Source organism: Miscanthus floridulus, chromosome 13, assembly GCF_019320115.1.
Source record: "Miscanthus floridulus cultivar M001 chromosome 13, ASM1932011v1, whole genome shotgun sequence".
NCBI lineage: Eukaryota > Viridiplantae > Streptophyta > Magnoliopsida > Poales > Poaceae > Miscanthus > Miscanthus floridulus.
The window spans coordinates 66,268,760-66,340,848 of record NC_089592.1 but is presented as its reverse complement, the minus strand read 5'-3'; the positions used below and the strand labels follow the sequence as shown (position 1 = coordinate 66,340,848).

At 43.7% G+C, this 72,089-nt stretch overlaps 1 protein-coding gene, 1 long non-coding RNA gene and 2 pseudogenes across 2 annotated transcripts; all 4 read right to left on the bottom strand.

Annotated features, from left to right (window-relative positions):
* Positions 1-11,611: 11,611 nt before the first annotated feature.
* On the bottom strand, positions 11,612-13,403 carry LOC136501046 (dormancy-associated protein homolog 3-like). The gene is made up of 3 exons (XM_066496537.1): positions 12,943-13,403; positions 12,318-12,423; positions 11,612-12,098 (listed from the first exon to the last, which is right to left on the bottom strand). Exons 1-3 carry the CDS (start codon positions 13,250-13,252, stop codon positions 12,071-12,073), a joined length of 444 nt encoding a protein of 147 aa, XP_066352634.1. The 5' UTR covers positions 13,253-13,403; the 3' UTR covers positions 11,612-12,070.
* An 18,814-nt stretch (positions 13,404-32,217) lies between these two features.
* LOC136499942 (pentatricopeptide repeat-containing protein At3g02330, mitochondrial-like) lies at positions 32,218-33,607 on the bottom strand (annotated as a pseudogene).
* A 9,271-nt stretch (positions 33,608-42,878) lies between these two features.
* Positions 42,879-69,598, bottom strand: LOC136501221 (disease resistance protein Pik-2-like; annotated as a pseudogene).
* On the bottom strand, positions 56,268-56,931 carry LOC136501222 (uncharacterized). The gene is made up of 3 exons (XR_010770203.1): positions 56,688-56,931; positions 56,463-56,576; positions 56,268-56,371 (listed from the first exon to the last, which is right to left on the bottom strand). It is a non-coding gene; the product is annotated as an uncharacterized lncRNA (long non-coding RNA).
* Positions 69,599-72,089: the final 2,491 nt, after the last annotated feature.

Here is a 72,089-nt window from a genome sequence, read left to right as displayed (position 1 = left end):
GGATAACATATCTCACACCCTTGGACTCCTTCTAGGGTGTGGTACCTGGCAGGGCATCCAAGCCGCTTGGAGAGATCACCCTACTAGTACAGTTCGGTACGGCAAACAACTACCACGTCGAGCACATCAATTTCTACGTCGCCGACTTCAACACCGCCTATCATGCCATACTTGGTCGGCCAGCTCTACCCAAGTTTGTGGCTATACCACACTACGCTTATCTGGTGCTCAAGATGCCTTCGCCTATAGGAGTCCAAGCCTTGTGGGCCAACCTCTCCATAGCCTATGCCTATGAGACAAAGAGTCTCGCCCTCGCTGAAGCCACCGACCTCTCCATTCAGATGGCTAGTGTGGTCACCGATGCCAAGACAGTGCCTGCCGACGACCAAGAGATTCCATCGCTGGAGCCTCCTCGCGCCTCCGCCAAGTCCAAGGAAATCAAGGAGGTCGGCCTCGGCCTCAATGACCCCTCCAAGACTGTGAAGATTGGAGCTCACCTTGACCCCAAATAGGAAAGCACGCTTGTCTCCTTCCTACGTGCCAATGTCAATGTGTTTGCTTGAAAACCTACAGACATACTAGGGGTACCACGGGAGAAAATCGAGCACTCTTTGAATGTCTCGCCGACCGCCAAACCGATCAAGCAGAAACTCCACCGATTCGCGCCAGACAAGGAGGCTATTAGGGTAGAAATAAAATGGCTCCTAGCAGTCGGATTCATAAAAGAAGTGTATCATCCTGAGTGGTTAGTAAACCCTGTTCTCGTTCAAAAAAAGAATAAAGAATGGAGAATGTGTGTTGATTACACTAATCTTAACAAACACTGCCCTAAAGACCCCTTTGGCCTACCTCGGATAGATGAGGTTGTAGACTCCACCGCCAGCTGTGAACTGCTCTCCTTCCTCGACTGTTACTCCAGCTATCACTAGATCTCCCTCAAGGAAGAAGACCAGATCAAGACGTCATTCATCACGCCCTTCGGTGCGTACTGCTACACCACCATGTCCTTTGGACTCAAGAACGCCGAGGCGACCTATCAAAGGGCCATCTAAATGTGCCTCGATCAACAGATTGTCCGCAACATCAAAGCTTACATCGATGATGTGATCGTCAAGTCTAAGACTGCCGACAATCTTATCGCTGACCTCAAGGAAACATTCACCAACCTAAAAAAGTACTAATGGAAGCTGAACCCTTCAAAGTGCATCTTTGGAGTTCCATCCAGTGTACTCCTAGGCAACATTGTCAGCACACGTGGCATCGAACCCAACCCCAACAAGGTCTCCACCATCACCAACATGAAACGGCCAACGTGCGTCAAGGATATATAGAAGCTTATAGGTTGCATGGCTGCTCTAAGCCACTTCATATCACGTCTCGACGAAAAGGGACTACCGTTCTTCAAACTCCTCAAGGCCTCCAAGCATTTTTTCTGGTCGGAGGAGGTAGACACAGCTTTCGAGCAGCTCAAGTTGTTCCTAACAGGGCCTCCGATCATGACGGCGCCATGACCAGGCGAAACTCTCCTGATCTACATCTACTTCTCGTGTCGTCAGCATAGCCATCATCGTTGAACATGAGGAGGCCAGGCATGCCTATAAGGTGCAATGTCTAGTATACTTCATGAGCGAGGTCCTTAACGAGCCCAAGACTCATTATCCTTAGGTCTAAAAGCTGCTATATGCCATTCTGATTACGTCGTGCAAGCTCTGCCACTACTTTGAGTATTACAAGATCGCCGTGGTCACCGAGTTCCCTCTAGGGGACATTCTCTACAACAAAGAGGCCAACAGCCGCATCATCAAGTGGGTTGTTGAGCTCGACACTTACTTCATCGAATTTAGAAGTAGGCCTACCATCAAGTCTCAGGTGCTTGCTGATTTCATCGCTGAGTGGACCAAGATTCAAGAGCCCATCGCCGCTACTTGCCCCGAGCACTGGGTGATGTACTTTGATGGTGCTCTCAACATCAACGGTGCTGGTGCGGGCATTCTGTTCATCACACCAACCAAGGATAAGCTCCAATACATTCTCCAGATATATTTTCTGGCCTCCAACAACGCCGTCGAATATGAAGCATGTCTCCATGGACTTCGTATAGCCATTGAGCTCAACGTTAAACGCATCATGGTGTATGGGGACTCCACACTAGTCATCAACCAGCTCAACAAAGACTGGCCTTGCTCTAGTAATAAGATGGATGCATATTACGCTAAAATCAGGAAGCTTGAAGGGAAATTCTATGGTATCAAGTACCACCACATGGTACATGATCAAAATCAGCTCACGAACCACCTATCCAAGTTAGGCTCCTCTCACGTCATGATTCCGCCAAGGGTCTTCTTTCAAGATCTTTTGGTGCCATCCATTAAGGAAGATAAGGAAGTTCAGGAAATTCCTCCTACTAAGCAGCTAGTACTTACGGTACCTCCGCCGACCGCCGATTGGAGAGAATAGTTCATCAAGTACCTCACCAGCACTGAAGTTCTCACCGACAAGATAGAAATCAAATGCCTAATCCATCAAAGCAAGCATTACGTGCTGGTGGACGACAACTTGATGAGGAAAAGTGCTAAGGAAGGGATACTACAGAAATGCATCACCCAAGAAGAGGGAGTGAAGCTACTTCTCGAAATTCACTCTGGTTCCTGCGGCAACCACGCGGCCTCGAGAAATCTGGTTGGCAAGGCTTTTTGAGCTGGTTTTTACTGGCCCATGGCCATCTCCGATGCAGAAGATCTTGTCCGACATTGTGAAGGATGCCAATTTTTGCCAAGCAAATACACGTGCCGGCACAAGAACTGTAGACCATCCTAGCTTCCTGGCCCTTTGTATGCTGGGGACTGGATATGATCGGGCCTTTCAATCTAGCGCTAGGTGGTTTCCGGTATGTATACGTCTCCATCGACAAGTTCTCCAAGTGGATCGAGTATATACCGCTCATCTCGGCTATCGCAAAGAAAGCAGTCAAGCTCTTTGAAGATATCATCCATAGATTCGATCTCCCAAATAGCATTATCATCGACATGAGAACTATGTTTATTGGCCATTATTTTTGGGACTTCTGCGAAGACCAGTGCATCTCTATCAAATACATCTCCGTTGCTCATCCTAGAGCCAACAACCAGGTCAAACAGGGCGAATGGCATAATCCTTGATGTCCTCAAAAAGAGGCTATATCAGAAAGAAGAAAAGCATCTGGGCAGATGGCTCAAAGAGTTACTAGCTATGGACTGAGGACTATGCACTCAAGCTAGTCGTAGCACCGGTGTGTCTCCATATTTCTTGGTCTATGGCTTAGAAGCCATACTACCAGCGGACATTGCCTTCCGAGCACCTAGGGTGGAAAATTATGATGAAGAGCAGGTCATAGTTGTTTGGACAGAGGACATCGATAGGGCTAAGGAGGAATGCCTAATCACCTGCGTCCGCATAGCCAAATATCTAGAAGGCTTGTGAAGGTACTACAACTGCAACATCAAAGGTCGTTCATTTGCTGTCGGTGACCTCGTTCTTCGTAGAAAACAAAAAAACCGAAGGGATGCACAAGCTCTCCTCCCCCTGGGAAGGGTCGTACATCATCAAAGAGGTTACCTGACCAGGGTCTTATCATCTATGTGACTTAGATGGAATTGATGTCCCCAACTCATGGCACATCAAGCACCTTATACGTTTATATCCTTGAAACGCGCCAGATATGTACTCTCCACTTCATGATGAATAAAGTTTTGGTCTCCATAATTTTTCTCCATTACGATTTAATCTCCACTTACGGTCACCGAGCTCTAAGCTACTCCTTAACGAACTCTAGTATGAGATCACCATAACTGCTCCACCACGTTTCTCTAAATCTCCAACGTATTTTGCCGAACAGGTTTCTCCAAATCGCCAACCATGTTTCTCCAAATCTCTAATGTATTTCTCCAAATAGATTTCTTCAAATCGCCGACCATGTTTCTCCATATCTCTGAAATGCTTCACCGACCAACGAGCAGCACATGTTCCACTCTGCGCTCTATGGAGAAGACCCAGTCTCCGATCTCTCCCTACACGTGCTACAGGCTCCACGCTCTACGTTATGGGTGGTCGGCTGCGGTTCCTTGGTGACGCCTATTCCTCCTACATGTGCACGGGCTCCGCACTCGATGTTATGGACTATGGGCTAGCCAAGGCCGAGAGCTCAGTAAAGAACCAACTGCTCGGACGCCACTTATACTATGTTTATCTCCAAGTTATTTTGCCAACTGTCGAGTAGCACATGTTCCGCTCTACGCTCTATGGAGAAGACCTAGTCTCTGATCTCTCCCTACACATGCTAGAAGCTCCGTGCTCTACGTTATGGGTGGTCGGCTGCGGTTCCTTGGTGACGCCTGTTCCTCCTACACGTGCACGGGCTCCGCGCTCGATGTTATGGACTATGGGCTAGCTAAGGCCAAAGTGTTTAATAACAAACTAACTGCTCGGACACTACTTATACTTTGTATAATTGCATTAGGGTTATTACTACAATGATTCTTCACCACAAATACCAGCAAACTGCATAAACATGCACTTTATAACATTTATACACATACATAAATGTTTTCTGCGTTCTCGCGCGCTCTAACTACCCTCTCTAGATGTTACAGATAATATTCTTCGAGCAGATCACTGAGCTTTGCCAGCACCGTTCGTCTTGCTGAACAGGTCGATGTCATCAGCCAACTTCTTCGCCGTGTCCTCCACCTCATCCTCCAGCTGCTGGTGCTTCACCTCGCCCATCCCTTTGGCGAATCCAGCCCCTATCGCCTGAAGGTCAATGGATGGATAGTGGGACTGAACCACCGCAAGGGTGTGAGTAATGGTGGTAACAATGGCGTCGCGGTTGAAGCCCCTAAAATTCTCCCATGCCACCTTGCACCTCTGGATGATAGTGTCTGAACACGGCGAGCTGCCGTCGGGCTGAGGAGCCACCTCTAGGTCGATGTAGTCGAGCACCGGTTTAACTCCAGCGACTACGGCATCGAACTTGTCCCTTTGGGATCTAGCCTCCTACACCAGCACATCAAACTATGCCTTGACCCTCCGACGGTAGTCTATAAGCATTACAAGGTTCCATCAAGCAATGAAACTACTTTAATAGGAACTCCGACTAGGAAATACTCACCTTTCAACTCCTCCGCTAGTTTGTCTGCTCGCCCTGACTCCTTCTCCTTCTCCGCTCAGAGTTGCTCGACGGCCTAGCGTAGCTAGTCGAGCTCCGCATCTTGCTCTACAAGCACAACAGTCATCACCAAAAATATGGCTATTCAACTATACAAATCACTTTCGCCGATATGCATACCCGTTTTCTGCTCGGATACGTTCCTGAGCTGCTTGGACTTCCGCTCTAGCTGCTTGGAAGCACTCGATAGCCACCTAGACTTGTCACGCAGCTACTCGGAGATGGTCGCTAGCTGCTCAGATAGGACACTCTTCTGGTATTCCAGGTCCTACGCGTTGGACTCAGCAAGGTCTCGCTCATGCTGGGCCCTCTAGATGTTTCTCTCCATAAGGTTCATCGCCTCCTTGAGTTTTTCATTATCCTCAGTGAGGGGCTCCATCCTATTTATTAGCTGATGCCGCTACTCAGCAGTCCAAGTTATCCCCTGCATAAACGCCAACATCATGAAGAAGAACAATCTTCTACGTCAAAGATGAACATTACAAATGTAGTACAGACCTTGATTTGTCTCATCACTCTGACAAGGGTGGACTCTAGTCTCTTTAGCTCCCTGGTGGTGTCCTCCTCCTCAATGACCACCACCTCATCACCGTGTCTGTGGAGGATTCGAATAGCCTGGTGTTGAGATTTCTCGTGTTCGATCTCTTCCACCTTGTCCTCCTCCACTGCGGTTGGAGGCACCATCGAGAGGCTCCATGGCTGGACAACGGGTCCAACCATGCCCCTACGACACCTTAGGAGGCGCTGGTTGCTCCTTGGGCACCACCAGCTTTGCCACCCCAGACTCAGGCGCGGCACTGGCATCTCCTGCATTCGCCACTGAAGACCCAGCGGCTTCCGCCGTTGCCTCGGGCATTGTCACCAAACCGTCCACTATCGGCGCCAACTGTTCACCACAACCAAGTCTGCTAGCAGTGGCGGTTGACTCCTCCATAGGCTACCGAGCACCTAGGGACTCCGGGATAGGGTCCACCGGCATCTCCTCCGCCCTGGAGCTAGCCTTCCGTTACTCATCAGTCTAGATGGGCGGGGCCAGATCCTCCGTGCACCTTGCTCTGCATCAGATCAGCTCATCAATAGCCAAAAAAGGATAAGTAAATGACAACCAAATAACTCCAAGACAAGGGTACTTATGGTTTGGCCTGCTGGTACAATTTCCTGAACCGGCGCTGCATACCCGATCCCCCAGCCATGACCTTGGGGTCGATGCCTGTGTCTTAGGGTGGAGGTCCCACGGTCTCTACTGTCGGCCTCTCCTCCTCCTGTCGCTTCGAAACTCCCCTTCCCTGTGGCTCAGGGACTCCCGTCGCCTGCTATTGGGGGACTTCCTCTCCTCCCCTCGATTGTTCCTCTGCACGTGTGTTGCGTGGAGGCACCTTTGTGCTCGGTGAAGGAGCAACTAGAACTTCATCGTCATCTGACCACTGAAACATCATGGTACTCCATGTCCGAGTGGTTTGGTCACCGTCAAGTGAGATGCTGCCCGGCTTGAGGGGAGCGGCACCCGCTGTCTTTCTCTTCTTCTAGGCCGGCTCGTCTACCGCTGCTCTCTTTCCTTCAATTTTCTCCGACATCGAGGATGGACTCTTCGATGAGATGCTGATGGCTCCCTCTTCAGGTTGCTTTGGTGGCCAGCCATCTACTCCCTACGGCCAATCGTTCCTCGGCACGCTCGAGAAGTACACCGCTCTTTCCTACGAATGGATCTTCGCATAAGTGAATCAGTCCACTGCTCGACAATGATGAAAGATACAAAGCATCAGGAACAAACAATTGAGATATTTACCTGAGGAGGTGGATTCTGGCAGTGAAAGGGTCTTGTCTACCCTGGCAAGTGGAACGAGGCAAGTGGAGCGAATAGCTCCGCGGCCTACTCCTGCACAACATCCCTCGATAGCATCTCCGTCCTTTCCCAAGTACTGTCGGTCTCCCCCTTGAAGTCAAAGGCTGTGTGAGCCCTCTCCTTGTAGGGCTAGATGTGGCGCACTATAAAGCTTGCCGCCACCAATCCATCGTTGGTCCTCATGCTCTTTAGTAAGCCAAGGAGCTCCCTCACTTGCTCTATATCAGCGCTGTTTGGCATCTCCTACCAGCTCTACGGGATGTGGTCGATGTCGCAGCGGACTGCAGGGTGGCTCTGCTTCATGTAGAACCACTAGGTGTTCCATCCCTTCAGCGATGTGTTTAGCAGAACAGTAAGGTACTCCCCCGCTATTCCATCGTGCAACTGAAGATACACTCCGCTGACCACCTTGGAACCACCGCCGCCTCTCTTCTTCAGCCAAAATAGGTGACGGAAGAGGTTAAAGTGGGGAAGGATTCTGAGATACGCCTCACAGAAATAGATAGAGATAAATATGTGCAATATGTTGTTTGGGTGGAGGTTGCACAGACTGACTCTCCAGAACTCCAACAAATCCCTCAAGAACGGGTGAATAGGAAAACTTAATCCGCGCCAAAAGTAGTCCTCAAATACTACAGCTTTGTCGGTATGAGGCATGGGGAAAGGCTCACTAAGGGTCGGTCGCCATCCGGCGGTGACGCGGTCAGGAAGAACACCCGCCTCCACCAATCTATTAAGCTCTGCCTCCCTTGTGCGTGATGGCACCCATTCTTCGTCACGGCTGGCTCCGGTGCTTGCCTTCTTTGGGCTCGCTTTCTTCGGGTTCGTAGCTCCCCTCTTCAACGCCATCTCTCAGATCTGGATGGGGAATGGCGGTAGAAGTGTGCATGGATGTGAATCTAGAAATGTGAGGGCTAAGGAAGAAGATGAACTGGTAAAGTGGCAAAGGTGGGAGCGCGGGGTGCGGCGACGCAATTATAAAGCACTCCCCCCACCTTTTCGCATTCGAGGGTTTTTAGGAAACTGTTCCCACGATTTGTGCCTCTCTAAATTCTCTGCAACAACAAGGTGGGCCATTACCTGGGCTTTCGCGCAACCACGGCCCGTATCGCCGATTTATCTCCGCAATTTGTTTTGGCTCGCCGAATATTCGCTGATTTCTCCGCCAACCGTTGCGGCTCAGTAATTACTATTGTACAACTATTACTTCAGTATTTTCTCCATGATTTGTTTTCTCCAAGATTTCCTCTTATAGCTCGGGGACTGCATCAGCATTATGTCTTGGGTCCTCGCCGCATTGGGATTTTTCTTCAGTTGACCGTTGTTTCTAACCCTGGCACCACGTGACCACGTCACCTACTGTCAGGCTCGGGGACTAAGTGGGCACACCTCACCTTGTGTTGAATGTGTTTGTTCTCATCTCGGGGCTACGCTCGGGGACTGACCACCTGCTCGGCTGGTCTTTTACTATTCTTCTACTTTGGACCCTAGCACCATATGACTACGTCATCTACTGTCAGGCTCGAGGACTAAGTGGGCACACTTCACCTTGCGGTGAGTGTGTTTGCTTTAATCTGGAAGACTTCGTGCCTTTTGAAGTTGAAGAAGACTATCTCCCTTTCTCATGGTCGAAATCTAAGTGGGCACACTTGGTCCACTGTGAAGAAATTTTTTATTCTGAACTTGAGGTCCTTACACCCTTATGGCAAGCCATACTTGGGTGACGTTGCTCGGCGTCGGCTCACGCTGCTCGGCAATTGCTCACAACTGTTTGGCGTCGGCTCACGCTGCTCGGCAACTGCTCACAACTGCTCGGCAACTCATCACGGTGGTCGGATCATGAGTTTGACTGCTCGGCTTTGTTTGCACCTGCTCGAACAAGCTCAAGACGGCGTTGCACAACGGGTACAAGGCACTCGGAGACTAGCTGTGGGGGGTATGACCCCGGATACCCACGACAGACCACATGGGCTGTGTCCCCAGGGATGGCCCAGCCCACAAGATGATGCCTTGCAGAACACGGTGCTGCTCGGCGTCTCTCGCAGGGAAGATATCCTGAAGATACTACGAGATCTGTTAGGATACGTATGATCCCATGATTCTTGTAACCTGTTATTACTTTTTGGTTATCTCTCAGATCTAACCGACTTGTAACCCTGCCCCCAGACTATATAAGGCGGGCAGAGACCCCCTCCAAACACACGCAACATCATACGATAGCCAATACAAACCAACAAACCATAGGAGTATGGCATTACGTCATACTAATGGCCTGAACATGTCTAACTCGTGTGTCTCTGTTGCCTTCTTGTTCTTGATTACACGTCTCTCTATCAATCAATCTACCTTCGTGGAATAACCTTCGCAGGACCGTCGACAACCATTTTTTCCAAGGCCATACCGATAAAAAGCTCTTTTTCGAGAAACGTGAGTATGTGATCGGTGACCGGTGGTTTCTTATTTCTATGGGCCACGGCCCACGGGCAAGAAACTGGAAAAGCAACTGGCACTCTAATTGGGCTCATAGAACAGTTACTGAATAGTTGGGTTCTAAATTGTTTGGGGCCAAGTGCTGTTGCGCCATGCAGGCCCGGGCCTGTTAGACGAGCCTGCTTAGCTGAGCAATCTCGTTGATTGTTCTTCAGATTTGGACAGAGCTCATGGCGATGTGTACTTGTGTAGAGGTGGCTGACATGATTGCTGCTATCATCATAGGCCGAAGACTGACCCAACAGTGACACATTGTCAGTGTCGTGATGAGCAATTGACAACTACAGAGGTAAGAGCAGCCCTACGTAATGGGAGTGTCTTAATCACTTCAGTGCGACTGTGCGAGCTTGTGCACCAAGTGGACTTGTGGGATCGTTCACTTCTCACTTGGGCTTTTGATCATCATGTTAATGTCACGACTCACAACCGAACGATTTGAGATGTAAGGATTGGGTATGATTATGAAACACCGAGGTGTGCTGGAGTTGGTCCAGAAACTTGGATCTCTAGAGGGAGCGAGCCACCGAGGGAATGATGCATCTGTACACCAGTGTGTGCCTACAAGAGTTATAAATGTTTGATCGTCAGCTATGTTCTATGACGATTGCGTTGAGTTCCATCGTAACAAGATATGAAGCCCAAACCAGTGCTTCCCTGAAACAGTCTAGTTGGTTTCTCTGCAGCTGCAGGAGCACCAGGTACGCTCACACTCACTCTCGGACTCTCAGTCGTAGCAGATCGTGTCAACTCAACTGTCTAGATGTTCAGCATGTTCACTTGTAGTTTCAGTCATAACTTATCAGTCAATCAATGGTGTTTTTCTCTTACAACGAACCAACATCAGTCAGATTTATCAGCATAGAAACCAACCAGCGAGCAGGTCGATTATAAAAAAAAAAACTCAACTGTACGCGCACGTACAGGCAAGTACACCGAGACAGGCGAGAGAGATGTCGTTGGTCCCGGGCCGGGACAAAGCGTTCCGCGCACGAGACGCCAGAATTCCGCCCCACCGGACCGGGCACCAACCAGCAACCTCCCTGACCCTGCGGGACCAGGGCCAAGCTCTCACATGGAATGTTCCATGGCAGCCAATCCCTGTAGCGCAGAGGAACGGGGCGGATACACAGTACAGTGTACAGGTGGTGCGGTGAGGCCGCATGCTGACATGCACAAGTGCGAGCGACCAGCCAGCAGAGATTCATGTGTCTCCCGGATAAAACCCCCAGGGCCAGGGGCGAGAGCTGAGATGGGGTGGGGTGGGGGCAGTCACCGGACCGGACTGGATCAGGCCACCACCTCACGAGGCTGCCGAGCGCTGAGTGCATTTGGGCACGGCAATGGTCCCGGCGTTTTGAGTTTTGACCTACTAGATGGATTGTTGGTGCTTGCCGATCTGATCCACTGGACGGCATGGCACTTTTTATAAAGAATCAGGTGTCACCCGTGTCGATTTGACCCGGTGACTAGGATCGGCGACACACACACATATAAATATATATGTTTCTCAGCTGAGCGGTCAGGGCATTGGCTTGGCTGTATAAGCGAATGATGACGACAAGGAGACTGTAAGGATTGGTTGCTGGCCATATGCGTACTCTTGGTTGGATAAGTAACCGCGTCATTAAGTCCACGCAGAGGTACCCCAGTTGGCCAGTTGCAAGTTTTGGATGGCAGATCTCATTGTTTCGTTATAGAGGAAGGAAGTTTTGGATGGACGGCAGAGAACGACAAGAAAGACAGAGCTGCGTCAACAGGCTTGGGTTCTCGATTCGGACTTGGAAGTTCACCTAGTGAAACGCAATCCAACCGAGGTTTTGTTGAATGCATGTGTATTTTACTTTAATCTATACGTGTTAGAGTGGATTGGAATGAAACTTAATTTAATTTTACTCAAATCTACTTCAACACACGTGGATTAAGATGAATACATACGCATCCAAACAAGACCTAAACGAAGAACGCAGCGGTTATTCAGTAAGTATCACTCTTTGTAGTTACTGATACAACTGAATGAAGAATAAAATACTGGCCATGTACTATCACTCTTTGTAGTTCGTTATTCAGTAAGCATATTTAAGTCAAACTTGAGTTGATCAATGCAGGAAACACAACAGCTGCATTCGGAACGCAAGATACATGCTTTGCATTGCACACGCACACACACTACTACAGAGGAGGATACGTTGAAAACAAAGCAGGCAGCCGTACGTGCATATCTCTCATGTCAAGAGTTCTTCCCCAGATCCAAGAACCGAAGAACACGCGTGTCGGCTAGGCCAAGCTAGGATAGATCGGCGCCCACTTCTAACCCCCCAGGAACTGATCATCATCGTCACCATCCTACTACCAGGACTCTCTACTTATGCTACAGAGTACAGACACACGTGCGCCACCTTCAGAAGAACACAAACATATACTGTATAGTACAGAAACATGACAGAGCCTCAGACTGAGAAAGACTAGCTATCTACATTCCTCTGCACTGCATGCCCTCTGCTCGGTTGCTTTATTGGCGCTGGATTTGTTCTAGCTCAGCGGTCCAACGAACTGATAACCACCCTGCAAGTGCAAAGCGAATCAGGGACAGGAGCTGTATCAGGATTATATTCAGAACCACCCAGTTATGAATCGTCAGGATTCAGAACCAGCCATCTGTGATTGTGAATGGTCAGAACTCAGAACCAGCCATGTATGCTACCATGGATTGTGATCTGTTTGATGCATCAAGGTGGTGGTAAAATTACAAGAAAAGAAACTGAGCGTGGCCCGAGAACGAACCAGTCGTACACGGTGGGGCTCCTGGGCCCGACGGCGGGCTCCGGGCCATCGGAGACCTTGGTTTTCCGGCGGAACCTCCTCCAGCCGTCCGCCTTGGGCGTGGTAGCTGCACCACCAAACACACCAACAACACAGAGGGTCAGGCCGTCAGGCTCAGGCATACAGTATCGACCAGATGCATCCGTGTTTTCATGCACAAGTTCTCATTGCTTTCTGATGAATGAACCGTTTGTTATCACGCACCAAACACACCAACAAATGTCTAATCTGGGTGGCCCTAGACCTGACAATCTAAATCACACTGTACTCTCCCCACTGATGAATTCCCACGAATCATCATCTGTTATCATGAAGGTATTACGCATTGACTTAAATCTTGCGGTGTTTACCAACTACTCCTGCGAGCGGCAGATCTGTGACGGCGTCGCGCTCAAGAAGGCGTAGAAAAAACATGAATAAAACATCAAAATTGATACACTTTTTCGTTCTTTTTTTACTGTCCCATTTTATCGGAGATCCGATCCTGCGCAGCAGCAGTGCGTAGACCTACCTAAAAAAAAGAAAGGATTTTTGCCCCAAGAATGGGGCGACGACCAAAGAAACAGAGGGAGGCGGGCGAGCCCACCTGTGGCGAACGGCGAGTCGGGCGTGCTGGCCGGGGAGGACGGGACGGAGGAGCTGTAGGACTCGGCGCGCAGCGAGGCGTCGACGGACAGCGACGGCGGGCGGGCGATGGTGATGCTGCGCGTCACCGCCGGCGCCGCCGGCTCCGGCGCTGACGCGTCGGCGGCCGCGGCGGGAGCGGGGGCCCGGAAGGACGACGACGAGGAGGAGGAGGAGGAGGGGGAGAAGGAGTACTTGCGGAGCCTGCCGAGGCCGGAGTCCGGCCGCGGGCCGGCGACCGTCTCGTCCCAGAGCTGGTCGAGGAGGCCCATTCCCGCACCAGACCAGACGCGATTGGTTGGGTACTTGGGTGGTGGCCCTGCGTGCGCGTCTTGGACGTACGCGCGCGTTGTCTTGTCACGTCGCGAGTGAGGGAGGACGGAGGACGGAGGAGGGAGGAGAGAAGAGGGGCTTGTGTTGGCTGCCTGGAACAGTTCTCTCGGGAACGGTGGGCTGGGGAGGATTTTTATAGAGAAGAACAAAGTGGTGCGTGTTTAGTTCATGAATTTTGAAAACTAGGTTACTGTAGCACTTTTATTTTTATTTAGTAATTAACGTTCAATCATGGACTAATTAGGCTTAAAATGTTCATCTCGTAATTTTCAACCAAACTGTGTAATTAGTTTTTTCGTCTACATTCAGCCCGTTCGGCTGGTACACAAAACTACTGTGTACTAGTTTGTTCCAGCTGGTTTTGGCTGATTCAATAGTGTTCTGTGAGAGAGAATAAGCTGAAACAAGATGAGACAAGCCGAGCCGAACACGCTGATTTAATGCTCCATACACGTATCGCAAGATTCGATGTGATGACTACTGTAGCACTTTTTGAAAATTTGGTTGGAAACTAAACAAGCCAAAAAACCAAATTTGCTTGGAGCACAGAAACAAATGAACATTAAACCTTAAATCTACTATTTTTTCATTTATTATATATAAATAAAAACATAATATAACATGATGATAAAAGATTACCTTGGCTTACTAGCTTTATCACACTTTAACATCCTACCGTTATATAATACAAAAAATAAAAAATCACTTCAAACATTAGGTAATAATGTATCTAGGGTTATAAAATAGACGTAATATATATCAAATCAATACGTAAAAAGTAATAAGGGGAGAGAGGATACCTTGCTCGCGAAAATGTATGAATTAAATCCAAGTATCTAAGATCAAATTCGTCGATTTAAAAGATTAGACGGGTTAGAGAGAGAAAGAAATGAAAGCAGCCTCGGTAAAGGAATTTTGGCTGTGGGTTTTGAATCCATGTTCGCCGCCGAGATCCACGGCTCCGAGGTCGGAGTCATAGATTTGACGTCAAGCTCGGAACCAGGATGTGTGGCTGCGAGCTCAGAGTTAAGATCTGTGGCTCTGAGATACCGGCCATGTCAACGCTACCTACGATGTCCTGTTGTGCACGGCCAAACACCTCAAAACTAAAATCTATGGCGTCGAGACGTGTTACTTTAGAGCTATAAATCCTAACGCGTACCCTATAGTCTAAAGATGAGTTTACGCATGCCAGGGTCTAAGACTGCCCGCTCAGGGGAGAGGACGGTGGCGCGGGGACGATCCGAAAATCCTCGCTTAACTTCTAGAGACTGCTAGAGCTCCAGCACGAAGGGACTGCACTGCACCAATGGCCTGACTCGATAGTAACGGTCGAGATTTTGTTGGTGACGTGGCAAAATGAGGTTTGGTAACGTGGTCAAATGACGTTTGAGTATCTCTGGTGCAAGATTCGTCAAGTGCCCCTATTTAATGGTCGTCATGACAAACATTTTGGTTAAACTTTCTTAAATTTGACTAATTTTTTTTAGAAAATATTAGCAATATTTATAGCTTCAAATAAATTTATTACAAAAGTAGATTTTAATGATCTATCTAATGATACTAATTATCTTATAAATATTTGTATTTTTTATATATATTTATTCAATTGAGTATATTTGACTTCTTTGGAAGTGAGAACGTCAGTTAAAAAGAATGAAGTATGCTTGCACATAGCTGCAACAGTGGATGTACGTGTGTACTGTTAGACCATGTTCTTGATGCCATGGACACCTCATGAATCGCGTGGCTAATTGATTCTCCAAAGTTAAGATTTTACATTGAACTATGGTCCGTTTCGCATGGGTCTACCTTTGAGATCTACACTAGATCTATAAATCTACAGTGTGACTAAATTAAAATAGTTTAAACATTTATATTTTTAATTTAAACTATGATTAAAGTGAGTCATGTACGTATAGACACTCAACGAGCCTCTAGTTCTAGATTCAATAATTTTTTCGAAACTACAAATATCTACCTTCAAGAAATCTATGGATTACCTAGCTAGAGTTGTAGCTCTGCTGGCGAGCTCTTATTTCACGGATGACACGATCTACTTTGTATAAATATAAACTAAAACATAATTCGAAAATTTGATAGTAAACCTTGATGTAGATCACGCACGTCAAACCAGTTCTTAGATTTCTAAGTATGAGAATGGATTTATGGATCCTCCTTGTACCATTGCATCGGGCTTTTTTGGGCAGCCGGAGCCGTGCCCATCGTCTTTCTGATTCATCAGCGGAGCCGTGGCTCGCGTTGAGCGAGGCTTCCCGTGAACTTGGACCCGGGGCCGGAGCCGTGCCATCAGCCAAGCTGGTTTTCGCGCCACCGTCGAGGCTAGACAAGCGAACATGGCCTTAAGCATGATGTCGCCAAATTAAAATGGTTTTGGTTGAACACAAGCATGCAAATACATTTATATAAAATGGGCCGAGCAGAAGCACACTATGCTCGAGCTCGAGCAGCTGTGTTTTCCGGCTGATTGGTGAAGTGGGACCGAGGCCAAAGATGCTCAAATCAAATCGGCCGAGCATGCATGCATGTGGACGACGGGCCCTAATGCACATGCACGCAATGTTCCGATTTTTGGTTTTCCATCTTCATCTGCTTTTGCTTCTAAAGAGTTGATTAGTTATTACAAATGGTGTCTTGGACCAATTAGCGCGTGCGAGTCCATCGAAGCAACATCGGAACCAAATCAGAAGCCAGGGTGGACGAATTAGGAAACACCTGCTTACTACATTTAAATAATTAAGCCAAAGATGCAGCTGCCGAATTGTCCTTCTCTGCTGGTGTTTGGTGAATGGGCCGGGTGATGGTGTGGATGCATTATTATTAGTGGATGAACTAAACAGGGTATATACTAGAGAAGCAGGGGGTTAAAACCAGCAACAGGGAGACAACATTCCGCCAAGCTAGTAAGTAGATGTACAAAGTATATAGTTACGTTAACGGTTACATATATGGATTTTTGAGGAGAGGTTATAATATTTATGAATTAACTAGCTTGATGAGCCTTTCAATAGGGATAGTTAGAGCCATTAAATTGGGGTGGCTTTCTTGGTGTTGTTGATTTGAGCCATTTTAACACCGAAGGTTGTTAAGCCTCAAATAACAGTGACCTCGGCTCCGATACCACTTCAAAGGTCCTAATGGCTAGAGGGGGGGTGAATAGCCTAATAAAAATTTCTACAACAACACTTAACAAACCGATTAGACAATTATGAGGCGAAGCAAGTGTTGCGCTAGCCTACTAAAATTACAAGCCACCTACCACAATTCTAGTTTATATAGCATGTATCCACACAATAGCTATGTCACTACACTAAGTTAGTGTGCTCTCAAATGCTAACTAAAGAGCCACACTAACCAAACTAACCAGCTCTCACAACTAGCTACACCAAAGAGTTTGACAACTAGTTTGCGGTAATGTAAAGAGAGTAAGCCAGATAGTTATACTGCCGTGTCGAGGAGTGAACCAATCAATCACAAGAATCAATATCAATGAAGACCAATCACCTCGGAATCAAAGGATGAACACAATAATTTTTTACCGAGATTCACTTGCTTGCCGGCAAGCTACTCCTCGTTGTAGCGATTCACTCACTTGGAGGTTCACGCACTAATTGGCATCACACGCCAAACCCTCAATAGGGTGCCGCACAACCAACACAAGATAAGGATCACACAAGCCACGAGCAATCCACTAGAGTACCTTTTGGCTCTCTATCGGGGAAAGGTCAAGAACCCCTTACAATCACCACGATCGGAGCCGGAGACAATCACCACCTTCCACTCAACGATCCTCGTTGCTCCAAGCCATCTAGGTGGCGGCAACCACCAAGAGTAACTAACGAAATCCGCAGCGAAACACAAATACCAAGTGCCTCTAGATGCAAACACTCAAGCAATGAACTTGGATTCTCTTCCAATCTCACAAAGATGATGAATCAATGGTGGAGATGAGTGGAAGGGCTTTGGCTAAGCTCACAAGGTTGCTATGTCAATGCAAATGGCCAAGAGGGTGAGCTTGAGCCGGCCATGGGGCTCAAATAGAAGCCCCCACGAAAATAGAGTCGTTGTACCCCTTCACTGGGCACAATGCGGGGTGACCGGACGCTCCGGTCCGATCGACCAGACGCTGGCCCTCAGCGTCCGGTCACGTGATTCATGCCACATGTCCCTTGCTTCAAATACTGTTTGTCAGATTTCAATGGTCATCAGTTGACCGGACGCGTCAGTTAGAAAGTGATCGGATGCTGGACCTCAGCGTCCGGTCGTTTCCAGTAAGGTTCCAAACATAAATTTTGCTGACCGGACTTGTCCGGTCATGCTTGACCGGACCCTGCCAGCGTCCGGTCAGAAGACGTCTCTTTTGTGTGCCTCACGTCAGCGGTATGTCAACATTGACCAGACGCACCCTGCCAGCGTCCGGTCATTTGACCGACGCCAGCGTCTTCGCTGTTGGTGGTCCAGCCATGGCCAGCGTCCGGTCACTTTCAGTGACCTCCGTCTTTTCTATCTAGGGCGCCGGTGGCACCATCGGACTATCCGCACTCTACGGGCGGACACTCCGTCGGTGGAGTTTCTTACCCTTGCTCCCAAACTTCATCACCTTTGATCAAATATGCCAACCACCAAGTGTATCACCTTGTGCACATGTGGTAGCATATTTTCACAAATATTTTCAAGGGTATTAGCACTCCACTAGATCCTAAATGCATATGCAATGAGTTAGAGCATCTAGTGACACTTTGATAACCGTATTCCGATACGAGTTTCACCCCTCTTAATAGTACGACTATCAATCCTAAATGTGATCACACTCTCTAAGTGTCTTGATCACCAAAACAAAATAGCTCCTATAGTTTATACATTTGCCTTGAGCTTTTTGTTTTTCTCTTTCTTCTTTCTAAGTTCAAGCACTTGATCATCACCATGGCATCATCTTCATCATGCTATGATATTTGTTTGCTTCGCAACTTAGAGTGTGCTACCTATCTCATAATCACTTGATAAACTAGGTTAGCAATTAGGGTTTCATTAATTCACCAAAACCAAACTAGAGCTTTCAACGCGCCACCGTGAGGCGGCTCGACGAGGTCACGCGCTCCGACGAGTAGCCCCTCGGCGGTGTGGCTAAGATCGGGCGGCGTCGCCATTTTGCCTGCTCGTCGGCCGTGCGAGAGAGACGGGAGGGAAAGAGAAAGGAAATGAGCTAGGGTTTTGCGAGGGAGCCGATTGACGCCGTTTTTGTTCGGCCAAAGAGCACGCGCGCCTATCGATCTCCATCGAATGGCGCAGATCAACTGGACCTGAATTTGGCCCAGGCGGGCTAGAGTGCCAGGCCGCTTTCCCGGTCCAGGCCCAGGTTGCGCCCTGCAAAGGGGTTGCGGGCGCGCGCGCGAGCTAGGCCGGGCTGAATTCAGTCCGGGTCGAATGAAGAGGAACGAATTGAGCCATTTTCTTTTTTTCTTTTTCAGTAAATTATTTATTTCCTGGAAAATGATTAATGGCTCAAGGAAAAATAGCAAAGAGAATTTTTCCTGTGGGCAAAATTCACCAATTATATTTAAGTTTCCACTACAAAGTTTAATGTTTATTATCTTCTAATTAAATTCGAACCAACGGGAGAATTTAATTCGAAGAGCAATTATATTTAGTAATTTATGATGATGTTTATCCTCTAATCAAATTGGAACTAACGGAAAATTTTAATTAGAGGAGTAGTCTGTTTTTGTTTTTGTTAAATTATGGTATTGTTATTTTCTGACCAACGTTGATGATAACAGTATTATAATGAGTTTAAGTTTGAGGTTTAAATCTCTAATAAATTTCACACCAATATGATCAATTTTTCAGAGAGTAGATAAGGATCAAGAAATGCTCCTGAACTAATAGAATGTATTTTATTAACATGTTTTCGCTGTAATGAAGTTGATTATCTTCCAATTAAATTCGAGCGAACGGGAGAATTTAATTTTTAAACAGTGGTTATATGGATTTCAAGTTAATTTCTGAGTTTTATGCATTAATCATATTTTCTGTCCAACGGTGATGTAGAATTGATGCAGAAGCACCTTGTTTTTTTAACCGACGAGATCACCCGGCTGCATGCCAACGGGCTGCAATGCTGGGGTATGTGAATGAAAAGGCTTGAGTCAAGCCAGTTCTGGACAGTTTTTGCTAGCTTACTAATTTTCTGATTAAATTGGAACCAACGGGAAGATTTAATTGAAAAATAAAGTATAAGTGAATGTTTTAGTTGTCGTGACTAAGTTTTCGTATAGATGTATCCCGCATGGGGAGAAGTTTTGGCATAGTAATTATGCTAGTCCATCCAGTATGGCGGGAGAAGTTTTGTGATTTACATGTTTTGTATCCCGTATAACGAGAGAAGTTTGGGTAGCTCTTATGCTGTCCTAGTATTGACCTTGACACAACAAAAAACAATGAACATTAAACCCTAAATCTATGGTTTTTCCATTTGAACCAAAAGCAATGAACATTAAACCATAAATCTAGGTTTTTTTTTCCATTTGTTGCACATAAATGAAAACATAATATAACACGATAATAAGAGATTACCTTGGCTTACTAGCTTTACCACACTTTGACATCCTACCGTTACATAATACAAAAAATAAAAAATCACTTCAAATATTAGGTAATAACGTAACTAGGGTTGCAAAATAGACGTAATATATATCAAATCAATGCGTAAAAATAATAAGGGGAGAGAGGATACCTTGCTCGCGAAGATGTATGGATCAAATCCAAGTATCCAAGGTCAAATTTGTCGATTCAAGAGATTGGACGGGTTAGGAAGAAGAAGAACCCGAGAGAGAGAGGAGGAATAAATAAAAACTGCCTCGGCAAGGGAAACTTGACCGTGGGTTTTGAATCCATGCTCGGCGTCAGGACCCATGACTTCGAGCTCGGAGCCGAGATCGACGGCTCCGAGGTCGGAGCCACAGATTGTGGCGCTGAACTCGGAGCCTGGATCTGTGGCTCCGAGGTCGAAGCCAAGATTTGTGGCTTCGAGGTACCGGCCACGTCAACGCCACCTAAGATGCTCTGCTGTGCACGGCCAAGCACCTCGAAGCCAAGATCTATGACGCCAAAACATGTCAACCCTGTACACAAAGATGAATTTACGTCAGTCATATGTCCAAAGAGTCTGCCGCTTAGGGGAGCGGACGGTGACGATCAGAAAATCCTCGCTTAACTTCTAGAGACTGCTAGAGCTCCAGCACGAAGGGACTGCACTGCACCAATGGCCTGATTCGATAGGAACGGTCGAGATTTTTGTTGGTGACGTGGCAAGATGAGGTTTGGTAACGTGGCCAAATGACGTTTGAGTATCTCTGGTGCAAGATTCGTCGAGTAAAAAATAGACATCATTTATAATCTACTCTCTATGCCCCTATTTAACGGTCATCATGAGAAACATTTTGGTTAAACTTTATTAAGTTTGACTAAATTTTTTAGAAAATATTAGCAACATTTATAGCTTTAAATAAGTTTATTACAAAAGTAGATTTTAATGATCTATCTAATGATACTAATTATCTTATAAATATTTGTATTTTCTTATATATATTTATTCAATGGAGTATATTTGACTTCTTAGGAAGTGAGAACGTCAGTTAAAAAGGATGAAGCATGCTTGTACATAGCTGCAACAGTGGATGTACGTGTGTACTGTTAGACCATGTTCTTGATGCCATGGACACCTCATGAATCACGTGGCTAATTGATTCTCCAAAGTTAAGATTTTACATTGAACAATGGACCGTTTCGCATAGGTCCACCTTTGAGATCTACACTAGATCTATAATCTACGGTGTGACTAAATTAAAATAGTTTAAACATTTATATTTTTAATTTAAACTATGATTAAAGTGAGTCATGTACGTATAGACACTCAACGAGCCTCTAGTTCTAGATTCAAGAATTTTTTCGAAACTACAAATATCTACCTTCAAGAAATCTATGGATTACCTAGCTAGAGTTGTAGCTCTGCTGGCGAGCTCTTATTTCACGGATGACACGATCTACTTTGTATAAATATAAACTAAAACATAATTCGAAAATTTGATAGTAAACCTTGATGTAGATCACGCACGTCAAACCAGTTCTTAGATTTCTAAGTATGAGAATGGATTTATGGATCCTCCTTGTACCATTGCATCGGGCTTTTTTGGGCAGCCGGAGCCGTGCCCATCGTCTTTCTGATTCATCAGCGGAGCCGTGGCTCGCGTTGAGCGAGGCTTCCCGTGAACTTGGACCCGGGGCCGGAGCCGTGCCATCAGCCAAGCTGGTTTTCGCGCCACCGTCGAGGCTAGACAAGCGAACATGGCCTTAAGCATGATGTCGCCAAATTAAAATGGTTTTGGTTGAACACAAGCATGCAAATACATTTATATAAAATGGGCCGAGCAGAAGCACACTATGCTCGAGCTCGAGCAGCTGTGTTTTCCGGCTGATTGGTGAAGTGGGACCGAGGCCAAAGATGCTCAAATCAAATCGGCCGAGCATGCATGCATGTGGACGACGGGCCCTAATGCACATGCACGCAATGTTCCGATTTTTGGTTTTCCATCTTCATCTGCTTTTGCTTCTAAAGAGTTGATTAGTTATTACAAATGGTGTCTTGGACCAATTAGCGCGTGCGAGTCCATCGAAGCAACATCGGAACCAAATCAGAAGCCAGGGTGGACGAATTAGGAAACACCTGCTTACTACATTTAAATAATTAAGCCAAAGATGCAGCTACCGAATTGTCCTTCTCTGCTGGTGTTTGGTGAATGGGCCGGGTGATGGTGTGGATGCATTATTATTAGTGGATGAACTAAACAGGATATATACTAGAGAAGCAGGGGGTTAAAACCAGCAACAGGGAGACAACATTCCGCCAAGCTAGTAAGTAGATGTACAAAGTATATAGTTACGTTAACTGTTACATATATGGATTTTTGAGGAGAGGTTATAATATTTATGAATTAACTAGCTTGATGCCTTGATGAGCCTTGAATTTGATCGCTGCTCGCGGCACTGTACCGAATGCCGGTCTGTCGTATTTTCGTTCTTGCTGCTTTCAACTTATCTTACGTTCAACGGCAAAACCACTTATTACCTTGCGCGCTGGGCTTCAGACAGTGATGTGAAGCGTGGTGTGAAGCGTGGATGTACTCCCTTCGTCCCAAATTGTATGTTAGTTTTGGTTTTTTTATAGATACATAGTTTTTGTCATGTATTTAGAAAAAAGCTAGAACGACTCATGGTTTAGAAGGGAGTGGGTATATGGTGAAAAATCATCATGATCACCTCACCTTGAAGTTTTGTGGTTATAAATGGCTGAAGCTTTTGCGACGACAAAAATGGCACACCTGTTTTGCCGCGACGGCTCGACGCCCGTTCTAGAGCCTCCAATTATGCACTTGCTGTAATTAAGCACCGCTGATTACTCATTAGAAAACGTTTGGCCCTTACCTCCTCCATCTAGAAGACACATATGTAGTTTGGGTTTGGTATGAGTACGTTAAGCTATCTTAGATTTAATAAGTTTATAGAAAATAATCTAGTGATATTTATGACTCAGATACATTATGAAAATATATTATATGACAAATTTAATAATATTTTTAGCGCGATGATTATTAATATCTTGTTCATATAAATTCAATAAAATATTTTGATTTATATGTCTACGCTAAAATTATATTGCATATACCAGTACAACACCTCTTAGGGGGTGTTTGGTTCCATGGACTAAATTTTAGTCCATGTCACATCGGACGTTCGGATGTTATTTAGGAGAACTAAATATGAGTTAATTATAAAACTAATTACATAAATGGAGACTAATTTACGAGACGAATTTATTAAGCCTAACTAATCCGCCATTAGCACATATTTACTGTAGCACCACATTGTCAAATCATGGACTAATTAGGCTTAAAAAAATCGTCTCATAAATTAGCATAATCTGTGCAATTAGTTATTTTTTCGTCTATATTTAATACTTCATACATGTGTCCAAACATCCGATGGAACAGGGACTAAAATTTTCCTGTAGGAACCAAACACCCCCGTAGTCTATTGCGTTGCGTCAAATCAAGATGTGATGGACGCAACAGCCTCATACGTAAGCATGCGTGGCCCACCACCACAAGTGACAATATAATAATTATTCAGGGTCATATAAACAGTTACTAGCAATTAACATAGGCCGTACTTTATTAGTCCACACTGATGAACAGTCTACAACTGATCAAAGGGCCCATTGGCGGCGATCACAATCACCCGTAGGGCCTACCTCCCTAACCTCAATTATTGGGGCTGCTGACCTGAAGAACTTGCCGGTCAGGCGGTCACAGGCTCACAGCACAGCAGAGCCGCAGCCACCAGCCCCACCAGTGCACCATGTACACATACCACGACAGCAGTGTCAGCGTCCGGGGCAGTCGGCAGCGAGTGGCGTGTCCACGACATCAATGCAAAATCACTGGTTGGAAATGGAAGACCAGCTGGAAGCGACGGCTCGCTTGATTGGCCGCGGCTTTTGCATTGCATAGGGTCGCCGTCGACTAGGACCTGACGGCGCCGGCGAGTCGGAAACCGGTCCGGTGGTGGTACGGTGATCTGATCGTCCTCATCGAACGAACGCTTTTTTATTAATGCGCTTATATATGTATCAAAGAAATCATACTGCAGTAGCTTGCATCGACGACGACGAATGCGTATATATAATTATGATATATAGTAGTTTATTTTTAAGTTGATACTCCGTTTTGTTCATGGGTTTGTTTGTGATTATTATTATTGATGGAGTCAAGCCAACCCAGCCCACGAAGGATGCACGTTCGACGGTTTACAAGTTACAACCCACGGGTTATTCGGGTCACACGGTTTCAATCCCCTTCTCTCCTCCGGCATGCGAGGCCGCCGCCAACGCCCAGCGGTGATGGGCTGGAGCCTGCTTGTGTCCGCTTCCCTCCTCCTTCCGGGCTGCCGCTCTCCATCCCGCCTCACCGTGCCCATCTTCGGAGCCACCACCGTCGACGTGCCTCCACTACGTAGAAAACGATTTTTTAGCAACGGATCAATTTTTTTAGGGGCGGCTGGTGATGGAGCCGCCCCTACAGTGGCGTGCTCGGGTGCCCAGATACCAGCCGCCCCTACAAATGGAACAGCAGGGGCGGCTGGTGTTACGAGCCGCCCCTACAAATAGGGTCTGATTTGTAGGGGCGGCTCAATCAATAGCCGCCCCTAAAAATGGCCCTGTATTTATAGCTCCTATTTGTAGGGGCGGCTCAATCACCAGCCGCCCCTACAAATGGCCCCCATATAAAACTGAGGCAGCACCTTCTTCCTCCTCGGGTCACTCACTCCAACCCGTGAAAAAAAGGTGGGGAGGCCTTGGGCACCTTCTAAAAATTGCTCTACTAAGGGGGAAGGTTTTGGTCTCAAATCCTTTGGTGGAGAGGTTGTAGAAGGTAAGAAAATGCTATTCCACACTTTTTTTTAAGTTTTAATGGTTGATTAGTGAATAATTAGAGTTTTGTTTTTCTCTCTCTTCTATGGTGCTTGAGTTATTTATGAGCAAATTAGACCCAACTTTTAAATGTACTAGGGTAAATTAGGGAGGGGAACAAGACCATACCCTTATTTGGTCCATGTTTCTTGATTTTAGTGAACCATTAGTTAGTTTTATGGATGTTTCATGTGCATGTGATCTAGATCTAGGGTTTGGTTTTTTTTTATTAATTTCGTTTTTGTAAATTTATGTTTGATAAAATTGGACTAGGGTTTGTACGAAAGATATTGGATAAAGTATAATTATTGCTAATTGTTGTCTTTGAAATTGTTTATTGTAATCAATAAATATGTATTTTAATTATTTATGGATAAATGGGCCATTAATTAATTTTCCTCTACCATGGTGTGTTTGTATGCTTCATGTAATTATATTAGATTTATATTCATATATATCTGAGGTATATACAATTATTCTCAAATAATTAATACTTTGATTAATTTTTATATATATCTGAATAAGTAGTCCTTTAATGTTTGTTTTGTTGTTGTTGTAAAAGATGGAGTACAGGAACTCTTGGATGTATGGTTCGTTAAGGTTCAAGGCAGGTTTCCGTGAAGAGGTGGATAAATTTATTGAAGCCGCAACGAAGCATGCAACGACATTGAAAGAGAATAAGGATATAATTATTTGCCCCTGTAAAGATTGCAAGAACCGTATGGCATGGACAGATATGACTATCATCAGATCATATTTGATTATACGAGGATTTATTGAGGACTACACAGTGTGGATTTATCATGGTGAAACGGTTATTGTTAACGACGGGGATAAGGAGGAATACGACGATGAAACCATAGAATCTCTGTCCCAATATTCAGCCGAGCTTGATGCACAAATGGATTTCGAGTTTGACAATGAACAAGATGGTGATGCTAGTGGTTGGGATGGTAACGACAAAGGTGGTGCCAATAATGATGGTGGAGCACGTGTCGGAGTTAAAGATGATTTAGATGACATGATTCGAATCCTTGGACCAGAGATTTTACTAAATAGCCCAAAAGGTCTAGAAAATTTGGAAAGAGTGATAAAAGCATCGAAGGAGACTGTGTATGGTGTTAAAAAGGGTTGTCCGACACATTGGACATTGCTACGTTTCATGCTTAAGCTGCTCATCCTGAAGGCTAAGTACGGCTGGTCAGATTGTAGTTTCAATGATCTATTGCATCTCCTGTCATGGGTGCTGCCACAACCAAACTCAGTTCCCACCAACACATACCAAGCGAAGAAGATCATAAGTCCATTGACAATGGGAGTTGAAAAAATACATGCATGTCTCAACCACTGTATACTTTTTCATGGTAAAACGTTCAAGTCATTGGATAAATGTCCCCGGTGTGGGGCCAGCCGGTACAAGAACAATGACCTTTACGGTGGGGACGAACCATCCACGAGGAAAAAAAGGAATAAGAAGGGTACAAAAAAGGTGGTACAAGAATCTCAGCCCCCAGAGGACACTCCATTAGGAAACGATGCAAAGCAGAGAAGAATTCATGCCCTAGTAATATGGTACCTGCTAGTGACCGACCGCTTGAGACGTATGTTCCTAAACCCTAAAGAAGCCGCACTCATGACATGGTGGGATGATGAGCGCAAGGTGGATGATGATAAGATTGCACACCCGACTTATTGTAGTTAGTGGCAAAGGTTTGATGAGAAGCACAAAGAATTCAGCGATGACCTAAGGAATGTACGGTTTGGCCTGAGCACCGATGAAATGAATCCCTTCAATGAGAGGATGAGCAACCATAGCACATGGCCAGTGATCTTGACCATGTACAACATCCCAACATGGTTGTGTCAGAAGAGAAAGTACCTTCTCCTCACTATTCTTATTTCTAGCCCTAAACAACTAGGCATTTATATAGACGTGTTCCTCGAGCCCTTAATGCAAGAAATAGAGAGACTATGGAGGCATGGGGAGCAGATGTACAATGCGTTTCGAAAAGAGGACTTCATATATAGAGCAATAATATTTGTTACTACCAATGATTACCCCGCGCTGTTTGCTTTGTCTGGACAGATCAAAGGGAAGACGGGGTGCTTGGTTTGCTTGGATGGTACTACATGGGTTTACCTAGATGCATCCAAGAAGATAGTTTACCTAAGGAACCGACGCTTCTTAAAGACAAGTCACAAGTACCGCAGCAAATTGTTCTTTAGATTTTATGACAACGCCCCAGAGATTGAACCCCCTCCGGAGAGACGTCATAATGGAGAACATGTGTACAGAATGGTGAAAAACATACACGTCGTCTATGGAAAGAAGAATCCGGATGGGACGAATAGAGATAGAAGCACACCTCCTATCGAAGGCGTACCTTTCAAGAAACAATCGATCTTATTTCAGTATCTGTCTTATTGGCCAGACTTGGAGGTCCCACATGTCATTGATGCTATGCACGTGCAGAAGAATGTCTTTGAGAGTCTCTTTGCTACCTTGATGGACACAGGCAAGTCAAAGGATGGTCTGAAAGCACGGAAAGACATGGTGCAGCTAAACATGATGCCATAGCTTCACCCAGTACCTGAGGCTAATGGAAAATACACTCTGCCCGCGGCGTGCTTCAACCTAACACCAGACGAGAAGAGAGCTATACGCACTTTCCTGAGGGGGTCAAAGTCTCGACTGGGTTTTCAGCAAATATGAAGAAGCTAGTGTCGATGAAGGACTTGTCAATAACACACTGCAAGGCTCACAATTGCCATGTGATGCTGACAGTGTTTCTACCTATTGCAATCATGGCTATAAAGCCAGAGTTCTTGAAAATGGCCATCACCCGCATGTGCTACTTCTTTTCGAAGATCTCACAGAAGACGATTGACAAGGAAGAGCTGAGTGACCTACATGAATTTGTGGTGGAGACATAAAACCAACTAGAGATGTGTTTACCTCCTGCTTTTTTTGATATAATGCCATATCTCATGATTCACATGGTTCATCAGATACAGGCGCTTGACCCTTGCTACTTGCATGAAATGTGGTCCTATGAGCGGTTCATGTCGGTTTTAAGTCAATACGTGCATAATCGAGCATACCTAGAGGGCTCCATGATAGAGGGTTATAGTACTGAAGAAGTTGTCGAGTGCTGTCAAGAGTACCTAAAAGTACAGAAAGGGATTGGTAAACCCGATTCTTGTCATAAGGGTAGATTGGCTGGGAAGGGCACCAGTGGCAGAAAAGTGTTCATCGACCATGATTACAAAGAGGTGAGTCGGGCACATTATAGAGTCTTGCAGAGTACACAACTGATGCAACCGTATATTGATGAACACTTGGCTATTATTATGGCAGAGAGAAATGGCCGTTCGGATGATTGGGTCATGAAACAGCACAAGCAATGACTAACTATATGGTTGAAGGACCAAAACATACCGCCTGAAGAAACCATAGACTCTATTACTATCAGTAGATTGGCGGAGGGGCCATCGAGACAAGTGACATCTTGAAATGCTTATGACATCAATGGGTACACGTACTATACCCACGCAAAGGATAGTAAATATGTGAACCAAAACAGCGGCGTTCGAATAGAGGCTCTCAATGGATTAGGGCGAAAGATCCAATACTTTGGCATCATTGAAGAGATATGGGAACTTGACTATGGAAGGGATATAACGGTGGCCCTGTTTCGATGCCGTTGGATCAAACAACACCAACTAAACAAGATCAGATTGAGAGTCCTAGACCTCGAGAATCTAGGCTACCAAGATGACCCTTGGGTGCTCGCTTCACATGTCGCACAAGTTTTCTATATGTCTGACCCACAAAGTAACCTCCCCTCGAAGAAGACAAAGCACGTGGTTGCCTCCGGGAAACAACACATTATTGGAGTTGATGGCATGGACGATGTTGAAGCTTACAATAACTATGATGAGATGCCGCTATTCATAGACTTTCCTAAAAAGATCAGTATTGTGGAAAAGAACCTCCCCAAAGATATAATGCCATGGGAACGAAAAGGTGTCAAGGGGAAAGTCGTTACAGCGGGCTAGCTAGTTGTTAAATGTGGAGTGTTTGTGTAAGTGTGTGTTTGTAAGGCTTCATTTATGCATGCGTGTGAGACTATATATTTTATGCATGTGTGTGAGACTACCCTAGGGTTCCGAAAACTAGTTTGTAGGCGTTGAAATTTAAAAATCACAAATCTGAACCATCCAAACTTTCTCAAATGGAAAGTTGACCAAAACAACAATTGTAGATATTGATTCTTTTAACAAACTTGGTATTCAAAACTTTTCAATTTGAAGTCATTTAGAGTTCATAATACTAGAGTCAAAGTGTTGTTTTTTCATTTGACCAAATTTGACTTGGTCAAACTTGCTCAAATGAGACACTACATGACCTCAGATGAAAAAACTCTGAATACCAAGTTTGATCATCTTAGCAAGATCTACAATTGTTACATAGCTCATTTTCCCATTTGAGAAAGTTTTATTAAACACTAGTCACAAATTCTTGAATCTCATATAGACTTTCTGAAACTATGTCACACACTTGTGAAATTTGAACTGCATTTTATTCAAACTTTCTCAAATGAAAAATGGAATATATAAGTATCGTAGATCTTGATGAGTTGAACAAACTTGGTATTCAAAACTTTTCAATTTGAGATAACCTAAGGTTCCGAAAACTAGTTTGTAGGCGTTGAAATTTAAAAATCACAAATCTGAACCATCCAAACTTTCTCAAATGGAAAGTTGACCAAAACAACAATTGTAGATATTGATTCTTTTAACAAACTTGGTATTTAAAACTTTTCAATTTGAAGTCATTTAGAGTTCATAATACTAGAGTCAAAGTATTGTTTTTTCATTTGACTAAATTTGACTTGGTCAAGCTTGCTCAAATGAGACACTACATGACCTCAGATGAAAAAACTCTAAAAACCAAGTTTGATCATCTCAGCAAGATCTACAATTGTTACATAGCTCATTTTCCCATTTGAGAAAGTTTTATCAAACACTAGTCACAAATTCTTGAATCTCATATAGACTTTCTGAAACTATGTCACATACTTGTGAAATTTGAACTACATTTTGTTCAAACTTTCTCAAATGAAAAAATGGACTATATAAGTATGGTATATCTTGGTGAGCTGAACAAACTTGGTATTCAAAACTTTTCAATTTGAGATAACCTAGGGTTCCGAAAACTAGTTTGTAGGCGTTGAAATTTAAAAATCACAAATCTGAACCGTCCAAACTTTCTCAAATGGAAAGTTGACCAAAACAACAATTGTAGATATTGATTCTTTTAACAAACTTGGTATTCAAAACTTTTCAATTTGAAGTCATTTAGAGTTCATAATACTAGAGTCAAAGTGTTGTTTTTTTATTTTACCAAATGCATTTGTAGGGGCGGCTAGATCAGGAACCGCCCCTACAACTAGGAGGGAGTATAAAGAGGAGAACCGATGCACGGGAGTCAGTCTGGGCGCTGTCTTCTTCACCGACGCCGTCAGGCTGCCCGCGCGCCTAGGGTTTCCACCGCCAGTCCCGTGCCCGCCCCCGCGCCCTCGCCCGCCCCTGGCGCCCGGCGCTCGGCGTCCCGCACCCGTCCCCCGGCGCTCGGCGTACCGCGCCTGGCCCCCGGTGCCTGCCCCCACGTGCCGACCCCCGGCGTCCCGTGCCCAGCCCCCGGTGCCCTCCCCCACGCGCCGGCCGACCCCCGGCGTCCCGCGCCCGGCCCCCGGCGCCCGCCCCCGCACGCCGACACCCACACCCAGTCCCTGGCGCCCGCCCCCGCGCGTCGACCCCCGGCGTCCCGCGCCCAGCCCCCGACGCCCTCCCCCACGCGTCGACCCCCAGCGTCCTCCCACGCCCGGCCCCCGACGCCCGCCCCCGCACGCCGACAACTCGTTTTCAGGTATGCCATTGTTTTCCTTATGAGCTTTTCTATCTTTGTCACTAGATGTGTAGGTTCATGGCTAGAAACGGATAATGATCTTGTCAGGTCATCTGCCCTGCCAAGATCTGGTTTTCTTATTTATAAATACATATGTTGCTGCATTTGTGTAAAAAGGAGATGCTTATTCACAAACTATATGATTTGATTTAGCTGCATTTGTACTTCTTTACTTAAAGTTGTATTTGATCTGCTGTCTGTCTTAAATTCAGAACTCTTTTATCCCTATCTGTGCTACATATGCATGAATTTGATTTTATCGCATTATGATTGCATTTTGCCAAATCGAATCGGTGTAGTGATTGATGTGCATTTTACTCCCCCAGCAGCTTAAGTATTCCAAACTCTCTCCAGTACACGAAAGTGGACTATTACTTACTGAGCAATCAATAAGCTTGCTCGACCTAATCAAAGAACCAATAGCATTTTTAATCAAACCAACATTTTTTTGATGATGTGAAAGGAATGGGGAATTGCATCTCCCCTTGTGCCAATTTTACTCAGTTCCCTGTATACAGGCCACAATCGGTACAAATGGTGGAAAGAACAATAACTGCCTTATCTATCAGATTATATAATAGAACAATAGAACAAGATATGGCCAGCTTTTTTTGTTTGTTTTTTGTTTTTTTTTGTTTTTTGCTAGTATATTTTCTAGTTAGTCCACATAATGGCAAAAATGCAGACATGGTCATGACTTGCTGTCATTTTTTTGAACATAAGGCCAGATGGTTCTACTGATGATGAAAGTAGGTACGAGTCAATTTTTTTACTGACTTAACATCTCTAAACATAAGGCCACATGCTTCTACTCTGATTATATATGTATTTTACTATTTACATAAGGCCACATGCTTGAACGATCTTTTGGCTAGATATACTTTTGGTGCGTCCACACAAGCATTGAGAATATGTACTGCTTGGGACCCTGAGATGCTAGAGCCTGGTAGATGTTAGACCCTGAGGTGCTTAGAGCTTATGACTGTGTCCTGTTATTATGTAGGTATATGCTTTATGTGAATGTGTGCCTGTGCCTTCACAACTTTACTTAGTTCATTCCTCTTTTCCTGAACTACAGTTTGTGATCTGTGCCTCTATGATTTGTTTATTACTAGTGCCATGGTGCCTAATACAGTAATACTTCATACTATGCTTATGCTTGTTGATCAGTATAAAAATTCCCATTACATGTGTTTCCTGTAAATGAATTTAGATCAGTAACTCTTAGCTAATAATTTCAGTTTCTCATACCCATGTCGATGATATTGAGTTGGAGCTGTCCAGTTTCTGCAAAATAGAGCCACATTATCATCTCAATGTAATTGCTTTGTATTGAAGTTGGTTAGGTTAAGACCAAGGCTGTGTGAGCATTATGGTTAGAATGAACATCATTCTTTTAGGACGTTTCTTATTGAATCATTTTGAAATTCATGTCTCTGTATTGATAGTAACTGGTTTCTCTCTTTCTGCACCTCAATCCAGCTACAACCAGGTTCCTTTTTCAGCCGTCCCTGCCTCATTAGCCTTCTAGTCCTTGAAACATCAACCCATTTCCCTGATTCAGCGTATACATTAGAGAGAAGAATGTAAACTGATGAATCATCTGGATCTAGCCGTAGAACATTGTTAGCAGCAGTTTCAGCGTATACATTCCTAGTATATCCACCATGCAAGCAAAATGCTCTAGTTGAGGTTCCAATTTGTAGTGGCTAGTCATAAGATGGAAATACCAGAATCCATCATCTAGCAGACCAACATGGCTGCATGCCCGTAGAACTGCAATAAAAGTTGCATGGTTTGGCACAACATTTGCTTTCTGCATCCTCTCAAACATCTCTAGGGCTTCAAATCCCTGGCCATGGAGCGCATAGCCACATATCATAGCATTCCATGATACAAAATCCAGTTTCTGCGCCTTCTCGAACATTAGCAGTGAGTCTGGCATGTTCCCACACTTGGCATACATGTCTACAAGAGTGCTAGAGATATATTCGTCTCCAAGCATTTCCTATTTGATAATCTGACCATGGATCTGTTTCCCTAACTCAATGGTAGCCAGATTAGCACAAGTATCAAGAACAGTGGCATAAGTAAAATGGTCAGGCTTTACACCCATATCTAGCATCTTCGAGAAGATTTTTTGTGCTTCTTCACTCTGTTTGTTGAGTGAAAACCTGATATGATAGAGTTCCATGAAACAAGTTCTTACCCCCTAATTCTGTCATGAAGTTTCTGAGCCTCTGTGATCATGCCACATTTGCAGTACATGTCAACAACAGTGCTTGAAACAAAAGCATCTAAACCAAGTCTAGACTTGATAGCTTTGCCATGAACCACCAACCCATATTCCAAAGATTGTAGACCTGCACAAGCCTTAAGAACACTACCGTACATGAAATCATCAGGTTCCATACCAGAGCGCAGCATTTCATTTAGATGAGCTATAGTATCCTCATAACACTCATTTTGCTCGAGAGCTGCAATAATAGCGTTCCAAGACACCGAATCTCTTTGCTCCATCTCCTGGAATACAAGGTACGCTTCTACTAATGCTTTGCACTTCCCATATAGATCCAGAATTGCATTTCTGACACAAACATCCACATCAAAACCTGATTTAATCACTAAGCAATGGACTTGTAACCCTTGAAAGTAGCCCTTAACCTCAGCACAAGCACTGAAAACACCTGATAAGCTAACTACATCAAAACCAATACCAGACTTAAGGCCGGCCGGCGCTAGCACACTAACTAACATTGATAACTGAAAAGACTGCATCTTCTTTTCTTCCTGCTGCTGACTCCTCAGATAGCCTCCATCTCTTCTGCTGACTCCTCAGATGGCATTGCTACACATTCTTTTTCTTCTTTTATACAGTTTATTGTGACTGTTCTCTATATAAGTGCATGTTCTATGAGTTTAGCACATTTACCTACTACTTCTGATGGCAGTATATTTCTGTTCTCTATATAAGTGCATGTTCTTGCTTATCTACACCTTGTTATTTATAGACTTACACAGTATATTTCTGTTCTTGCTTACCTTTTTAAAATAACAGGTTCCCTACTACTATGTTTCTGTTCTTGCTTACCTTTTTTATAGACTTACATAGTATACTTCTGTTCTTGCTTACTTCTGATGGCAGTATGGCAGTTGTTGCTTTTTTTGGAAGCAGTAGCTGCTGTTTTTTACCAAATCTCCCCTCTCCTCTATTTTTGCCATATTTCCTATCCTCTATGTTTGGGAAGCAGCAGCTGCTTATTTTTACACCTTTTCCTCTCTGTGTTTGTTAAGCAGCTGTTGCTTTTTTTTACCAAATCTTCACTCTCCTCTCCCCTCCTTTGTTTTGCCGATGATGAAATTGTCTAAGTCCATACATTATATGAAATATGAGCTGATGATCAAGAACTTGTGAGGAACTTGGCATCATTAGCAGTCGCCCCTACATTACCTTCTCCTCTCTTCTCTGTTATGATGCCTTGATGCTCCAAGTTCAAGATCAGATGATGATTGACATGTTTCTGAGGCCTCTACCACTGCTACTTCTCATTTTTTATATTGTTGTTTTATAGGACTACTTTGGTTTATAGACCTTTTTTATTTCTTATACCTTCTCGCGTACCTAAAGCACACTTTCTTGCATCTTTTAGAACAAAGCGCGAAATAATGTCGTGGACAACAGACCATGCAGCTCGATGCCCCAAGCATGATGAGCAGCCAACCCTTAAGGAGCAAGCACTAGAGGGCTAGCTTACTCAGGAACAGTTCGATAATGAGGTAGAAAAGGATCTAGAAGTAATGCTTACTCAGGAGGAGTGTGACGAGGAGGAAGGCCTCGAAGAAGAGGCTGCTGAAGGCGAAGAAGAAGAGGATGATGAGTCAGAAGAGGGATATGAAAGTCCCGAGGATCCTTTCCCACCTGAAGCAAGAAGGAGGCCAACGGAGGAAGATTTGGACAAGGATTTTGACCCGAACGAGGAGGTAGGGAAGAAGCCTTAGCTTGTAAATTTTGCTAAAGCTTTGGCTGTGTTACCTCTGCTAACACTTTGACCTGTCCTATATATAGGTCCCTCCTGAAACTTAGAAAAGACGACGTCGACGTCCGTGACATCTCGCTGGACACGATGGAGTAGAGGAAAGGAGAGCAGAGGCAACAACCACAGAGACAGATCACGATGCCTCTGCTCCACAAACTCAAGACACAACCATGACTACCAAGCCTAAGAGGAAACGAGGGGATAGAAAAGGAAATCTATATCTAGATAAGGCTTGCTTTGTGATAACGGAGGTTGGGCCAGCAGGGGAGATCCTTGAGCCGAAGGAATTAAGAGGACGATTCCATAATGCGATCGGGGCCCTAGTAAGAGATAAATTGAACCCAGCAATCCCTAACTGGAAAGAGGTACCAGAGAACATAAAGAATGCACTATAGGATAGGCAGCTGAAGGTCAATTTTAGATTTCTGGAAGGTAAGCATGAATTGATAAAAAATGCTATCAGGATGATGGGAGAGTCATTTCGACGTTGGAGGTCGGAGCTTAACACGAAGTATATCCAAAAGGGGTTAACTCCCTTCAACAAGTTCGGCAAAATAACTCCTAGTTAATGGGAGGAGCTCGTGGCTCAGAAGACTTCAGTGGAGGCATTGGAGCTCAGTGCTCATAACACCGAGCTAGCGAAGAGGAACAAACACCACCATCATCTAGGCCCCGGTGGCTACTATGCTAAGGAAGAGCAGTTTAGGAAGATGGATGAAGAGGCCACAGCTGCTGGGAATATCGATGTGACGAAGTTGAAGGTACGCTTAAGGAACTGGATATATGCGAGGAGTACAGAACCATCCGGCAGTAATCTTAAGTTTGATAAGCCAAAGACCCAAGAGGCGGTATCAAGGATACTGAAATATGCTGAAGACAAAGAGATGGGCTCATTCAATCCTTCTAGAGAGAGAGACGAGCTTAGCCTTGGCTTGGGAAACAAGGAGCACACATACCGCACCAAGGGGCTAGGGAAAAGGATGACCTAGAAGCAAGGATTCGAAGAGGACAGGCATATGTACAAGAAACATGGCCGAGACCGGGAGACTAGTCTTGAGCTCCAAGTGAAGGCTCTAGTTGTAAAGGCGCTGGAGGAGCAAGGACTGTCTACGGAGCCACGGATATTAGTGACGCCACCGAAAGAACTGACATTAGTTGGTAGCCCTCCAAAAGTTCCTAGCAGCCAAGGTTCCACTGCAGTCACAACCCCAGTCGATCACATACGGGAACCAACTAGTTGTACCTTGGTGTTTCTCAGCGGCCGACAGAACACTATGATGGAGGTGGCAACGGGTGTGGCACATCCTCCTGGTGGCTTACACCACAATAATAAGATACCACCGGACTACACTAGGGTCGAGGTGCATACAGTGAAGCCTGAGTTCATGCAGTAGAGGATAGACTACGCAACTCCTGAGGGCTGGTGTTACTCGAAGACGTTATAGGGCAGTTCATCCTCTAGCACAAACGGGACATTATATTGACTGCTTCTTCGCCGCCTCCCCCTCTCCCAAATTTGGAGCGAGTTGTTGAGGTCGGGGAGATATTTTCACTGTCTCGTGACCCCCACATTCCTGAGATGCCACATTCTTCCCCGCCTCCTATCGAGCATGTGCCTGATGAGATGCCACAACCTTCTCCAGCTCGTATCGGGCAAGTGCATCATGAGATGCCACAGTCTTCTCAACAAGCACAACCGATACATGAACAACGAGTGCCTCCTGAAGAAGGTGATGCACAAGAAGATGAGGACGTGCCTGAATGTGAACTCCGAAAGAAGATTCCAATCCACATAAGGCCAGTTTATGTTCCGATCAAAGACGTCTCATCGGTGTCCAAGTGGTATTCCCATGATCAGTTCAAGCCTGAAAACCAAGTTAAAAAAAATCCCATCACGGGGTTCTGAGGAGGCCGTCAGTAGCAAACTTCACCAAATTGTAAAGCAGTATCCAAATGTTGATGCCATCAAATGGTCAAAGGATTGCCCGAAAAAATATGAAAGAGGCAAGCCCTTTCTACCACACCGGGACATCCAGCGCCTACCACTTGGAATAAGAAGGTTCCATGATTGGTACTTGCGTGTTCTCCCAATGAGCATAGATATCATACAAGCATGCTTTCCCACTGACACATTTGGAAGCCTAGCTGGGAAAATTGTCTTTGACTTCAATGACATGCACACATGCTTTCACCTGGGAGAAATGGAGATGAATCTAATTCGCATGTGATGCCTGTAAGTCCTTGTCCTCCTGATATGATATGAATGTAATCTTTGAATTTTGTTGTAACTAACCCACGCCGTGATTTGTAGAATGCAAGTGCACATTGTCAAACAAATGCCAAGTGTGAAAGTCGGGTATGTAGACCCTCAAGCTATAGCCCAAACAAATTTTAATTACCCTAAACGGTGGACACTGGATGCCAAAGAGCTAGCAGCTGCAAAGACTCTTCGGGAGAAAGAGCGCATCCGTAGTGCGAAGCTAAGGGAAGAGTCCCTTAAGGTTGCGGCATACATTGCCTTGGCTTTCAAAAATCTCCAACACCACTCTACTATATGGCTACCATACAACTTCATGTAAGCTCAACTCTATACTTAAAGCTTTATTCAATATATTTCATTCGATGCAAAAGGGCTTATCTAGTTCTATGATTAAATCCATGCAGTAACCACTGGATTTGTATAGCCGTCGACGTCGAGAGGAGCATGGCATGGGTCTTTGATTCATTAGATAAGGACACAGTGATATACAAAGACTTCATATCGATTCTCAAGACGTATACATATCGACAATCCTCATTAGCTTATATGTTTGTATACATACTTGTAATGTTCACTTTTGGATACTAACAAGTTGTATTTGCTAAAATAATTCGAACAGGGCATTTAGGTTCTATGTTACTAATCATCATGGAAGCCATGATCCAGCAAGAAAGGAAAAGCTGGCTATAAAAACACTATGTGCGGTAAGTGTAACTTACTTCTTCAGTACTCCGTTACATGGCTATCAAAAGCATTACTTAATATTTTCATATGTAAAACACAGTGCCCCAAGCAGAAGCCTGGGAGTGTACATTGTGGATACTATATATGTTCTATGATGGGTAACACCGGTGCCTACAGGAGACACCCCTTAAGGGTAAGTTTGAACCTCTTCACCCGTAGTATAAAAACTTCGTAAATGGTATGAAATACTAAACTAAAACTTATTTTCTTATAGTGGAGAGAAGAGAAAGGAATGAAAAGAGACCCATACAAGGATGACCAACTCTTAGAGCTCGTCGGCGACCTTTGCAACTTCACATTGGACCAGATTGTACACGTTAGAGGCGCCTACCATGACCGAGAGTCTGACTTAGGTACAAATCCTCAGTACCAACACCTTCGTGAGACTGAAAGGCTAGCTCTAGGACGTTGATAATAATGTGTATGGAATTTATATATTTAATGATGGATTGTATATATTCATGTGAATTGAACTTGTAATTGTAGTTTATAGAATACTCTTATGCTTGTAGTCACGGTCGTGGGGTGTTTGGTAACGCGAACGTTGGTCACGGGGCGTTCGGCAACGTGAACGCGGTTCAGAACGTTGGTCGCGGGGCATTCGGCAACGTGAACGCTGTTAGGAACGTTGTTGTGGGACGTTCGACAAAGTGATTTTGAATTGAAAATTTGATTTTTTACGGGAAAACGTACTGTAGGGGCGGTTCTAGATTGAACCGCCCCTATAAATACCTGTTTGTAGGGGCGGTTGGTACTACAGCCGCCCCTACAAATCTATTTATAGGGGTGGCTGGTAATAAGAGCCGCTCCTATAAATATATTTATAGGGGCGGCTGAAAACACTAGCCGCCCCTACAAATCGATTTATAGGGGCGGCCTGAGAACTGCCCCTACAAATGCATGATTTGTAGAGATCCTTGCGTAGAGGCAGCTAGGCAAACCGCCCCTACAAATGGTCTACAACCGCTCCTAGAAATGCTTTTTGACGTAGTGCTCGCTGTCGCGCCGCCAACCCGAGCTACGCTGACGCCGCGACTTGGAGCGGCACTGCCTCAGCACCGGCCGCGCCACCGTTCCTCTTCGCCGCTCCTCCCACCTACTCCACTCGCCTTCGCTTTGCCGCTTGGAGCAACACGTCCCTGCCTCGCCGCTGCCACCGCACCCTGCCAGGCCACGGGCTGGCCGCTACCGAAGCCGCACCGGCCGGACACCCCGCCTCCGCCCCTCTAGGCAATCAACAACGTGATGCTGCCTGCCTGTTCTGAACTTGATGGCCCGGCTATGTTGGAGAAGGTCGTGGCCATGGTGGAAGGTGAGGAAGAGCTCGCCGAGCACCTTACCCGTGATTTTGTCGTGGTAATGGAGGTCCATGACGAGCTTGCGGCCCGACGGCAGCCCCGGCGCAGCATGCCGCAGCCACCCCGCCCTACTGCTGATGCTTCAGTCCACCATGTGCGAGCTCCACAAGGAAGAAGACGAGCTAAACGGGTTAGACAGTCTCAGACCGGCGTAGAACCAACCCGTAAGAGCTTTTCGATACGGTTTGAGTTTCTCTACCTGGCTTTTTTCTGGTGTTTCATCCGGTTTTAGCATACGATTTTTTTTATCGTAGGATGAAGATCCAACAGGGCTCCACCTCTTCTTCTACCTCCGGTCGCACCCAGCTCCACCCTGCTGCCCAGCGAACGCTCCGCCGCCACTGCTCACCCAACCGTCAGCGCGCGGCTCGCCTCTCCCTAGGTTCTTCCTCTCCCACGGTTACTCTTTGGCACAAATCACAGATCACAAGAAACATTTTTTATCTATGAAAGGACAATGACAAAATTTAGGGAGAGGCTCGCCGGAACCCTAGCCACCGCCGCCGTCATTTTTGTCTTCGGTCGACACAGATCCACGAAGAGGAGGAGGAGGAGAAGACCTACCTCGCGCGGATCCACCATGGTTGGCACTGGCGCCGGGAGAAGCTCGTCGGTCGCCGTCGCCAGTGAGAGAGAGAGCACGCGGAGGGAGGACGGGCCGCGGAGAGGAGTCGGGTGTGGGGAGGAGTCGGGGCGAGTATGTCTACCCAACAACCATGTGTTTTATGTAGTTTCAACATATGAATTTTTTTTGTACCATAGAATTAAGATCCAACAACCTCCATCCTTCTTCTACCTCCAGCCTTCTTGTACATCCAAACAATCACAAATCACAAGATCATAGATCCACAGATAACAAGAAACAATTTTTTTTTCTATGGAAGGATAAAAGAACAAATCGCATGCATCACAGCAATCACAAAAGGACAAATCGCATGCATCGCAGCAATCGCAGGGTCTCGAGGCCAGTGGCACAGTTCTGCACTGTTGCACGTGTCGCCATGCCTGTCATGGGTCATCGGTGTGTGGGAATCGAATCGGAAGGTGCAGTTTCGGGTGGGGATAGGCCGAGAAAACAGTTGAAAAGAGAGGGAAAAAAAAATCTATGTGTTTTTTTATGATAAAACATATATGTGTTGTATAGCATTTCTGGTGTTTTAAGTTGAAACCTGACGTATGGGCTTTGCACGTCAGAAACATAGAAAAAAATCATGTGTTTATGGGTGCTAAAACACATGGATATTGATCAGCATTCCTGTAAGGTTTTTCTGTGGGTTGGTTTCGTCGGGTTGGACCGGACCATGTACAGGGTCAGTACGTACCAGTCGATCTTGAAAGAAGCAAAAGTACTAATAAGCACCAGTATGTGGTAGGAGAGTAGACATACGCAGAACCAACACGCTGGCCGCGTGTGGTACGTACAAGGTCGACGACGAGATGCCTGCCCGACTGTTCCCGTAGACTAGCAGCCTTTTCGATTGGCTAATTCATATTGTTGCTGGTTCATAAAGAAATAATACTGGCCGATTTACGTAAGAGAAAAATACTATTCTAACTAAAATTTACGTTCATTTATGATAAGCCACAGCTAAACATAACATGTCGTAGCATATCAGTCGTCGCATGAGAGAGCTGTGTCCACACACCGGCCGCATGTGGTGTACTTACCACGCACCGGCCGCTCCAGCCTCCTCGCCGCATCGATTGGCCAGATAATCTCTGGACTCGCGGGTTCCCCTTCACCGCTCCTGCGTACCGTAGGATCGGAAGTAGACCACAAGTTCGATCCGGTTCCGGTGTCGAAACCGACCCACGAAGCGTCGTCTGCCGCTTCCCAGACCCGGGGCTGCACTGCACTGCACTGCACTGCACTGATGGCATCTTCCAGAAGTTGCTGTAGCCCGGCGCCGGTTGGCGAGCGCCCGTTTGCGCCATGCGGTGGTGTGTCGCTTGGCTCGCTCCGGCGACGTGCCTGTCAGGCGCTTTGTACGAGTACGTACGTATCATGATACGGATACTAGCCTGGCCAAGCGGGCAGGGGCCGTTCGAAATACTGTCCTGACTAATTTGTTGTGAGAGAAAAATGTTATTTTTACTGGAAAAAAAGTTGAAAAATATGGATTATAAAAGATCTAACTGGTGGGTCCTCGTCACGTGGCAGCACAGGGATAGGGGAGACATTGTCAGAAGTGTTTGATCCAGCGACTAAAGTTTAGGATGTGTCACGTTAAGGTCGCATGGGGTGTTCGATACTAATAAAAAATAAATTACAGAATTCGTTAGTAATCTACGAGATGAATTTATTAATCCATCATTAGCACATGTTTACTATATCACCACATTATTAAATCATGGACTAATTAGGCTTAAAAATTCGTCTCGCAAAACGGTCTCAATCTGTACATTGAGTTTTGTAATTACTCTGTATTTAATACTCCATGCATATATTAAATATTCGATAGGATAATGACTAAAGTATAGAGATACATAGCAGGACTGTACTGTAGTACTAGTAGGGTGGAAGTGGCGTTCTGTTCTTTAGCATCCACACACACATGGCACATGGGGCCGCCGTTGGTCACTGCCACTGTAAAACAACCTTTGGGCCGTCGATCAATCGAAAGACTAGTACTGTAGATGCTACGCGGGTGAGGCCCAATTCCTCGACGGTTGCAGCCCCTCTCCAGCGTACACTGAAATGGCCCACTGTACAACTACAGCATTTGGGTGGGCTGAATGTACCTTTTTTTTCCTCTCTTCACACGGGCCGCATGTACTTTCAACCATTCAGCCATGGGTGGACACTGAAGAAACAGAAAACGTCAGTACTGGATATAGGGCCTTGTTTAAATTGAAAGTTTTTTTAACCTGATGAATAGTACCATTTTCGTCCTATTTGGCAAATATTGTCCAATCGTGGACCAACTAGGCTCAAAAGATTCATCTCGTGATTTTCAACTAAACTGTGTAATTAGTTATTTTTTTACCTATATTTAATACTCCATGCAAGCGGCTAAAAATTGATGTGATGGAGAGAGAGTGAAAAAACTTGGAATTTGGAGGTGATCTAAACAAGGGCTAGGTTCCTGTTTTCCTTTCTTAACTACAAGATTTTTACACTGTAGTAGTGTAGTGGCCGACATGCAAGTGAGTCATTCTTTCAGAAAACACCCTACATTACACAGAGTGAGCAAGCCATTGCCGCAAGATGATTTTATTTCATTTTGTTTATGGAAACCGAGCGACGGTTTGGTCCTCGTCGGCGTCGGCTGCTGAACCGTGCAGTGCACTGAAGTTGTGGTTCCGTACTGGTTCTGGCCTCAACCTCAAGCCCAGTCCAAGGTAATCAGCCCAGGTCCGGCGTGTTTGGTACAGACAGCGAAAAGATCCTACTACTCGATACGGAGAATACATATACTGAATGGTAAAACAAATGGCAGATTCAGGGTTAAAGTCGATGGAAGCAATCGGAGCACCATCCCGTATTTGAGACCATCAGAAAGGTCCTACTACTCGATACGGAGAATACATATACATCCTTATTTAGTACGGAAAGCAACAGAGTGATTTTGAAATAGGAAGTTACGAGTTATGACCGATAACTCTTGCATAGGTAATGAAATGCTGTGATGATAACATTTTCCCATCGTCTAGCTCCCTTCCTCGTTGGTGTCATTCTCCTTCTCAAACTCTTCCTCATTGGTGTCACTGTCTTCGTCGCCCTTTTCCATTTCTAAGCGGATAATTAACAACGGAAGATTGGAGTGGGCATTTACTTCATTCCTTAAGGCATCAACTGCGGCCTCTTTTTCTGAATATGAGGCACTGCCAACGGGGTCACGAAGAGTGATTGCAACATGTTTCAGGCATGGGAGGTGGCCAATGCCTAAGTAGAAACCATAGGATTTTGCCCATGGAACTACCAACGGCAGGTCAAGCTTCTCAAGCTTCGGCAGTGCCCCTTCCTCAAACAGCAGGTTCATCACACCATTCCAATAATAACGATTGAAAATGTATAGCTCCTTCAAACATGGAAATCCATGGCCTTTGATGGTAAGTCTTTCTTCCTGGTCAGTTTTGAAAGTTAGAAGCAAAGAAATTAAGGCAGGCATCTCTCCAAGTATGCCCAGATCCTCCTCCGTTGCTTTTACCAAATTAATGGTTATGTATGCAATATTGGCGAGTGCTGGTGTGATCCACTTTGGCATCTTCGGTAAATAGTAGCTGGTGGTCATCTGAAATCTCTGGAGGGAAGATGGCAGAGGGGACCAAGAATCTAAAAACAGGAGTGGTGTTGATTCGTCAGAACGTATCCATAAAGACTGTAGTTTGCAGCTGCCAAGCTTGCATAGTGAGGGGAGTAACATCTCTTCATGCCTCTTGTATTCCTCAGACCCTCTACTGTCCATCTGCAGATGCAATTCATTCAAACTGGTCAGGTTCCCAAGCTCTGCCACCGCACCTAATGAACTCTTGGTAATACTGAATCCTGAGATGACCCGTAAGTTACTCATATTTCCAATCCCATCCGGTATCTTTGTGTTGCCAATGTATGTCTTGTCATAAGGAACATATCCTCGACCTCGATAAGGCCAGTACAGGTTGGATTTTGCGACTAGTAGACATTGTAGTTTAGTGAGTTCAACAATTCTGGATGGCAACTCTTCTATATCATTATCTCTAAGGTGTAGCGTCTCTAGATCATAAAGCCTCACAATTCCTAAGGGGATCTCTGACATATCAGTTCCCCTAAGACTCAAGTACTTTAGCTGGAATAATTTATCTATACCATTCATATCATACTCTTGCAGACTCTCACAACCAGTACAGGTTGGATTTTGCGACTAGTAGACATTGTAGTTTAGTGAGTTCAACAATTCTGGATATGGCAACTCTTCTATATCATTATCTCTAAGGTGTAGCGTCTCTAGATCATAAAGCCTCACAATTCCTAAGGGGATCTCTGACATATCAGTTCCCCTAAGGCTCAAGTACTTTAGCTGGAATAATTTATCTATACCATTCATATCATACTCTTGCAGACTCTCACGAAGTCACAACCTTCAAAATCTAGTACACGCAAAGTTTCAAACTTAACAAGGCTAGGCAAGTGTTTGATGCCACTCGGTGTTGTTACTGTCAGAGATCGGGCATGGCTTAGATCTTGATTTTCCAATACAGAGGCAAGCTCTTGATCAATGTGTTGGACTGATAGTCGACGAATAGGACCATCGCAATTTACCAAATCAGTTTGCCCGTGGCCTACCAAACTGATGAAATTATCTTCAATTGATTTTTAAATAATGAGCCCAAGCATCATGTCATGGACTTGACAGGCACGAGCCTTACCATCATAGCCAACGTCCACGGGTTGGACCTTGCTTTTATTGACTAGCTCATAGAAGTGGTTCTCGGCGACCTCTTGCTTGCTCAGTCCACGTTCTTCATAGATAAAGCCTCCTGCTATCCATTGTCTCACCAATCTCTCTCTGTCAATCTTATAATCCTCTGGAAATATACTTAGATATAATAAACAAGTCTGCAGACTAGATGGAAGATCATTGTAGCTAGGCATAGGACGCTATTCATGCCCTCCAAGCTTCTATTTTTGTCCAATGCAGAACCAATTGACCAATTGACCTTCTCCCACTCATCTTGGAGAAACGGTTTGTTTGCCAATAAACTTGAAATGCTGATGATTGCCAACGGTAGGCCTCCACATTTTTTCAATATTTCATTTGAAACTTCTTTTAGCATATCCGGACAACAGTCCTCAGCCTCAGATCCAAATGTTCTTTTAAAAAACAAGTTTTTCGAGTGAAGATCACTTAGAGCTTCCATTTCATACATGCGGCCATTACCACCGAGACAACATGACCTTGCTACATCAACAATGCGTGTTGTTGCTATAATTCTGCTAGATAAATTATTCTCTGGGAAAGCATATTTAATAGCGTCCCATGCCGGAATAGACCATATATCATCAATAACAATGAGGTACCTGGTAGAAACAAATAAATATTGTTAGACAATTATGAGAAGGATGTTTATAAGTACAAATCTATATCTATCTATATACTCTTATAAAGCTAAACCCCACTAGATGTTTTTTCTCCTCATGCAAGGTATCCATATCATTCCCCACTAAGTGACTCACTAGATGTTCTATCTCTTCATGCAAAGTGTCCACATCATTTCCCACTAAGTCCATGTCAACTCTTATTAATTACAAAAAATATCCATGTCATCTCGATCATGTGCAATACTTTTAATCTTTAATCTATTAACAACCAAGTCATCTACATACGCTATTTGTTTCATCACCTATTCCTCTACAAGGTGTCCACATCATTCATCACTAAGTCCATGTCAACTCTTATTAATTACAAAAAAATATCCATGTCATCTCGATCATGTGCAATACTTTTAATCTTTAATCTATTAACAACCAAGTCATCTACATACGCTATTTGTTTCATCACCTATTCCTCTATAATGTGATCAAATATTCTATTGGTTTTTTCTTATGTTAGCTTACTAATTTTTTACCAGATCTGATACAATAAAATAACATATAAGTCAAATTCATATATATGCAGAGTATACAGAATACCATATAGTAATGATATGTATATAACATATTTATTTGTAAGAAAATTCATAAACAGACCCTAACAATAGTGTCATATTCCTTCAATTTTTAAATAAATAAGAGATCCTAAATTGGTCATAAGTCAAAATATCCTAAGTTCGACAAAAAAATATTGAGAAAGATATTAATATGTACTACTTCAAAGAGATAAACTATAAAATATATTTCATATTGTATCTAGCGACAATCATTTGATATCAGAAATATTAACTACAGCTAATATCCAAGAAACTTTGTGCATCCATAGAGCATCCATAGTTGAGATATGTCATAAAAGTTGAGGTGCAAACTTATTTTTGAAAAATCCATAGGAAATTGACAACTATAAATTTTACAAAAATGAGTTTGCATCTCAACTCCTGCGACATGCCTCGTCCTTGGGTGCACTATGAATCTACCAAGTTTTGATTTTTTAAGAACTTTTATTAGGCTTTTGGGTATTTTTATGATCCCATCGGTAAGGCAATTTCAACAGAACATTTTATTGAAATTCAAAGCCAACTAACATAGCTTTAAAAAAATCTCTGTTGTTTCAGCAAATACTTGTTTCAACAATAATTTTATTTAGAATACTTGTTCTGATACTGTCATGAAATATAACACATCCTAGCAGTTCCAGGATAAACTATTGGGTAAAACAAATAATGAATGTAAGTTTCCCTTAACTGCTCGAGCATCTTGTACTTGCCATACTTTGAGTCTGGTGGTACATATTAATGACAAGTATGCATGTGATTTGGTGCCTTTGAGGAGTTAATTCACTTAGAATATCCTATAATTTGAAATTTGAATTGTTAAATACTTTATATTTTAGGACTATACCTAGTATGATGGAATATTGAGTAGCAAGTGTAAACATTCACTAGTTTCCTAAAAGATGTCATTTTAGACAGCGACACGGTCTCCAAATCATAAGTTTGACTTCTTATTTTTATAAAAATATTTATTGAAAAGTGATATATGTATATTTTTTGAAAGTATATTTCAAGACAAATATATTCATATGGTTTTCACATTTCCAAACTCAAAAATTTAAAAGTTATTCATGATTTATATTCCCAATGTTTGACCAAGCCTTGTCCAAAATGACATCTCTTAGGAAACTGGAGGGAGTATTAATTAGAGGCTCTAATGGAGCCTTTACATTAATCCTCACGGGGCGTGCTAGGAAAAAAATAACTCTTAGAATTTGTCACAATAACCAGAAATATCTTGCCTTCAATTTGGTGGACTGTAATGATCATCATTAATTATAAGAGGCACTGAATCAATTCTATTTTATAAAAACTTGCACAACACTACCATCATATATAATAAATACAAAAAATAACCTCATAAATTTGCGTTTAAATTACCCACCTCTTCCACTATGAAATATAATTCACATAACCCATTAGATTTGTATATAAATTTACCACTATGTCGTTATAAAAGATAATTCAAAGTAACCCTCTATTTTTTTATAATTTAATTAAAAATAAATCTCTATTTTTTTATATAATTACCCACTTATTCTATTATTAAAGATGATGCAAAGCAGCTCTAACTTTGCATATAAACTACTTACATATGTCATCATGAAAGAGTGGACAACTTGCCTTAGCAACAATGATGATTAGAGTCTACCAAATTGAATCTTTTTATCAATAAAATAAAAACTATGATTTTGAATAAAAATATAAAACATTTAATTTCATTTTTCTAACACTACTACAGACATAATTTTTTGATATAACAAATTCAACATCTTGAGTGCTATAGACATTATAGTGACTAAGAGTGTAGCCTAGGACCTAGATCCTTTTTTTGATAAAATAAAAATATTTTTGTGAGTAAAATATAAAATAAAAATTAGATTTACAACTTAACACATGGATAAAAATTGCAACAACTAATAAAATTAAAAGTGAAAAGCTAGAATATGGATTCATGATGTCATAAAGGGACATGATAGGAGCTTATATAACTTAAATTAGGTTTCAACTAAATACATATCACGCCAGAGAAAAGATAAATCCTAGGGACTCTAACTAGAGGCCCCAAACATTAGTCTTCACGAGACACACTACAAAAAGGATAAATAAATTCTCATATAATCAAAAACATCTTGCCATTAGTTTGGAAGATCTAATCACCATTCATAATAATAGTCGTTATATCTATCATATTTTCTAAATAATCCCTCACTACTGAGATCGAAAAACAATATAAAATAACCCATGAATCTATATTTATGTTAACCACATATGCCAATATGAAATTAAACATGATCTAAAGTGACCCTATATTTGCATCAAACTATTCACCTCTTAACTCTTAAATTCACATCTAAATTATCATTTCTACTATTATTAAAGAAACTATAATAACCGCTCAAATCTACATGTAAAATATCAACATCTACTATTACAAAAATTATTTAAATAATTATAAATTACACATAAGTATGTTTGGACATTCCCTTTTCTATTAATATTAATACACTAAAAATTGATTAAAGTAAAACTACATATTGTTCCATGACGTAGATGAAGAGCACATGCATGCATGATCGATAAATATATATGTTATTTTTCAACAATCATGCAACATATTTTTGTACCGGCCCATTCACGAATGATGCTAACAAACAACTTAAAATTATATTAAAAATCTTGTCATATAATTTATATATACCATTACTTTGACAAATTAATACATTCTAATCAAAATCTTTGACATATCTATATTGATAGCATAACCGTAGGAACTTTATTTTTATAATAAAGAAATATTACTATTTGAAAATCAAACATTTTGGGAAGTGGAGGAGGTTAGTGCAGACCAAAAGTGGTTACATCGGCCTGGTTTTTGAGATTCCTTTTCTTTAGCATAAAAAATGATTATAATGCTTACTCCCTCCACCCTGTAATATAGTGCATTATAACATTAAAAAATTGTCATCAAATATAATGCATTCTAGAAGATAAAAACCAGTTTTGCATTAAATACTTTCTATTTATCAACTAATCATCATTAATCATGTTGATGATAATGTCTGATTAGAAAATAAAATGAGGGTACATGCGTCTTTTATGTTCTCTCTTAATTTGTCTTAAAATTCCTAGAATGCACTATATTACCGGACAGAGGGAGTAAGTATTAATATCCTCTTGAGATTAGCACATCTACCCATCAAAGATCTCATTTCAAGCTTTGCGACCAATCTTAAGCAAAGTGGTGCATGTTTTAAAAATGATAATTTATCACTACTACACAAATGATTTTGCGAGACAATGCCCTATTAATCGAGGCGGTCACAAAAACCTACCGCCTCGTAAAATGCCTGACGATGAATGAAGGTGGTCGTTTTATTTACCGAGACACAAAAAATGCCCACCTCTCAAAATTGATTAACCGATGCGGACATTTTATTTACCGACGCGCTTGTAAAATGCTCGCCTTGCAAAATCAAGGCGGGCCTTTTTAAGAGGTCCACCTCGGTTAATGAGGCCAAATCCATTAGAAGCCCATCTCAGCCCGGTAACTAGTCACGATATATAAACAGGAAACCCAAGGTTACCCGTCAACGCTCTCTCTCTCTCTCCTTCACGTGGCCATCACTCACGCCTCCCTTTCTCCTGAGCCCGTCTCTCCCTCTCCCTCTTCCAATAGTCGATGCCTCTCTCTCCCCCTTTCCCTCCCTCTCCCGTGCCTCCCTCACCCCGGTGAGCCATGGCGCCTCTCCCTCCGTAAGCTCAACGCCTCTCCCTCCCCAAGCCCGAGCCTCAGCTAGAGAGCCCCAGCGACGGTGGTGCCTCTCCCTCTCCCCAGCGACGGCAGCGCCTCTCCCTCTCTTGTGACAGCACGGGCGAAGCTACGGGGCCTCCTGTGGCAGTGGCGCCTGAAAGCATCTAGGCCCCTAGTTGGATTTCGGTGATTAATGACAATACGAGATTACTATGACTAACGTGTGTTTTGCAGAGGCAATTAAGTTAGGTCATGGTAATAGCAATTGATTGGGCAATCACGGTTGTCATGCCCCTACAATGGAAATCGTTTCAATTTTCAAAGGTTGGACAACAAGATTAAGGATGGACTAGTTCTAAGTATCATTTGGTATTGAAGAAATACTTAGAGTAGTTTAGGACTTTATTTTTCCTTTGGCCATACTATTAAGGGGGTATGGACTATAGCTTGACCTAGGTAAGTCTAGTGGGTTAGGTGTGGTGCACACTTGTCAAATCTAGCACTAGGTAGCTCTGGAGTAGCCCTAAGATCAATTGGAGCAAACTTCATCCACATTATTTTGAGATGGAAGTGAATGGAGGATCAAATGACTGACCGGACGTTGGTCTGGTTGTGACCGGACGCTGAAGGGTGAGCCCGGTCAGTTCATTTGATCAACTGGAGCCATCTGGTTGTGAACGGACGCTGAGTGAAAAGTGACCAGACGCTGGGTGCCAGAATCTGGTCAACTCCAAAGAGGTTCCAGAGAGGAAAATTCCTGATCGGATGCGTCCGGTCAGTGCTGACCGAACGCTAGTCAGGATCCGATTACTGACCGGACTCTGGGTGCTAGCATTCGGTCAACATCAGTAAGGTTCTAGAGAGCAGTTTTTGTGATCAGACGCAAGTCAGAGTCCTATCACAACTTAACGGCTCTCTGGCGAGGATAACTGACCGGAGCATTCGGTCACCCCATAGAGTGCTGACTCAACCTCCTAACGGTTCGTTTTGAATGAGGAGGTATAAATACTTCCTCTATTCATCCAAGGGAGGTCTCTTGCCCATTTTATCAGCTGAGAAACACCCTGGAGAGTGCTTTAGAGAGCAAGAGCCTAGTAAGGTGATTGAGATTTGAGAATCCAAGATTAAGGCCTTATTAGTGCAAGGAGAGTAGCAAGTGTGCATCCACCCTTCTCATTAGGCTTGTTATGGTCAAGTGAGAGTTCGTGCTTGTTACTCTTGGTAATTGCCATCACCTAGATGGCTTGGTGGTGATTAGGAGTTTGGTGATCATCCGGCGGAGCTTGTGGATGACCCAACTCAAGTTGTGAGCAGTTGTGGATGATTCACCACGATGGAGTGTTGAAGAATCAGCCCATAGAGAGCACTTGATCCTTATGTGGATCAAGGGGGAGCTACACCCTTGTGCGGGTGCTCCAACGAGGACTAGTGGAGAGTGGTGACTCTTTGATACCTTGGCAAAACATTGCTGCGTTCCTTCTCCTTTCCTTACTTTGAGCATTTACATTTGAGCAATTCAATTTTTGTCTTTACATTCTTAAAATTGCCATGCTAGAGTAGGATTGGAACTTAGGGTGCTAAACTTTTGTGCGATAGATCATTAGAATCACATTCTAGGCATAAGGGGTGAAGTGGGCTAAGTGTAGGGTTTAATTATTGCAAAGAATTTTTAGAATTAGCCTAATTCACCCCCCCTCTTGGGCATCTTGATCCTTTCAATTGGTATTGGAGCCTTATGCTCACATATTATACTTACCCGCCTAGAGAAAGATGTCCCATAGGGATGGACCTCCTTCTATCTTTGAGGAAGATGATTTTCCTTATTAGAAAATCCGTATGGAGGCATACCAGTGTCAAGTTTGATGGCAGGAAGAAGTTCTTCGCAAGCTCTAGAAGGAAGCCAATCTCGGAGATGGATTGCTACAATTGTGGAGAACTTGGTCATCTAGCACGTCAATACACAAAGCCCAAGAAAGACAAGTACAAGGGCAAGAAAGATGACTTAAGCAATGAAGAAGAAGATGAGAAGAAGAGAAACAAGCCATACAAGAAGAAAGATGACAAGAAGAAGGACTTCCACAAGAAGAAGAAAAGTGGAAAGGCATACATCATCGGTGATTGGCTCACGGACATTGATTCATCAAGTTGCTCATCCGATGATGATAGTGATAATGAGAAGGTGGCCGCCATTGTGATTGACTCCTCATCATCTTCACCAACACCACCGCTATCATCCTCTACACACATATGCCTTATGGCCAAGGGTGAATGAAAGGTATCAAATGATGATGATAGTAGTAGTGATGATCATGCTAACAATGATGATTGTGATAGTGATAGTGATGATGATAAATTTGAATCACCTTCATATGATGAACTTATCAACTTGCTAAACAAATATACTAGAATTATTAGAAAGACTAGAGCTAAGAATAACAAGCTAGAAGCTAAAAATGATTCTCTTTTAGCCAAATGTGATATAGCCGAAAATGCTAGTGTTGAGCTTAGAGAAGTAAATGATGCTATATCATCCAAACTTAAGGAGCTAAAATCTTCTAAGTAAGAGCTTAAAGATAAACATGATAAAGTTGAGAGGATACACAATGAGCTCATCACTAGCCACAACAAGCTAAAAGAAGAATATACTATTCTTAAGATTAATCATGATAATCTTGTCATTGCTCAAGAATTTTTATCTAATGAGCCACATGATGCTACTAACAATGTTGTTAAGATTGATATAGCTACATCATGTGATGATTTGATCATTGAGAGCATTGGGCAAAGTTCTAATAGCAAGGGCAAGCAAGTGGTTGAGGCCGATGATTATGATGAGTTTGTCAAGCTCAAGAATGACAATAAAAAGCTCAAGAAAGATCTTGAAGAGATCAAAAGCCACAAAACTATTGTGCTAGAAACTCTTGATCATGATGGTGATTTGATTCTTGAGAATGGGAAGCTCAAAGAAGAAAACAAGAAGCTCAAAGAAGAGAAAAACAATGATGCACTCAAAGAAGAGAACAAGAAGCTCAAGTTGGAGAAAGAGCATCTCAAGATTGGATTGAGCAAGTTCACTAGAGGCAAGCATCTTCAAAGTGAGCTACTAATGAACACTGTTATGAAGATGGATAGAAGTGGCATTGGGTACATGGCAAACAAAGAGAAGAAGGCTCAAGCTCAACAACAACAAAAGCCAAAGCCAAAGAAGTGTTTTGAGTGTGGACAAGAAGGCCACTTTGCCCATGAGTGCTAAACTCCACCACCACAACCCTTGCCCAAGCATGCTAGACCTTTTGCTTTCAATGCTCATTACATGCTTAGAAATGATTCTAGTGGGAAGATGAACGTCATGTTCTTAGGACCTCCTAATAAGAATAGGTCTAAGAAAGTTTAGGTAGCAAAGTCACTTGTTGAGAAGGTGAAGGGCCCTCAACAAGTTTGGGTTCCTAAAGCTTGATCTCTTGTGTGTAGGTAAACTACAAGACCGGTGGAAGTCATGGGGTTATTGATAGTGGTTGCACACAACATATGACCGGTGATCCTCGTATGTTCACCTCACTAGATGAAGAAGTAGATGGACAAGAAAGAATCATATTTGGAGATAACTCAAAGGGCAAGGTTAAAGGATTGGGCAAAGTGGCAATATCAAATGATCATTCTATCTCAAATGTGCTATATGTTGCTTCATTGAGCTTCAACTTGCTATTCGTTGGACAATTGTGTGATCTTGGTTTCTAATGCTTGTTTACCGAGAAGGAAGTTGTTGTATCTAAGAAGGATGCTGATCAAGTGATATTCAAAGGATTTAGATACAACCTATATCTAGTGGACTTCACCTCCGAAGATGCTAATTTGAAGACTTGCTTATTCACCAAAACAACACTTGGGTGGCTATGGCATAGAAGACTTGCTCATGTTGGGATGAGCTCACTTAAGAAGCTAATGAAGAATGATTTGGTGAGAGGATTGAAGGATGTGAAGTTTGAGAAGGATAAGCTTTGTAGTGCATGTCAAGCCGGCAAGCAAGTCGCAAATACTCATCCAACAAAAGCTTTCATGTCAACCACAAGAGTGCTAGAACTCCTTCACATAGACTTATTTGGACCAACAACATACAAGAGTTTGGGAGGAAATCTTTATTGTCTTGTGATTGTTGATGACTATTTAAGATACACATGGGTATTCTTCCTTTATGACAAATTCGAAGTTGCATCATGCTTCAAGAAGTTTGCCAAGAGAGCACAAAATGAATTTGAAGTGAAGCTCAAGAAGATTAGAAGTGACAATGGGAAGGAATTTGACAACACAAACATAGAAGCCTATTGTGATGAAGTTGGAATCAAACATAAGGTCTCTGCAACATATACTCCTCAACAAAATAGTATAGTTGAGAGAAAGAACCGAACATTGATCATTCTTGCAAGAACAATGCTAGATAAGTACAACACCCCTAAAGCTCTATGGGCGGAAGCTATCAACACCGCATGCTATGCATCCAACCGCCTATTCTTTTAAAAGTTCATTGGCAAGACACCTTATGAGTTGCTCAATGGGAAGAAGCTGGACGTCTCCTTCTTTAGGGTGTTTGGTTGCAAATGCTACATCTACAAGAAGCGGCAATATCTAGGGAAGTTTCAAAGATGTTGTGATATTGGTTTTCTTGTTGATTACTCATCAAAGTCCAAAGCATATAAAGTATTTAATCATGCCACCGGCTTGGTTGAAAAAACATATGATGTGGAATTTGATGAATCTAATGGCTCCCAAGGAGCACATAAGAATCTTAATGATGTAGGTGATGAACCATTGAGGGAGGCTACGAAGAACATTCCGGTTGTAGACATCAAGCCTCAAGATGATGTACAAGTGATCAATCTACCTTCTTCATCAAATGTGCCACAAGATGGTGAACAAGACGGGAGAGTAGAAAATGAAGACACTCATATCTCCTATGATCAAATGGTGGTACAAGCACAAGATGTTGATGCTCCACAACCTCCTCCTCAAGTGGTCAATAGAAGAAATACACCTCTACTATAAAATCATCCACAAGATCTCATCATAGGGAGTCCATGAAAGGGTGTAATGACTCACTCACAAAAACTTACTTCATTTATTACACATCACTCTTTTTCTATTGCTTTGAGCCTACTAAGGTAGAAGAAGCTTTTCAAGATCCGGATTGGATAAATGACATGCATGAATAGTTGAACAACTTCATCCGAAATGAAGTTTGGACTCTTGAAGAGTGGCCAAAAGGTGCAAGAGTCATTGAAACAAAGTGGGTGTTTCACAACAAGCAAGATGATCAAGGTGTTGTTATGAGGAACAAGGCAAGACTAGTTGCAAAGGGGTTCTCTCAAGTTGAAGGTTTGGATTTTGGAGAGACCTTTGCACCGGTTGCAAGACTAGAAGCCATCCGTATTCTTCTTATATATGCATCACATCATGAAATGAAATTGTATCAAATGGATGTGAAAAGTGCATTTTTAAATTGCTTTATTAATGAACTAGTCTATGTTGATCAACCTCCCGAGTTTGAAGACCCTAGATATCCTAATCATGTTTATAGGCAATGTTCGCCTAAACGGTCTACATGGCCATGTACACGGTTTAGAAAACGGAAACGGCACCATGCTGTGTTGTTTAGGCCATATTCGGTGCATTAAACGTCGCCGCCGTTTACACGGTCCGAAACGCTAAAAAATGGTATAAACGGGCGACACGGAACGGCATTAAACAAGACTGGACGGGCGACACGGAACGTTCAGGCGAAACATGCGCAAGGGCGGGAGTGAAATTTTGGATCTCGCGGTCAATTTTGGGCCAACTGGTAACAGATAAGCCCAGTTTGGCGCAAACTCGCCCTAGGGTTTTCATTTGGCATTTGCCACTCGTCTCAGACAGTGAGCATCTCAGCCGCCGCCGCCAGGTAGCCACCGCGGCCGCTCGTTTCGGCGTCCAAGCTCGCCGTGGACAGCAAGGGCTGGTCGGCGAACAGCAAGGCCGACTAGGTCACGCACTCGCGCAGACGCACCACAGGCACGTCACGCCTGCCGGCTCCTGCGCCCTTCCTCGCGACTGGCAACTCGCCAGCGCCGCCAGCAGGCCACTCTGCTCACGCCGGAGCCTCGGCGCCCGCGCCGCCGTGCCGTCGTCCAGGGGCCAGGTCTCAAGGCTACAGAGGCTTGCTCGTAGCTGCTGCGGGCCATCCCCGGCTCCCCGCCGGCCCGCCCACCACGCCTCACGGCAGCACCACGCTCTGCAGTGGCTTGGCAGGAAGCTGCTGCTGTAGAGGCTCGCCCTACGGCAGCACCCGTGCTTCGCAGTAGCTGCTGCAGCCGGACATCAGCCGGGCTAGAAGAGCAGGAAGCCAGGAGCAGGCGAGCAGGTCCGTACCCTACCCCATCCACATCCGGCCGGACAGCCAGTCTAGTTCTATTTCTATATATTCCAAATTTGAAACCTCTAGGATTTATGACTGTTCTATTAAGGCGTCAGTAGTTGTATACATAATACATTCACTGATTTAATTGGATTGGAAACTCAAATTAGAGTCTAAATTTACAGATATAGGTTGAAGTATTCGGCCAGCTTGGCCTCCGTCTTGCCTGAGCTACCACACCATTGTTGGTGCTCGAGTTTTACTGTCGGTTCAGTTTGCGTTTCAGGAACTTTGTTTCTGTAGTTGTTTGTCTTGGTAATCTGCATCTGCATCATCAGCTACTTCTGAACCTGGTACATGCGGTGCAGCTCGTGAACCTGAAGAAGAGAGCATCGAACAATTTCAGCATTATGAAGTCTATGGATATTGCTCTACTTGTGAGCAGGAAGTTCTGGTAACATGGTTTACCTGCTGCCTGAATGTTTGTTCTTGCCTCAGCATGGCCATCTTGATGTGTTCCTTCTCCATCCTTATCTCTGCCCGCTCCACACACAAGTATCAGCTCGCTGGGCTGGACTGTGTCTGCAACAAGTAGAAATGGATGTGAGATGCTAACACATTTGTCTGTGTCTCTGATGGTAACTGAATGTTTCTAGTGGTCAACTAAATAAGTTACTGAATGTTTTTACTCACCTTTGATTTGAAGAACTCTTCCCTGTCAGATAGGGTACATGGTACGATGGGGCATTTAATTTGTTGTAGTAATAAGTTGAATGGGTATCCAAAGATATCATAATAAATGTGGTGCTACATTGTTGTAGTTATATGCAATCTAAGCATCAATTGACAATTTGTCCTATGTGCTTGTACACCTGCAAGTGCACTGCTTCTGAGAATGGCTCAAAATTCTGAAGAAGAATATGGAAGCAGCCGTAGACTCTATTGGACTTGATATCATTCTGGGTCATGTCTCACACATCAAGATTGCATCTGCAGCTCCTTTCTGATAGAATAGGTTGCAATGATAAATACTAAATAGTTGTCTAAAGTTTGCTCATTAAATTATTTGTAGTTGCAGGATGTCATCCGCTGCATCTAATCCTTCTGGTTCCACTAGCAAACCCATGATCCTAAAGAGGAACTCTAGTGACATTGGGTGGGAGTATGGAGTGTTGGTGGATCCAAACAACTTGAATGTGATCAAGTGCAAGTATTGTGGCCTACAGGTGACAGCAGGAATACATAGGCTAAAGCTCCATATTGCTGGGATTCGTGGCGAGGTTAATATATTATATCTATTCTCTATCAAGCCATGATTCTATATTCTTGCTAAGAACTTAATGTTTCTTTTTTAAATAATAAATATGCAGGTTAGACCTTGCAAATTATCGACGGAAAAGGATAAAGAAATGTGCAAGAAAGCCATAGATGACTCAAAAAAGGCTAAAAAGTCTAGGCTTACTCAACAACAAGAGGTTAGAGATGCTGTGGACCTTGATGGTGCGCCGGATGCTGATGAGGACACCAACATAGCAGAGGTAGAAGAGGTTGATGCGGCTGGAGGGAAGACCATTAGGAAAATAGGGCCTATGGATAATTTTACAATGCCTCTTGATCAAGCCTCCCTAAGCAGCACAAGGGTGATCCGGCAGCAATTAATCACTGAATCAATAATGAAAGAGAGAATGCATAGCTTGCAGCGCTACATTGCGAGATGGGTGTATGTGCGTGGTAAGTTCTTGCCTTGCAGCTTGCCATTTGCTCCATTATAAGTTCTAACTGTGAATTTCTTGCATTATGTGCTTTTAATGTCTAACTGTGAATATCTTGGTTTCATTTTAGGTGTGGCTTTTAACCAGATAAACAATGTAGAGTTCGATCAAGTTATAGAAGCAGCTGGCAGATTTGGCCCTGGTGGAAAGAAACCAAACCAGCACCAGTTGAGAGAGAAATTATTGTTTGAGGAAGTTGAGGAGACAAAGAAGATGATGAAGGCACATGAAGAGGAATGGGCTAAGAATGGTTGCTCAATCATGACAGATGCATGGACTGATCAGAAAAGGAGAAGTATCATGAATATGTGTATGCACTGCACCATTGGCTCAAGCTTTCTTGAATCAAAGGAAACCTCAGAAGAGTCACACACTGGAAAGCTTATTTTTGAGTATGTGGATGGCTGTATTGAGAGAGTAGGTGCTGAAAATGTAGTCCAAGTTGTCACAGATAATGCTTCAAACAATATGGCAGCAAAGGATTTACTTTTTGTGAAGAGGCCAAACATATTTTGGACATCATGTGCAACTCACACCCTGAATTTGATGCTTGAAGGAATTGGGAAGATGAAGAAGTTCAAGGGCTACATTGATCAAGCTAAGTCACTGACCATCTTTATCTACGCACACCATAGAACCTTGGCTTTGATGAGGAAATATACAAAGAAGAGAGATATTGTGAGGCCTGGTGTAACTAGATTTGCTTCCAATTTTCTAACTTTGCAAAGCTTGTATGAGAAGAAGGAGCAACTACGGGCAATGTCTCAATGTGATGAATGGGACAAATTCTTAGGTTTGAGCCACATCAAGAAGAATAGCAAAGGTGTCCTAGCTACTTCCACAATGACAAAACCTACCTTTTGGAGTGGGGTTGCACTTTGTTTGAGGGTATTTGAGCCACTGATCAAGGTACTTCGTATGGTTGATAGTGATATCAAACCATCCTTGTCATTTCTGTATGGGGACATCATAAAGGCCAAGGAAGAAATCAAGACGGGCTTTCGCAACATTGAGAAGACAGGAAATCTCAATCTGTACAACAATGTTATAGAGATCATTGATGACAAGATGAAGGATAGGCTGGACAGTCCATTGCATAAGGCTGCTTATTTATTGAATCCATATTACAGCTACAATGATGATTCCATCTTCATGAATGACGAAATCATGGATGGATTCTTCACTGTTGTTGAGACCTTTTACCATGGTGACTATGACAAGCAAAACAAAGTGCTCAATGAGGAGCTATGCAAGTTTAGAGAGAAACAAGGTCACTTTGGAAAACCTGTAGCAAAGGCTGGCTGCAAGCAATATGATTTCAACCCAGGTAATTCTGTAGTACATTGATATACCTTGCTGTTTTCACTTGTAGCAACGTGCTTTTCCATGCTAGAATCTGCTGCAACATTATTTCCATGCTAGAATCTGCATCAATATTTTTTCCATGCTAGAATCTACACCTTCTAATTTATTTTAGTGTAATTTAAGTTGATATAAAACCTGGCTGTAAGGACTAATTCTTCAATAATTTGATATACGTTGGTATTTTCACTTGTAGCAACATGGTGGACAAATTATGGAACACAGGTTCCAACTCTACAAAGAATGTCCATAAGGATTCTTTCTTTAACTTCTAGTGCTTCTGGATGTGAAAGGACTTGGAGCTGTTTTGAATCTGTAAGCCTCCTGACTCTTTGTGCTTCTATAAACTCTAATTATGTCTATATAACTTGTGATTTCAGATTATTAACTAAAACTAAATTTGCTTATGCAGAATCATACAAAAAAAAGAAACAAGCTGACATGTGAGCGTCTCAACCAACTTGTATTTGTTCAATACAATAATAGGATGAATGCGAAAAAAATGAAGGCTAAGAAGAATCAGAACATGGATCCTCTTTTGGGAACCGAAGCAACTAAAGCTCAGGGATGGATTGTTGAAGGTGGTGATGAAGAGGATGGTGAGCCTGTTTCTGGGCTGACATGGAAAATAATTGAAGAAGCTTGTGGGGTTGAGGAATGTGGGAAACTTCGTCGAAGTGCAAGGCTGGCCCAAATGAGAGATGTTAGTGAAGATGAATTTGAGTCTGAAAAAGAAGAACCAATCAATGAGGATGAGATTGACTTTGAATCTGACCAAGAGGATGTGGTCCCAATTGTTGGGGATGAGGAGGGGGAGAATGATGAGTAGTTAGTAGTCACTCACAGTCACAATGACATACAGAGCTGCTGAATTTTGCTTTTGCATGGCTAGTAGCTAGTGATGGGCTGATGGCTGATCTTTTGGTTATGACATGTGATTGAAATTGATTGCGGTCTTGCTGTGATGACCTAATGTGCTTGTGTGACTAAGAGTTGTGACTTGTGAGAACTCAACTAATGTTCTTTTGCTTATTTACTAATTTGCCTTTGGTCTGTGGTCTTGTGCGGTGAGCCTGTGATGACCAATGCGGCAATGATTTTTAGTTTAGACATGGTGTAATCTGAATTTATGTACTCATGTGATGTTATGCACTATTGTATTGATATGAAGACATGCTAAATAGCTGCCATTTGTCAGTTTGTGAGTGTGTCAATTGTGATTTATCTTGCCATTGACTATCATTTGACTCATTTCTTTATCATTAATCATGATTTGATTGACATGTGAATGTGGAATCAATACTTGATATTATGCTACAGATTAGAACACTTATTTATTTATAGTGACAAAATACATATATTTGATAGAATACTTGATTTTTTACATGCACATATATAATTATATGTTTTTTTTAAAAAAGTACAAAACCGTTTAGACCGTTTAACTTCATTTAAACACCGTGTAAACAGTCTAAACGCTAAACGAAGGGCAACCGTGTAAAGACCGTTTACCGTTTAGGAAAACATTGTTTATAGGTTGTCCAAGGCGCTATATGGGCTTAAGCAAGCCCCAAGAGCTTGGTATGAGCGCCTTCAGGATTTCCTCATTGAGAAGGGCTTCACAATTGAGAAGGTCGACACCACACTATTCACGAAGAAGCTTGATGGGCATATCTTCATTTGTCAAGTGTATGTTGATGATATCATCTTTGGATCATCAAATGAAGATTCTTGCAAAGAGTTTGGTGAATTGATGTCAAAGGAGTTCGAGATATCAATGATTGGAGAACTTACATTCTTTCTTGGTTTTCAAATCAAGCAAATGAGAGAAGGGATTTTCATCTCTTAAGAGAAATATACAAATGATCTTCTCAAAAGATTCAAGATGGATGAATGTAAGCCAATCAAGACATCAATGCCAACTAATAGACATCTCGACCTAGATGAGGGAGGTAACATGGTTGATCAAACTCTCTATCGCTCTATGATTGGTAGCTTGTTATATTTAACCGCATCTAGGCCCGACATCATATTTAGTGTGTGTATGTGTGCTAGATTTCAAGCTAATCCTAAGGAAACTTATTTGATTGCCGTTAAAAGAATTCTTAGGTATCTTAAGCACACACCAAGCATTGGTCTTTGCTATCCCAAAGGAGCTATATTTAAATTAGTTGGCTATTCTGATTCGGATTACACCGGTTGCAAAGTTGATAGAAAAAATACATCCGGAGGGTGCTATTTGCTTGGTAGATCACTTGTGTCTTGATCCTCCAAGAAACAAAATAGTGTGGCTTCGTCCACCACTGAAGCGAAATACATTGCCGTGGGTGCTTGTTGTGCACAAATACTTTATATGAAACAAACTTTGCTAGACTATGGTGTAGTTCTAGAAAAGGTACCTCTTTTGTGCGACAATGAAAGTACGGTAAAACTTGCAAATAATCCGGTTCAACACTCTCGCACCAAGCACATAGATATCCGCGATCACTTTCTTAGAGATCATGTTGCAAAAAATGATATATCATTAGAAGGTGTAAGGACCGAGGATCAATTGACGGATATCTTCACTAAACCGCTAGATGAGATGACTTTTTGTCGATTGTGGAATGAGCTCAATGTTTTTGATTTTAGCAACTTCTCTAGAAAATGAGCTTGTGTTGTCCCTTGCATTGCATTGTAATATACAACATGTTTACTTTGTGGTAATGCACTTAGGGCTTGTCTAACATGGTTAAGATAACCGCCGAAAAGTAAGTGAAGAAGCTTAACCTTGGATCAAACTTGATAAGCAACTAGATTTACTTTCAAGTATTGCATTGTATATGCATAAATGTTGCTTTGTCGTTTATCTTCAATTGCCCTCTTATTACCTATTTTCTTAAAAAGAATTATAGCCTAAGGCAAAATATTTTTGAAAATTTTGAGGGTTTGTGGGAGGTCACTCACATTAGTCCCAATTGGTGTTTATTTGGATCTTATTGATGTTGGAACTTGATTGGGAACTGGCAGCACGAAGGACTTTGGAGATTTATTGGAAAAGAGTGACCGGACGCTGCACCGGACTCTGAAGTCCAGTATCCGGTCAGTTCACAGGTGGTGAACCGTTGCTGCGAGGAGTGACCGAATGCTAAAACAGTATTCTCCTAGCGTCCGGTCAAGAGAAGACGATGAAGATAGGATCGACTGGACTCTGGCTACGTCCGATCAGTTGGGATCGGACTCGTCCGGTCACGATTCCAGGGGTTTTGGACCTCTCTAGAATCGACTGGACGTTGGGTGGCAGCATCCAGTCGCTGCCACCGGAGCGTCCAGTCAGTAGAAATCGTGCGGGTTCAGGACTTTTTCTTCGTTTCCTTTTCTATCTCGTCGGGGGACCCTCATATATTGCCACGCCATTTGACCTAAGGTCACACCAGCACCCGCGCTAACATCATTGCGCCGCCCTACTCCCATACCTGCGTTGCACTCCCGCATCCAAGTCGCCGAGCCGAGCCGTCGCCACCGCATTGCGCCTCCCCGCTGTTTCCGCACCGCCACGCCGAATCGTCTAGTGCCCGTGCCACCGCAGCTCGCCCGTGCCATGCCATAGCACTGCCATCGCGCTCGCCCACGCCACTGCTCCAGCACTGCCGTGCATGTGCTCTGCCCAAGCACCGCTGAGCCTCTACCCTAATGCTCCTGGTGCTCTAGCCACTGCTCACCGCACCTCTTCACCACAGTGCACTGCTGATCCACACTACTACAAACCCTAGCCAACCCAGTGGTTCCCTCATCCATTCCTATTCTCATCGTTTCACCGGTTCGTTAGGTAGCAAGCCCTCGTTTCCAATTTGTTCCTAATTGCTTGCTTCCTAGGATTTCATATCTTTAGATATATTGTATTTATTTGTATATCCTATCTATTCTATCATGCAGTGAGTCGGTGCCATTATGGTCCTATTTGCAGTTGTCAGTCAACTAAGGGCCAAGCTCGCGAGTATGGATTGAGGCCAAGCCTCGGAAGTGATAGTTGGTAGTTGATTCTTGTCAGTGCAGTTGTTCTCTTCACTTCCATCAGATGGCTCGTGTCAAGAATGTCGGAGGTCCCAGTGATGAGGATCTGAGGCCTCCACCTCGCCAGCCTGCAGATGCAAAAGGCAAGGCGACAAAGAAGCTAGCAACAAAGAAGCAGAAGTATCTGATGTAGACACATCAAGAGCAGCCGTAGTTGTAGAGACCACAAATCGTGCTAAGAGAGGAGGTGCTAGGAGTGGTGTTGTTATTGTAGATCAGCTTTCACCAGTAACGAGGGCTGCACTTGAGCAGGTTGAGCGCCATCATGGTGGTCTAGCTGGGACTGTCATGGTTGGAGGACGATGTGTCGCTCTTGATGAGAGTCAGCCTCAGGGGGTCACAGCAGCAGCCACTGCCAGCAGAGCAGACTCAGGAGGGAGAGCAGGCCGAGGAGATAGAGCAGGCACCTCAACCACAGTTACGTCGCTCTAGTCACACCTGTACTCCTATCACACCAAGGTTAGAGACACAACAGAGGGGTTCTTGTCCGCCTCCTAGACCACAGGGTCCGCCTCTAGTGACTCATTTGGATTTGAGGGCTGCCACGGCCAAGTAGGTTCAACAGCTTAGATTTGTGGACTTTGAGCAGTGGTTCCCATCGAGGAGGGATGGCAGAGCTTTAGAGGACTTCTACACACCATTGCAGGAAGACTTCTATAATACATATCTTAATAGTGGGGCAGTATTCAGGTCTCTGAGGGTGTGCAACATTGAGTCCATTGTAGTAGCAGCTAGAGAGCATATTCACTCTTTCCTATCTTACTTGCCAGGGCTAACAGGCTTACTTGGATGGACAGGCTTATATGTTCTATCTTGGGTCCGTGAGTTCTATGCTACACTTTGGATTGACCCACAGCATAGATACATTCACTTTGCATTCAGAGGCAGAGATTATAGGCTAATGAGCTCTAGGGTCAGGGAGATACTCAGGATTTAGGAGTAGCCCATCCGACTTCATGAGGTTTGCTATGGACAGATAGTGCCTCCCAGATGCCCTCATGACGGTCTTGTGCCCCCTACAGATCTAGTCCCCCATTGCTTCACAGAGCCTTTTGGCAAGGGGTCGAGCAGGACACCCATTGATCTCACTCCTATAGCTCATATACTTGATGCTATCATGAGGAGGACCCTGCTTCCGAGGATGGGGTATCACAAGGGCTTGACTCGCATACAGCTATGGCTTCTGAACTCTCTGATGCAGCAGACTATGTTTGACATTTGGGATCTCCTTCTATCAGAGATGGAGGATACTATTGTTGAGGGGTTCAGAGGTCACCGTCAGTTGCCCTATGCTCACTGGATCACATTTCTTATTCATAGGGCAGTTATAGTGAGGCTGCCTAAGATGCTAGCAGAGTATAGTGGTGCTACTACAGAGTTCCTTGCATACAACATGACTTAGATGATCCGCCATAGTACACCAAGTGCACCTAGCCAGCCACGCCGTCGTCCAGAGGTGCCAGAGACTGCAGCCCAGCAAGATGATACTATCAGGGGCATAGCAGCTACTAAGGAGGAGCAGTTAGATGCTCAGCAGGAGGGGATGGTCGAGAGCGACCCTAGTGATAGCTCAGATGATGACTACTGGGACATTCCTCAGATGCCTCCATGATGACATGACCATGAGGCCGGTAGCTCTAGTTTAGCTCCACCTGCACCACAGACAGACCCCGCTCTACTTGCTATCCTTGAGCTGATGAGGCAGGATCAGGCTCACCAGGCACAGGAGACCGCCGCTACTTTCACATAGTTTCAGACCAGGCAGGACGAGTTCTAGAGACAGCAGCTAGCTATGCAGCAGCAGCAGGCTATACAGCAGTAGTAGGCCATGCATTAGCAGCAGCTCCTCATGCAGCAGCTACTTGGGTTTATGCAGCATGTTGTGACAGCTATTGGGGCTCCATCGCCACAGCCTTCACCCCAGATTGGTCAGCCTACCACCACTTCTATGACTCTAGCATTACAACCTAGTGGGCTTTAGAGTTAGGGACAGCCACCAGCACAGTTTGCTTCACCTACAGAGTAGGTGTCCTAATGGTTTGCCTCGCTAGTGCTAGCCACGCAGTTCACACCTCTTCAGACGGGCTTCACACTGGCTCAGATGTCCTCGCTGCTAGTGCCAGATACCTCAGTCTCCAGGAGCCTTAGAGAGACGTTTAGTGAGTTGATAGGGCAGCCTACTCTGCCATATTTACATGTCTCAGGTCCTTCCATAGTTGCACCTATTACCGGGACTACAGAGACTCTCCATTCGTTAGTTGCATCATCAGAGCCGCCTACGTCAGTCATACCTGCACAGTCTACAGCCACTCTAGTCCCTGATCCAACCCAGACTACTTTAGCATCACTTCTAGCTATAGAGGGTTAGACTGCTCAGAGCTCAGGGTCAGATGATGATGGCACACAGTTTTAGCTCGCTCCTTGCACCTCAGTACCCGACTCGTCCGCTGCAGCCCCACCAACCGACCCTTAGGTTTTGGTGTTTGATGCCAAAGGGGGAGAGGGATCGAGTATGTTAGTCTTAGGGGGAGCGACATATTTAGGGGGAGTTTATCTATTAGCTTATCTATTACATTTGGAGTTTTATGTGTGAAACATTATGCATTCATGTTTACTATTATGCATTGAACTACATAAGTGTGATCGTAATTGTGATATTAATGTGATCGTGATATTTATGTGATATGTGACATGTGTGCTCTCTACTTTGAATTATTTATATGTCATATCACTTGTGCTGTGCTCATTTGCTTTTGCTTCCGCATTTTACTCTGATGCAAATGAGCTTTATTACTTGTACTCGTGCTTATTTCAAATCTATTGAGTACATCATGTTGGCTTAGGTCATATAAGCTTGCCTAACTCTCTAGTTCTTATTGTCAAAAGCTTATATGATCCAAGCATGTTAAAAACCTCATCTCTTTCACATACTCGAGGTGGTATTGTCATCAATCATCAAAAAGGGGGAGATTGAAAGCATCTAGGCCCCTAGTTGGGTTTCGGTGATTAATGACAATATGTGATTACTATGACTAATGTGTGGTTTGCAAAGGCAATTAAGTTAGGTCACGGTAATGGAGATCGATTGGGCAATCATGGTGGTCATGCCCCTACGATGGAAATCGTTTTGGTTTTCAAAGGATGGACGACAATGTTAAGGATGGACTAGTTCTAAGTGTCATTTAGTGTTGAAGAGACACTTAGATTAGTTTAGGACTTTGTTTTTCCTTTGGCCATACTATTAAGGGGGGTATGGATGGGTAGCTTGACCTAGGTGAGTCTAGTGGGTTAGGTGTGGTGCACACTTGCTAAATCTAGCACTAGGTAGCTCCAAAATAGTCCTTAGATCCATTGGAGCAAACTTCATTCACGCATGATCGAGAGTTGGAAGTGAATGGAGGGTCAAATGTTGACCAAATGCTGGTTCCGTAGTGGCCGGACGCTGGCTCAGGGTCCGGTCAGTTCATTTGATCAAGGTGAAATCATCTGGCACGACCAGACGCTGAGAGGTGAGCGACCAGACGCTAGGTGCCAGCGTCCGGTCGACTCCAGTAAGGTTCCAGAGAGGGGAAATCACGATCGGACGTGTCCGGTCACTACTTTATCACTGGAGTTTGGAGAGAACTGACTAGAGCGTCCGGTCAACATGACCGGAGCATCCCCCGCAGAGACACATAACGGTTCATTTTTCAACCAAGGTTATAAATACTTCCTCCATTCATGTGAGGGGGGACTTTTGCTCATTCCAACAGCTGAGAAACACCTTTGAGAGTGCCAAGAAGAGCAAGGTCCTAGTGAGGTGATTGAGATTTGAGAATCCCAAAGAGAGCCCTCGTTAGTAAGATCAATAGTAGCACAGTATGCATCCACCCTTCTCATTAGGCTTGTCGTTGTCAAGTGAGAGTTCGTGCTTGTTACTCTTGGTGATCGCCATCACCTAGACGGCTTGGTGGTGATTGGGAGCTTGGTGATCATCCGGCGGTGCTTGTGGATGACCCAACTCAAGTTGTGAGCGGTTGTGGGTGATTCACCATGATGGAGTGTCAAAGAATCAACCCATAGAGAGCACTTGATCCTTGCACGGATCAAGGGGGAGCTACACCCTTACGCGGGTGCTCTAACAAGGACTAGTGGGGAGTGGCGACTCTCCGATACCTTGGCAAAACATCGACGCGTTCCTCCTTCTCTCTTTACTTTGAGCAATTCAATTCTTGTCATTTACATTCATAGAATTGTCATGCTAGAGTAGGATTGGAACATAGGTTGCTAAACTTTTGTGCGTTAGATCAATAGAAACACTTTCTAGGCACAAGGGGTTAATTGGACTAACCGTAGGGTTTAATTATTGCAAAGAAATTTAGAATTAGCTCAATTCACCCCCCCTCTTGGACATCTTGATCCTTTCACGCGGATCAAGGGGGAGCTACACCCTTGCGTGGGTGCTCCAACGAGGACTAGTGGGAAGTGGTGACTCTCCGATACCTCAGCAAAATATCACCACGTTCCTTCTCTTCTTACTTTGAGCATTTACATTTGACCAATTCAATTCTTATCTTTACATTCTTAGAATTGCCATGCTAGAGTAGGATTGGAACTTAGGGTGCTAAATTTTTGTGCGGTAGATCATTAGAATCACATTCTAGGCATAAGGGGTGAAGTGGGCTAAGTGTAGGGTTTAATTATTACAAAGAATTTTTAGAATTAGCCCAATTTACCCTCCCTCTTTGGCACCTTGATCCTTTCAGCGCCCTCCTCCACCCTCCAGGCAGCGGTGGCGGCACCCCTCTCTCTCAGATCTGGCGCCCCTCCTCCCCCACGCACCAGATCTGGTGGGTGGAGCGACCGGATCTGCCCGCCCGTGCTCCCCCAGCGGCGGATCTAGTTCTGGAGGCATAGATCTTATGGTGGAGCGACCGGATCCAATGGCGTAGGCATGGAGCGGGGCTCGGCCCTTCTCTGGCGGTGGTGGGTGCGGCGGCATCGGTGATGGCCCGTGGATGGGCTCGACGGGCCTGTGGATGGGTCTTGTGGAATTGTCCATGGTTTTTTTATTTACCGAGGCGGGCATTTGAACCACCTCGGAAAAGATTGGTTTACCACGACCTTTGGACCGAGGCGGCTGTGATGCCCGCCTCAGTTAATCCATTTTGCCCGCCTCCAAAAAAGTTTTTGTAGTATGCGATCGTAGTAATTAAGTGCAACCTATGATATAAATTCTTATTTTAAATAAAATATAAAAATAGAGTTACTAAAGGAGACAAAAATTACAAGAACTTAACTTGAGGATAAAAAACTGTAGCAACTATTTAGATTAAAATTTGAAAAGTAAAATTTAGATTCATGACGTCATAAGATATGAGCTGCAGCAAGAGCTGAGCCACTATAGTTTAAGCTAAGGTTTCAATCAAATACAAATTAAAGATAAATAGACGTGTCACCCAACGAAAAAAGCTATGAATATTGATGAAAAACATATAGATCAGTAATGGTAGGTTCATAACAGTTGGACATGCAAATTAATATAAGTAATTTTTATGTGCGGGAGCCTACTCATGGACTAGTTTTAGTAAAAACGGTGGATGTATACTAATGCTTCAAAAACCCGCATGCATGTTATTATTCATTCAGGTTGTAGCTAGTGAACGAGGAAATTAAAAAAATAAGGTTGAGTTGCTTCAGTACTTTAGTAATATGTAACCTTTATAGTTTATACATATTCATTTACAGTTTAATTCTTTTTAACTGCAATGAAATATGGCTGGTAATAATTAAGGAATGTTCCTTCTAAAGGGAGGGAGGGGAGGGGGTTTGCTGAAATTACCTCTTATCCTGTAGCAGTTCTCGTAGCTTCGCAACTAGTTTCTTTTCGTCCCAAGCGTCGATGCCTTTCGTAAAATTTTCCTCACTACGCACTTGGGAGAACACATCCTTCATAATTTTCTTTACATTTGGCTTTTGTAAGACTGAGACAAAAGCATGACAATGAAAATGCCCTTGGATCTTGTGACTGACCTCCTTCGCCAAGGTTGTCTTTCCCAGCCCACCGAACCCAACAATGGACAACACCCTGCGATTGTGATGCTTCGCCGAGCTATTTTCTTCTTCCACCATCCAGTTGACGAGATCATCTCTTGGACCATCAATGCCTACAAGGTGTGCCTCCTCCACAAAAAGAGCAGACAATCGGGGATCCATGGCTGAATGCTGAGAGGCGCTACAAGTTGCATCATCCAGCTTGTAACTAGTCTTGAGCTCTTTCACCTTCTCGATACGAACCTTAAGGTCGTCGATTTTGTTGGCGATTCCCTGGCGCGACCCAAGCGTCTTGAGACTACGAATAGTCTTGCGGAAGAGCTCCTTGAAGCCACTCTGACTCTGGCAGCCACCATCACCGAGCTGGTGGATGAACTTGTCGATGACATTCACAGCCTACTGTTTTGGCTTCATTAGAAATTTCTTCTAAGTCCCAAACATCGTTGGTATTCATCAAATTCATTTCAACTTCCATAGCTTCTTGCCATTCAAACAAGTAAACGCTTCTCATGGCTTCTTCAAATGAGGTGGGATCACCCTCTATTTGAATATCTTCGCTAACATAGATTGCGATGAGAAAATTGGTGTACTAATTCTTTGAGACATTCTAGGACCTCAGCTACTGGCACTTTCATATGGGGCTGTTGTTGCTCTTCATTGCCAAGAGGCAATTGATTCTACAGGCTCCTATACCACAAGATCCTTATTTACATATTCATCTTCTTCGAAGAGCTAACAACAGGTGTTGTATTAGTCATACAACATCAACATGTATTAAGAAACTTGTTGCTCCTGAGTCACTAAAGTGGACACGCAGTTCCTCTTCTCTTAAAGTCTTAGGTCTCTATATACCTCTATATACCATGCTCCCTCAAATCTTCTCATCTTTTCTAAAGATAGTGTATCTTCAAATATTTTATTTTGGGTTTAATCTGTTAAAACCTCATATGACGCTTTAAGCACCACCTTAACATCTTTAAGGCTGACTACGCTATCTTTCCGTCGGAACTTTAAAAGGTCTAGGAATTTAGCTATTTCTCTACTTAGGGGTATCATTGTTGTGACCATTGTACTCATCCAACGGTCGCATTCATCTTAATTAATCTTTATCTCACTCTAAATGAAGAGTATCTTTCTTATTTGATCTTTATCTCACTCTTAATGAAGTGTATTTTTTAATTGATCTTAATATCCCCCCTCAAAATATGGTATGAACTTTACTGCCATAATTTCGAGAACTATTCAGAAAACCTATGAACGAGGAGACACTTATAACTTACTTCATTCACATGATTATGTCATGTAAATAAAGTTATTTCTTGATCCGTTTAGGAGTACACTTTCCTTATTTCACTTCAAGAACTCAACGAGGTCTTTCATTAGCAGTACTTTTGCAAGTCACGCTTGCATCTTTTCTTATCTTTTGGTTAGTATTGACCATGATAATGCATTTCTATTGTGCCACGGTCAATACTAGGACAGCATAAGAGCTACCCAAACTTCTCTCGCTATGCGGGATACAAAAATATAAATCATCACAAAACTTCTCACGCCATGCAGGATTTACTAGCATAAGTACTATACCAAACTTCTCCTGATGCGGGATAAATCTATATACAAACATGCATGCTTAATCCAACGTTGGTCAAATTAGACATGCATGTTACTTATTGCAACTCTTAACATAAAATATTCACTTATACTTTATTTTCTAATTAAATCTTTTCATTAGTTCCAATTTAATCAGAAAATTAGAAATCCAACAAAAAACAGTCCTGAACTGGCTTGACTCAAGCCTTTTCATTCACATAGCCCAGCATTGCAGCCGAGTGATCTCGGTTAAAATTAAGACACACAAGATGCTTCTGCATCAATTCTACATCACCGTTGGGCAAGAAATAGAATTAATGCATAAAACTCATAAATTAACTTGAAAGATATATAACTACTCTTCAAAATTAAATTCTCCCGTTGGTTCGAATATAATTAGAAGATAATCAACATCATTGCAGTGAAACTCGATAACAAAATATATTCTATTAGTTCAGGAGCATTTCTTGGTCTTTATCTACTTTTGAAAAATTAACCATGTTGGTGTAAAATTTATCAGAGATTTAAACTTCAACCTTAAACTCATTATAATACTGTTATCATCAACGTTGGTCAGAAAATAACAATACCATAATTTAACATAAACAAATTGGACTACTCCTCTAATTTAATTTTTCCCGTTGGTTCTAATTTAATTAGAGGATAAACATAATCATAATTTACTAAAAGTAACTGCTCTTCAAATTAAATTCTCCTGTTGGTTTGAATTTAATTAGAAGATTATAAACATTAAAGTTTGCAGCGGAAACATGAAAAAATAATTTATCTACTTTTCAGAAGCATTTTACTATACTCATCTACTCTCTGAAAAAATTATTCTGTTGGTTCAAATTTTGGCAGAGATTTAAGATCAAAACTTGACAAAATTCATCAAAACTGCTTCTAAAAATATAAAACAAATGCTTTGCTACAGTTCTACGCTTTCAGCGAAAATTGGCCCAGCGGCCCATCCGCCAGCGCGACCGCGGGCGCACGGCCTAGTGCGCTGCCGTGCTCTGCCGTTGGCCCAACATGCGAAATCGGCCCGCAGCGGCCGCTCGCGCCGCACTCCCCGCGTCCCAGGCCGTAACCTGGGCCTAGGCCGAGATTTGCCTTGCCTGCCTGGGCTGTATTTGGTCTGCTCGCCCGGAGCCGTTGATCTTGATCGGACGGTCGAGCGATGATCTCAGTGGAATAAAAATCACCGCCGCATCGGTTCGCCCAAACCCTAGCTTCATTTGTCTCCTCCCCCTTCTCTCTCTACGCCGCGTCGGGACAGAGAGCC

Excerpts from the sequence above, each read along its gene's own strand:
- LOC136501046 (XM_066496537.1), bottom strand. The coding sequence starts at position 13,252 with ATGGGCCTCCTCGACCAGCTCTGGGACGAGACGGTCGCCGGCCCGCGG. Across the intron at positions 12,424-12,942 it reads CGACTCGCCGTTCGCCACAG|CTACCACGCCCAAGGCGGAC; the intron begins GTGGGCTCGCCC and ends TTGGTGGTGCAG. Across the intron at positions 12,099-12,317 it reads AGCCCCACCGTGTACGACTG|GGTGGTTATCAGTTCGTTGG; the intron begins GTTCGTTCTCGG and ends TTGCACTTGCAG.